The sequence below is a fragment of the Mixophyes fleayi genome, chromosome 11 (assembly GCF_038048845.1).
Source record: "Mixophyes fleayi isolate aMixFle1 chromosome 11, aMixFle1.hap1, whole genome shotgun sequence".
NCBI lineage: Eukaryota > Metazoa > Chordata > Amphibia > Anura > Limnodynastidae > Mixophyes > Mixophyes fleayi.
Genome location: NC_134412.1, coordinates 65,400,589 through 65,472,677, shown reverse-complemented (window position 1 = coordinate 65,472,677; position 72,089 = coordinate 65,400,589). Strand labels below are relative to the sequence as shown.

At 36.8% G+C, this 72,089-nt stretch overlaps 1 protein-coding gene across 1 annotated transcript; it reads left to right on the top strand.

Moving 5' to 3' along the window:
- The first annotated feature begins 32,288 nt into the window (after positions 1-32,288).
- Positions 32,289-71,195, top strand: LOC142106627 (5-hydroxytryptamine receptor 3A-like). Its single transcript, XM_075189623.1, has 12 exons — positions 32,289-32,321; positions 32,794-32,952; positions 34,516-34,537; positions 34,898-35,074; positions 45,924-46,081; positions 52,712-52,756; positions 54,091-54,200; positions 57,035-57,204; positions 58,249-58,406; positions 61,068-61,272; positions 69,890-70,120; positions 70,927-71,195. Exons 1-12 carry the CDS (start codon positions 32,289-32,291, stop codon positions 71,193-71,195), a joined length of 1,737 nt encoding a protein of 578 aa, XP_075045724.1.
- Positions 71,196-72,089: the final 894 nt, after the last annotated feature.

Sequence of the window (72,089 nt, the reverse complement as noted above, 5' to 3'; positions counted from 1 at the left end):
CATTAGGAAAAAGTGATGGGTATGTTGTACATGGTTTAACTTTGCTTTGTAAGCTGAGTCACAGAGAAGTTCATACTCCTTCAAATTGTGTTTTTGCATAGTATTATTTAGTTAGCTAATTTCATTATCATCATCATCATTGTTTATTTGTAAGATGTCACCAAAGTCTACAGCGCAGGACACACAGCATAAGAAACCATACATAATATAGCAGAGCCTTAACTTACAATTTTAGGGCCTGGGGCAAGAAATAAAAATGGCACTTCCCTAGCCCTCATTTTTAACCAAATGAACCTAAAATATTCATAAACTGCGCCCCCCCCTTCAGCATTGTGCCCTGGGCAGTTGCCCCTGTTGCATACCCCTAATTAGGGGTCAAACAGACCATACATAAAATCAAATCCTGCATAAAACAGAATAAGCACATACAAGGTTGATAAAAAAAAAAGTACAGACGTGAGACAAAGGCAAACGAGGGCCCTAGTCACGAGAATGCAATCTAAATTATGCAATAACAGCTCTTGTTTTCTGACTTGATTCGGTCCCAGAAAATGTTCAAAGTGGAATTAGTATGTTCCTAGAATTCTGGCTCTTAATGCACCTATAAAACCAGGGTTAGCAATGACAGACACCTAGAAACGTCCCATTATAGGCTACACGCACAATGAAGCATGGTGGCAATTACACAGGAGGAATCTTTTTCTCCCCCTTCTCATTTGACATGTAAGGTAACACAAATGTATTGTATAAGCTAGGATATCATGATTTCACACTATAAATAATTAGACTTAAAATAACTGTAGTTTTTTAATTTACCAAACTTTAATTAACATTTTTATTAGACAATGTCTAGATCAGGCAATTTAAAAGTAAAGTGCGATGCGGAGCATGACGGTCTATTGATCAGCTCATTGGCTAAAGCCAATCACATACAGTGTTATGTGACTGCAAACTGTCCACGTGTGATTAGCGCAACTTTGCGCCATATGTTTGCTTTAAACGCTCTCCAAAAACTGTAATGATTTTAATATGTGATCATTTAATTAATTATCTTTATGAAAGTAATTCATACTGTTTTTCTTTATAATGTCTTTATTTTGGAGCTCACGACACGAATGGTTCAAACGCACTTATGCCGACCCTTGCAAGACTTTCAGATCACCTGATGGATGGGTACAGGAAAGGAATGAGACCGGTACATGATTGGAGACGTCCTACAGTAGTGTACTTAGATATCATTATATATGCCATTCTAGGAGTGGTAAGTTAGTTATTTCTAAATGTTTCTTCTTTATACTTTCTTCTATCTCTGTTTCTCTCTATCTCACTCTCCAACCAATTTCTTTATTGTTCAACTTCTTCTTTAATCCTGAAGCTTATTGTCTGCCTCTACAAATGTATGTCTTCTCTCTCCTTGTTCATGTGGATTGCCACAACTTTACATTTCAGCATTTTTTTCTGTAAGTCTGTCCTTCATGGCGGAGATATGTAATTAGATGTAATCAAATGACCAGCCCAAGATGTTACCTCAAATCAGCATCCGGAGTTGATATCCAAACTCACAGGAAATCTCTTCCAAGACCTCATAGCTGAAAAACCACTAAAACCACACTACATATGTAGCTCATAACTTGCTAGACATTATTCAAATGTTTCAGTTGAAAACAAATACAAATGAAACAAACATGTGTTTTTCAAATTAGGCAACCAATAATTTGTTTAGCAAAAAAATTCTTCCTCCTTTTAGTTTGACAGAATATGTGGAATGACTATATGGTCCACAAATGTTGGTTATCTTGAAGAATGATGCTAGATTTCCTCTCAAGCTCTGAAATATAGATTTGACATCACCTTTCTGAAATTGGTAGTTAGGACTCTGGGGGGTATTCAATTGTCAGCGAGTTGTTTTTTTTTGACCGCGTTAAGTCATTTTAGAGCTGTTTTTTATAATCTTCGAGCGGGTTAACTTTACCCGCGATTCAATTCCATTTTTAACGCTCATTTTTTTTTCATGAAACGGTCCTCTCGCGCTCCAGTAGAAGGTCTATCGAAAGTATAGGATGTGCGAGAGGCAGTTGCGTTAAAAGCTATTAAATTGTTTTTTTAATGCGGCGCGTTAAACAGGCAAATATGCTGTTTTATCTTGTACCTCTTTGGGGTGTGTTAAAAATAAAAACCTCTGAAAAGTATTTGAAATCATGTAATAATGTGAAAAAAAGTTAAACGTATGTTTATCACTAATGCCTAACATGTAACAGTTGATTTTCTTGTGAAAAATTTATGAAATAAAATAAACCTAAAAAAATTAATTAAAATAAAATCACTGATTAATTATATTTATGTATGTTTTTGGTACAGATATGAATGTAGTAATGTGTTTTGGCATGGTATAGATGATTCTATGGTAAAAAATAGTTCAATAGAGAAATATGCTAAAGAAGTACTGTAATGTAAATATTATCAATGTGTAATGCAATCTAATGTATGAAAATGTATGCCAAACCTTTTTTTTTGTGATATACATGACCGCGTCAAAGCTCCCCTTCACTCCTGTAAAAACTCGCTGACACAATGTTTAACGCGCGGGGACAGCGTTCCCTCTTTTTCAATTGAATTGCACGATTTTTCGCTCTGCGCTAACTAAAAACAGTCGCTATTGCAGTTAAAATCCTGCGGGAGATTTTTTTTTTTAACACTGCGGGGGGGGGGGGGGGGGGTAATATTGCGGACAATTGAATACCCCCCTCTGTGTCCTTACATGTACATTTTAATAGTTATTGATCATTTGAAGTGATTCCTCCACACCCAACCAATTTTTTAATCTTTAGCCACCAAGCAGAACAAAGGTTCCCTAAGTTATTTTGTAATATACGTAGTGGTCAAATTGGGCTGGTATATACTGATATATCATACAGCTAATCCTCCTACTGCTTTGTTTGTAAAACTATCAAATGCCATTCACTTACATTTTCCATACCATCATTTCTAAATTTCCACTTCGACCTCTGAATATACAGTTATGGTCATGGTATGTTATTCTGAAATTCAGGTTGTATTAAGTTATCTAAAATATGACCAAAACACCCACATTTCATTCATAACCCTTTTAATGCTCACTACACATTGGGCCTGATTCCCTAAAGAACTTAAATGCTGTGTTGTATTTTGCGTAATATTGCACTATCTAGGAGGTATGTTCAGAAAAGCAAGAAAAGATTATCGCAAAGGACACCTGCAACCGCCTATGATTTCAAGGGTTGAACGGGAGAGGGAAGGGGCATATGGAAGTAGTCAATGTTCAGTAAGGGCGCGCCAAGCTTTACCGCACTCAGCAGCGTCTAATTCAAGCTTTGGGCATATCTAAGATACATTATTGTCTGCCTTATCACTTGCACCAGCTACAGGTCTGGTGTAAGTGCCAAGGGATCGTGATGAAGGTTGGGTATGCATGCCAGGACATGTGTTTGCAATCAAAAGGAATATTAAAAATGCATTGTATGTGCAGTTAACATTAATAACATCCTATTTCAGGGGAAAAATAGAAATAAAAGCACTTTTTAAAAAAAAACAACATTTGTACATTAATGACAATGGGCCTGATTCATTAAGAAAAGTTAAGCAAAAGCAAGTAAAGCAAAACCATGTTGCATTGGTGGGGGAGGTAAATTTAAAATGTGATGGCAGATTTATATTTAGGGCAGGACATGTTCTAGATCAACTTTATATTTCAGTGTACAAATAAGCTATCAAGTATTTGTGTGCTACATGAAAAAACAGCCACTATTTTCTATATGTATAAAATAATAAACTAATTTGCTCCCCTTGCATTGCAGAATGGTTTTGTCCAGAATACTTGAGTAAGAAAACTTACTCAATTTTTTGCTTAACTTTCCTTTATATTCCTTAATGATTCAGGCCCAATATTATTAACATTTGTTAATTTTTTTTTTTTTTTTTTAATCTGTGCATACTACTGGGATTTTATATTGCACATAGGCATTGATCATATAATGCAGTGTGTTGGGGCTATAACTTGGGGCTATAAGCAGAGCATACCTACACAGCAGTCGACAGGAGACGTATCTTCGGATTCGCTTGTAGTTGAATATGGCCTCAATTACGTAAATTTTTTAATAAAACGCATATTACATTTATTTTGCATGCCTTAACAAATCAGTGAGGTCCACTCTACTTATTTGGTTGTTTGCCCCATTTAAAGTTCAGACGTAATCATTCTACTAGAGCAAAATCAGATCAGTTTTATCCTATTTTTTGATTGAGCCTTCTTGTCAGCCAAAACTTGTATCAGCACGTGCATGCAGCTGCTGCATGCGCCCATTTCCAATCCAAGCATTCATAGAAAATTGACTACATCTGGTTGAATGGCCTATTGCTAGTTGTTTGTGCTTGGCTTACCTATTTAGAGATGTGGATGTTTTCATACTAAGTTACAATACAGTGTACTGCCTCCTTACTAAACAAATATGTTGAATCTACAAGTGCTGACATCACATTGTGGTAGCAATGCAATTAAAACCTTGATTTACTAAGCTGCAGTGTATGTTTACTGTATATAGAACACTGTGGGGGTATATTTACTAAACTGCGAGTTTGAAAAAGTGGAGATGTTGCCTATAGCAACCAATCAGATTCTAGCTGTCATTTTGTCGACTGCACTAACTAAATGAAAGCTAGAATCTGATTGGTTGTTATAGGCAACATCTCCACTTTTCCAAACCCGCAGTTTAGCAAATCTAGGCCTGTAGTCTAAATTCACAGTTACTAGTTTTTATTTGCCGTGTGGGGCTGGGATATAGTAAAAAGTGCACCCTTCTCACTTCTAGCAGCACTGTCAGTAAAGGGGTTGGGCCACATCATATTAGTGAAGCTCTCCCTACTTGTGGAGTTTTATATCCAATCACACCTGCAGTGGTTTGTGAATGAGGTCATTAATGTGATCCCTGGCGGGTGTAGGCTGGTCCTTGTGGTGGGAGGAAATTAATCACCTCCAAGCCTAATGTGAGGGGCAATGAAATAAAAAAATAAAAAACTTCAATTAAAAAATATTTTATTCAAATATATGATTTTGTATTTTCTGATCATACCATGTATAATAAATTGCATCCCGTATCCTCAATATACTTCATGTAATCCAATCAGGAAACAAAATCTTGATTGAACAAAGACCTTGACCCTAAAATCCTTATCTACCATAGAAAATTTTAAATAGCTGCAATCCACAACAGAAAAGATAATTACATTAATCTAGCACATTCATGGTATGGCAGCCCTCTTTCCCTTAAAGCTGTATATGCCAACAGGCACTCCCATGCCCCAAGGTCTTTATACTCTCAAAGACCAGGCAGACAGTATTAGGGAAACCAGAGAAAAAGGCAGTAATAAGACATTATAATGCAAAGTCAAGTGAGCTAGGTCAAGGTCAAAACCAGAACAGATAACAGATAATAGCCAAATGTCAGAGACATCAGAGTTATTTAAGATGACTGGTTAAGCATTTATACAGAAAACAATACTTTTAAAACACACCTAGGATATAGTCTGAACTTTTTATGGCCAAATTATGGCCATAAAAGTTTGTTTCCTGGAAGATTTAAAGAGATACTGGCCTTCATAAGTTCACATACATTTGATATATACTATGAAAAATATGCTAATCTACTTGCAAAAAGTCATGACCAATGTAAGCACATTTTACTAATGTAGAAAAGTATAATTTTAGATTGAAATCTATCCTTATTTCAATCACAAGGCTTCACGTTTTGGAAAATACATTGTTTTCAAAGAGCCCTGTTAGAGACTTGGATTTGGGCTTTTCTTATTATATTGTTGGCATTTCTCTCTCTGTACTTACTCCACACAATTACATTTGTTTTTTTATGTATATGGTTTACTACATGAGTTATCTGTAGTTTCTCTGCTGTTTTCTTCTCAGGATGAAAAGAATCAACTACTAAGAACATACATCTGGCTTAGGCAGGTAAATAACTACTATTAAATAAAAAAATTACTTTAAATATGTTTAGAGAATTTAATATTTTGCAATTCTCTAATGGATTGGCTACAGTGTGTAAAGTTTTCAGCAGAAACTTTATTTGATATGTTATATAGAATCCTTTTAATGTCTAGATAGAAGCATCACTGCCAATGTCTGCTGCAATAGAGTTTGATAATTGTTACAATTTGCATAATTGAAAACAGTAAATTAGAGCATACCATTTTTATATATTATTTTTTTCTCCGCATGTGCAGAATATTATTACATTATAATATATGTAGGATGGCAATGACAAAAGTAAATTTAAAAGTTTACTAATAAAGCATCTTTTTCAATGGCCAATATTTTTTTAAATATTTTTTTACAATTTATTTAAAAAAAATTAATTAGTTGAGCTGAACACATAAGTCTTTGCTTTCATTTCACTGCACCTGCAAGAATTGACTAGTTATGTTAAGCACATGCATATCCCCTCAGGCTAACCAGCAAAGGTAACTCTTCCTGCTCCAGGCCAATATTGTTGAGGCAGTTGAGTATCGCCCAGTTGCCTTAGCAAGATTTTAATAATAAATTATGGCGATAGGTTGGCTTTCTATTACCTTGTTAAGAGGCTATAAAGAAACAACCCTATTGTCATATATTAATAAATAGACTTTATAGTTCTGAAGTTTCCTGACCATATCAAGGATATATTCCACATTACATAGACGGATCCTGTCAGTCCTGGGTAGACAGACCTGAATCATCCACTGCCAGGCATTATATTCATGTGAATCTGATTTAATTTTAGATGGTACAGGAGTTGCTATTAGTTTGTTGGCACTGAATGTATCAATGCTAGTAATAGGGAAACCTACTGAAATCTGTTGTGATTTTATAAGGTCTTCCACAGATTAAAAAAAAAGTTAAAAATGAAAAATAATTTTAAACAGTTAAGAAATGTTAAAAATAAAATCATATCCTTGTTTCCCGTCCTATAATTGCATCAAATACTCTTCAAAATCACACATATTTGGTATCTCTATATTGGGGAAAATAAATTAGCATTTGTGGTACTATTTGTCTAAAAGTACCCTTTTACAGAAATAGTGCTGCTTTTCTCAATTTTGCATGTCTTCTGATGTGGCAGAGATCATGTCTCAACCTACATTTTCAGAGCTCGTAATTAAATCCAGAGCCCCAATACGCTGAAACAGCAATGTTAGCCACTGTGCACATCAGATCTGTTTCAACTGATGTTTTGGCTCTGGAACAAACCTAGGACTAGAACTCATTGGTTAAACCCATTACTGAGCTAGGGATGACATATCTGGAGCACTGACAACTACAATATAAATAACATTGCCCCAAAGTGGGCATTTCTGGGTGAGATTTGTGTTGATCGGGGCAGAGGTTATTTTGTCCCAGGAGGTATGCCCAAGCTACTTGAAATAAGGACCATGAATAGTCTAGTAACCCCTCTGATGTTTGGGACCAGATAATGCACAAGCTCCCATCTTATTGCTGAAAACTATAATCCAACCTCACTGTTGTGGGTCAATTTCTTAGCATATAAAAAATAATAAGATTAATTACATTTGTTTAACCTAATTAATCTAATAAAATAATTGTTCACTCCCTTCCTATTTTTTGATGTGGTTGTTTTTGTTTGTTTGTGTTTACATTCTCTAGTCTTGGTTAGATGAATTTCTCCACTGGGATCCAGAAGAATTTGACAATATAACTCAAATCTCCATTCCTGCACAAATGATCTGGATACCAGACTTAATGGTCCTGGAGTTGTAAGTATCATAGAAGCACAGAATTGTATGCCACAAAAGAACCTCCAGGTCTATTTCATCATCATTAGTTTGCCCTTTTTGTGCACATGATTTTTGGATGGGGGTTGTTTGTTAATGGGGTTTTTCTGTTTTTTTTCCACTGTTTTCTTAGTATTAAAAATAGCAATATGTTTGTCTTATGTATTCTTGAACCATTTTATTCTACGAGATCCACCACAACTGTTGTATCTGCTAGATCTATCATTATCTCAGTTTTCCTCTCTCCCAAGTCAACGTGTGTCCCTTGATTCTAGAAATCCTTATTTAAATAAAAATACAACAATCCTGAACTCTATTAATACATTTGATATATTTGAATGTTACTAGCATATCACCTATGTCCATCGTCTCTTCTAAAATCTGCTTCTTCAGTTCTTGAAGTTTATTCATCAGTTGATTTTGTGCAGCAGATTTATATGAGTTTCTGGCATTTATAAAACAATTTATCTGAAACATCTATCTAAAAATCTATAATAAAGGGTGATGATCCATATATATACATATATTTGTAGATAGAGATAGATAGATAGATAGATATGGATATATATGTCAATATGCAACAAAGTTCTACAGTCCTCAGAAAAATACTTGTATAAGATGTAGAGGACGGAAAAACAAAACTTAACTTTTATTGAATGTTAGAACAGTTTTCTTTACTCATTAAAATAATTTAGAAAATGCTCAAGGGATGTTTCCATATATCATCCAAAAAGTATCCCTTGAGTGAAGAAAGCAAATTAAAATAAGACAAAACTGCGGCTTCATCAGAAATGCAGAAATGTAAGATAAAACAGGCTTTTAACCATTTGTTTGTAAACAAAGGCGAACAGACCTATGTTTGTGGTATTTTACCATAGCAGCATTCAGCCAGCAATTGCTGCTATAAAGCAGATATATCACAGTAAAGCATAGTACAGGAGTTTTCACGACTGATTTCATGTATATTTACATTCATGCAAATAACTATTACAAAAATTCTCTTCCTATCTAAACCACCTTATTTTCATTTGGAAAAACAGTACTGTGAAAGGTTACAGTGACCTCCAATTACCTCAAAACTCTAGTAAAAAAAACAGTGAAAATAAACATATTTGCTATTGACATGATTTTTCACTTATGGTTTTACTTTAATTTACTAATAAGAAAAAAAAAAGTTTGACTATTTGCAGTTTTTCTTGTCTTACCCATCCAGTGCTTGTTCTAATGAGTGATTTAATACTTACGGACTTCATAGAGTTCCTAAATTCCTATGCATTGGCTTGCATTAGGCAATAAACTGACTTTCCTTCGAGGATATCATTATTGGCATCAGCTAGGAGAAAAACATTAATTATATTTGATAATGAGAATATTCTAATTTGAGAAATACACAGAACAGACAAAAACATATCAACATTATTAATATTGGACACACAAAACTATTAACCTCACTAACATGAATATGTTAAGTAAAATGAACAGGAAACAGCAGGATTCATCATTAATATTCTTTTAAATAGGAATTTGGAAAATATTTAGATCATATCTTTTTTTTGCACATACATGTTTTTAAAATAAGTTGCAGGTTCAGCAAATCTGCCCTTTTTCTGCATTGTTTTTTTGGAGGGGAGGGTGGAGATAGGGTTTGTTTTTTTCTTTATATTTCCTAAGTCTTAAGAATAGAAATATTTTTATCTCATGTATTCTTTAATTCTTTTACTATTTGATTACCTACTACAACTGCTAGGAGGCTTTACAAGAATCTATCATACTCTCTATTAAAAAAAAACTTGCATCCAGTTAGTCCTTGGTGATGAGCTTGTTTTAATCTTACTTCCATGTTACCAATCAGTTTTACACCTTATGTGGATAGTAACAAAAATACAGATCTGTGAGTCTCTATGCTTAACATATTTTTCTCAACTGCCTATTTTATGTAGTGGAACTACATAAGCCATTCTCCAATCATCTGGAATTAGACTGACTAACTCCAGACCAGAAGAGCTGTCCAAGAAGTACCAAGGTTTCAGCAGGGTCATTGATAAAAAACAGACAGAAACACTACTATGCAACAGAGAATTCCCAATCGACCTTCTATCTAGCACCATATCACCAAGGGGCCTTAAACACTAAGGAGGGCCTTTTGCAAGGGGTCAGGGATTTCACTTTACTTTTCATCCAGGTACCCCCAACAGTTTAATGGACAGATGGAGCATGCTTAGTAATCCCTTAAGCAGCTTTCTCAATGCTTTGTCTTGCATATGTAGGGTGACTTGTCCCAGTTGCTTTTGTGGGCAGAGTTCTCAAGGACCAATCGTGTGAGGGACTTCACAGAGGTATCCCTGTTCTACTTCAACATGTATTCCACCCATGGGTCTTCCTATTATTCCACTTCCCCTCTGTGCTTCCTTTGGCAGACAAGCATGTGCAAGATCTCCAGGGACTGTTGAAGAGCCTGCAGGAGCTGCTGAAGATGATGGTATCTCACCAAAAATGTTTGCGGACCAGAGGAGACAGGATGTGCCAGTAATCTCAATGGGTGGAAAAGTGTGTCTCTCCACATGCAATATCGCCGTAAAGATAGACTCATTCAAATTGGTGTCTAAGTGCATTGATCTATACCCAAGCAGTGGGAATATGAATCCAGTAGTGTACAGGCTACTGCTACTGCCTTCCTTCTGGAACTACGCTGGTTTCCCTCCTGAAACTAGTGTTGAAGGACCCATTTCCAAAATAAAACATGGTTCCTCCTAAGTCAAGGTAGAAGACCACCAGGAATACATCATCCAGTCGATCATTGACTGTCACAAATCCAGGAAAGATGTGCATTACTTTGTGCAATGGAATGGGTTTGAGCCTGAGGATCGCTCTTAGATTAAGTCAACTGATCTTTACATGCTTGGCTTGCCAAATTCTTCAGGCTGCATCCTGCAATGCCTAGAAGGTAGCATCTGGAGTCTGCTCCTATAGGGGTGGGTTATAAATTTATTTAATTTTGTAGCTGGAGTGTGTTACTTATATTCCGCATTAAATAGGATCCATGAGAACTTTCGATCACCAGTTGATTAATTAATCAGATTGATGGTATTTAAGAACAACCCGTAGGCGAACCACTCAGTACCTCTGATGAAATCACCAATCGGTGATGAAACGCGTCAGGTCACGTGTTCAGCTCAACTGATTCATTTCTGAAGTGAAGATCGAGTGGTGTGGTGTTGCTAGTTGCGGCTGATAGAGTCCTTTTTGTTCTGGTTATCACCTTTGGATGTGTCATCAAACAAGCATGCATCAATCCGTTTTGGGACTACCATTCTGTTTATGAGGAGGCCCGCTATTGGGATATCCGAGCTCTGACTGTCCGGTGGTGAATCATTTGTCGGACTGAACGGGACCGATCTCATGGACTCATCTTAATACGGTATTGTATCTGCATGTTTGCTTTATACCGGATGAATTTATTCAGTATTTCCACCTATAGAGATCGATCCGTTTATCATGGAGACCTATCACTGGGTTTGAATGAATAGAGACATGATAGTTTCCATCTACATGTTTACCTAATACCGGATGAATTGTATCAATATTACCACATACAGATTATCATCTGTTCTAAGTCTTGGAGCCATATCACACTTTGTTTGATTGACTAGAGACATCGGTTTATTGAGATATCCCGTGGATTTATTTACTGCATGAGCACTCTTGATCTAGCAGACACACCTGCTTCACAGACTTCACGGAGTTTGTGTTCTATCAGTATCAGCTCATTTTTAAGCATTCGAGACATTACCAACCTAGAGTCTCTTGAGGAGTTACTTATTGGCCACTATCATCTATTTACTCCCTGTGAGACCACTACTGAACGCCGACTCCTTTGAGTCATTTGCTATAGTTTCTAAATAATGTGATCAGCTGGTCATTTATAAGTCAATGTGTTATTTATTTGTTATGCACATGCTAAATAAATTGTTATTTTATTCATATATCCATGTTTTATGGTATTGATAGAGATATTTCAAATTCACACTCAGCGCTGTTTTATTGCATTTTTTTATTTTGTGCAATGGAATGGGTTTGAGCCTGAGGATCGCTCTTGGATTAAGTCAACTGATCTTTACATGCTCGGCTTGCCAAATTCTTCAGGCTGCATCCTGCAATGCCTAGAAGGTAGCATCTGGGGTCTGCTCCTATAGGGGTGGGTACTGTGAGGATCCACCACAATACCATCTATAGATGACAGGTGTCAGTGCTCTATCAACATTGACAACTGCACAATCTTTTTCACTTACTGCAATGAGCCCTTTGCTGAAGTTCAAATCATTCTATCATTGCACGAGCAAAGTGGGAATTTTGTTTTTGTGCTGATGCTTCAAGTGTTTTATTTTTTTTGCCTATTTATCGACTTTAGCCTAGTCCTTCATGATTTATCATTCTCCAACCCAAGAACTTCAGCTACGTCCCTCATGATTCTATCTTATCTAATCCATGAAAAATATACATGATGATATAGAGCAGATAGTTTTTTACGTAGACTGTAATTTATTTTCCTCCGTTAATCTACAGACCCCAAGTTCTCTACTACAGAACATTTTGATGCTATATATCCATTTGTGAGAAGTAAATCTAGAAATGTTTTCTTGTGTTTTGGTTCCCAACTAATTGCTTGCACCCCATGCAATCATTCCAGAATGTGACTATTTTGGATGAGTTCGCAATTGGCAGACTCCAGACCATATCAGCTATACTGAAATATAAAATAATTATCACCTAAACTTTTATTGACACTTTGGGGATTTCCTCTGTTAATCTATCCAATGTTTCATCTTGTTCTGGTTGTTTATAGATTATTCCTATACGAGAAACCTCTCTCTCATTAGTTTCTTCAGTTACCCAAATAAAATTTGCTAAGGTACTTGTCTTAATTCAAATAAAAATAAATGGGAAATATGTAGGTTACCATTATATCCTATGCACCACAATTGAATAGTATACACAGATTGAGATGTTTTGAATGACAGAAGATATGTCACCTTTATGTAGGAATTAAATGCATGAAATCAAATTGCATTAGCTCTACCCATTCACATACATTTGTTTGCCTTCAGGTGGACAGCACAATAGGCACAGTCATTGGAGAAGTCCACTTGGAATAAATAACATAACTTCAACTGCAGCTACATATACACAAAGACTGCTAAGTCTAAAAGACAAGTTGCTTTATGTAAATAAGCTGCTGGTAAATGTTCAAATTGTTTCAAAGTTATTTTCAAATCAGTTTGTCTAATTGGTTCTAAATGAAAACTTTTGAACTGAAGATAAACCAAAAAAATTGATATAAATTTAAGCAAACAGGTTGAATCATGTTTAAGACAGTTAGATGTTCTTGGATCTTAAATGGCTACATTGTATAGTTTCTTTAATGGTTTTCCATAAGAATGGTATACTTCAAACAGTAATCTTTGCTGTTTGAATTAAACAAAAGTTAAAAATACTTAAGTAGTCATTTAAGCTTAAATAGGCAACATTTTATAGTTTATTTAAAGTCCTTTGTATTAACTATCTGCTGTTAACTGAAACTTCAAAGTGTGAACATGAACTTTGAACCGAAAAACTAAATTAAATCAGCCCCAAAGATATGATTGTACAATTATGATCGTACAACTGAACAAGTGCGAGGCCTTCAAACTGGTCAAGTTTGATCAAATTTGAAATCACATTGAATAATTCAAGTATCTCTACTAGTATGTTAAAGTTGTAAAAGTTGTCAGAAATTGAAGAGTTCTTTACATCCACTCCCTTTTGTTTTTGTTGCAAGATCATATTGTGTGACTTGACTTTAATCACAATATTTAAATAATAATAAATTGATTTAAAGCTGTTGGTAATAAGTAAATTATAATGTAGAGTAGGGTGGATGGGTGGATGTTATGCAAGAATAGAGATGTTCAAATTTTTCTGAATGTGTTGACTTGCTGGTGAAGTTTGAAAATTTGCAATAATGCCAGTCAAGCCAGTTCTAACTTGTTTGAACTTAAATGGCTATATAGTGTATAGTGTAGCATTTTAATGTTTTTTCATGTGAACAGCAAATGCAAACTTTTGAACATTTTATAAGATGTAGTCATTTAAGCTCAAACAGGCAACATTTTATAATATATTTGAAACTATTTTGTTCCGACTGTGATTTGCGTGATTTGAGTTTAGAACCACGCATTTGGTTGCAACAAATGGACCCGAAGTGCAAAGGTACAAAAATAATGAAAATATTATAAACAACTTTGAGGCCCATGAACCAGCCAAATTTGATTGGACTTTAAACTAGTTCAAATAATTTGAGCATCTCAGGATCTACTACAGACCAAGGGGCAGCAGATCTAAAAATGATCAAGGTGCACGAGTGAGAGTCTACAAGTTGTTAATTCTAATTGTCACACACATAGGTTTTTTAAAGGAAGTTTAAAACAGTAAATGCAAGTTACATACATAGTATGTACATACATACATAGTTGATGAGGTTGAAAAAAGACACCAGTCCATCAAGTTCAACCTATTTTGGATCTCCTGCGATCCTGCACTTATATTTGAAATTAATCCAGAGTAGGCAACCGCCCATCTGTTTCAATTTTGAAAATCCCCCCAGACTCAATATTGCAATCCAATTTTTACCCTATATCCACTACTATCCTTTATTTTAAATTAACGGTCGTACCCCTGGATACACCTTTCCGCTAAAAATTTGTCTAACCCTTTCTTAAACATATCTATTGAATCTGCCATCACAACCTTACCTGGCAATGAATTCCATATCTTGACTGCCCTTACTGTAAAGAACCCCTTCCTTTGCTGGTTGTGAAATTTCCTCTCCTCTAACCTTAGGGGATGACCACGAGTCCTGTGTATGGTCCTTGGGGTAAAAAGTTCCCATGAAAGCTCTCTGTATTGACCCCTAATGTATTTGTACATAGTAATCATATCTCCCCTTAGGCGCCTCTTTTCTAAAGTAAACATGCCTAAACTGGCTAACCTTTCCTCATAACTTAATGACTCCATACCCTTTATCAATTTTGTCGCCCTTCTCTGAACCCTTTCTAGTTCCAAATTATCTTTTTTATAGAGTGGTGCCCAGAACTGTACTGCATATTCAAGATGAGGTCTTACCAATGATTTATACAGTGGAAAAATTACACTGTCTTCCCTTGCATCAATGCCCCTTTTTATGCATGCCAATACTTTGTTTGCCCTTGCAGCTGCTGCTTGACATTGAGCACTATTGCTAAGTCTACTGTCTACGAGCACTCCCAAATCCTTTTCCATTATAGATTCTCCCAAATTAATTCCATTTAATTTATAGATTGCGTTCTTGTTTTTGATCCCTGAATGCATAACCTTACATTTATCTGTGTTAAACCTCATATTCCATTTAGCCGCCCAATCCTCCAGTTTATTTAAGTCCCTCTGTAGAGAAGCTACATCTTGCTCTGATTTTATTACCTTACAGAGTTTAGTGTCATCTGCAAAAATAGAAACTTTACTCTCTAAACCATCACCAAGGTCATTAATAAATATATTAAAAAGGAGTGGTCCCAGCACGGAACCTTGAGGAACTCCACTTAAGACCTTTGACCAATTAGAAAATGTTCCATTTATCACAACTCTCTGTTCCCTATTCTCTAACCAGTTTTCAATCCAAGTACAAATTTTGATTTCTAGACCCAGTTCCCTTATTTTGTAAACCAACCTCTTGTGTGGCACTGTATCAAAGGCCTTTGCAAAATCTAAGTAGACCACATCTACTGTCCTGCCCATGTCTAAGTTCCCACTAACTACCTCGTAGAAACTAATTAGATTAGTTTGACATGACCTATCCCTCACAAATCCATGTTGATTCCCACTAATAATTTTATTGCGTACCAAGTAATGCTGAATACTGTCCCTTAAAATACCTTCCAGTAGTTTCCCCACTATTGATGTCAGGCTTACAGGTCTATAATTCTCTGGTTGTGATCTCGTCCCCTTTTTAAACAACGGCACCACATCTGCTATTTGCCAATCCCTTGGTACTGAGCCTGATGAGATTGAATCTCTGAAAATTAAGAATAGCGGTCTAGATATTTCCGAGTTTAATTCCATAAGGACCCTTGGGTGTATGCCATCTGGACCTGGAGCTTTATTTATCTGTTAAGGCAATAAACAGGAAATGGACAAGTCTAAACCAAAATAACAGCACTTAACTGGCCAGAATGTGCTGCATTAGCTATATGAAAGTCAAGTGCAAAAGTGTGCTGGGAAAGTAGATCATTAAAGGTGAGCTGATGAGAAAGCAAGTATCAACTGGACACTATTTAGAGTCAGGTGTAGTTGAATTACAAACAAGTATCAAGTCCAAGTAGACAAATAAATGCTAACAGGCTCTGTGATGCAATGGAAGGGTAACTATCATTGTCTGACAAAGATACTTGCAGCTTTGCAAGAAACCAAAAAGATAGCATATTTTGTTTCATCAATATTTAGCGTGCGGTTTTAACATGCCTTGTTAACATACTGTAAAATGTAGAATTAAGGATATATATGGAATCTTTTTTATACAAGACATTCTACCTAGTCTATTTCATAATCAGCAAAGTTGAAAATACAGGTCCATCAAGTTTGACCTTTTATCGATTCTAATTACATTGATCCAGAAGAAGGAAAATAATAAAGCTAAAAACAAAAACAAAAGCACTGTAGCTGTGATATGTCAAAGTAATAATGAACAAAAACCCTATTTTAACTAGTTAAATAGAATGAACTAATAAACTTGAATTTTATGTGTCTGTGCTTTTAAGAGAAAGGAATAAAAAACATATTTCTCAATATAGTCAGAAAAACATGTTATATAATGCAGAGAGGAACCAGGGGGTAAATGTATGAACATGCGGGTTCTTCAACACCCGCGTGTTCAGTGATTAAATTTCAAGCGGCGCTGCATTGTAAAGGGAAACTTCCTTTACAATGCAGCGCCGCTTGAAATTTAATCGCCGAACACGCTGAACACGTGGGTGTTGAAGAACCCGCATGTTCATACATTTACCCCCAGATGTTTAGCAAAATTCCAGGACCATTTCGATGAAATAATTCCAGCAATAAGGTTCAAAATTAATGGCCAATAACCTATCAATTTATGGAAGATAAATGTTATAATGTATTGACGTAAATCTGGGAGGGTGTGGTTTTGGCAATGGTAATTAATACTTCTGGAAATGATAAGTAACATTTTCTATAAAAGAATGAGTTAACTAAAGATACATTGTCTATTGGATTTGAGGCCCTGAGTGTGTACTTCTGCTTCACTCAGAATTTTGGGCTGTATCTTACAATAAAGAAAATAGATGTTATATTGGAAATCTGTTCATCTGTTTAAAGAGAAGATTAGAAAAATCTTACTCAGATACCACATGTGTCCAGAAGGTGGTGCAGGTTCATCCAGTTCTTCTAGTTATATTTTGGCTTGTAGACTATTCTAGGGCAGGCCAAACTCATGCTCTGCAGCTGCTGTGCGTGTTCAGTATGTTTGTGTGCATATTGTATGTATGCTGCAGAATGTAGCCAAAGTTCAATCTTACAATTCCATGAAATTCCCGTTTGACCCTGTAACTAAAGATGCAGTTTTAGAAGAAAGTGGAGCAGCAGAATCACCTTTTAATTTTGCTGCATGTGGGTGGTTAAATTGGATGAGATTTGGACATTTGGTTCTTGGAATGAGCATCTAGGTCACGACTGGTTTCCCAACTGTCAGTCAGTAGTTTCATAAGGTGACTGCAGATGCCGACAGTGATCACCTTGCAGCCACATATTTCACCATGTCCTAAAATTATCAACCATCATGGTAATTTTGGGGGCCCACACACTGTGCTATTGAGCCAATAGCTATATTAACACATTTTAATTGTATACATTTTCTAGTAACTGAACAGGCAATAGAAAAATATCTTTATTTTGTTTTATTTTGTAGCAGTACTGATAAAACTTAAAAGCATATTATATGATTTGTAATATTTATCAAATGCTTCAAAGAAATATTTTCTTTAATTTTTGGAATCCATTTTATGATATGTTTATTGATTTTGTCATGGTTCTTCTAATAATTGCTTTGTCTCTGTCTTCAGTGTGGAATCTACAAGAGCCCCAGAAACTCCGTATGTTTATGTGACCTATAAAGGGAAAGTTAACAACAACAAACCACTTATTATATCTACTGCCTGCACCCTTAACATCTACTACTTCCCTTTTGATATACAGAAATGCACAGTCTCCTTCACCAGCTGGCTTCACAAAAGTATGTATGCTGTCCTTCTATTGGTACCAGGTCTTCTAGGGTAGACCCTTATACCCAATATCATATATAGATCTTTCAACTTTTAAAGTCTCCATAGTCCAAATGCAGCTGGTTCCTTGCGGGCCAGACAAACAGGATCTAATAAAATACAACCACAGGAAAAGGAGAGCACAAAAATAGTGTAGTGCTTCTAGGTACCTAGGAATTAACTGTTTAAAAGCTGCATACATCAAATAAAATTAAAGTAGTCGTATCTTATATATCTATGTATATGATCTTGATGGAGAATGCAAGCAAACTGACACCCTTTTAAAGTACACCTTGCATGCAAAACGTTTAATTAGTCTGTCGTCTGACTGGCAAGTCAGAAGACCCAGAACAGGGCTAATGAATGGAGGAATGTAGGCCCTCCCTCTCTGTCCATTCACTCCAGGGACCCCTTCTCTCTGGGTCTTGCTTGAACCCAAAACTTTTGGTAAACTCTCTTTCTGATACTAACAATTTTCCCTGGCGTGCAAACACATCAGAAACCTGGAACTTACATATAGTCCATCAATGTCATAATCTGTCTTTCTATCTCTACATATATATATATATATATATATATATATATATATATATATATATATATATATATATAAATAGATATCTCCGCTCACCTGTCAGCGGTAAGCGTATCTGACCGCCACATCTCCAACACTCAATCAGGATACACCTAATGGTATATAGAGCACCCTCTGACACATGTTGGGTGCTAGAGTATTGGTTCACTCCTGCTCCAGTACTTCCTGAACTTCTGATCCAGTGTTCTTCAGTTCTGACTCGGTTTCCTGTTACTCTTCTCCTGTGTTTCGTTTTGGTACCTCGCTGCCCAGCTGGTTTGAGTATTTGGCTTGACCTGACTTCTCTCTGGAACCTCCCTGTGTACCACACCGCTCGTTTGGCTTTGATCTGGACTGCCTGACTACGTCTGTCTACTACTGTCGCTACACCAGTGACTGTCTTGGAGAACCGCAACCTGCGTATCCTCTGCAGCTAAGCCCAAACTCCCTTGCGGGAGTCTCTGATGAATACCGGGTGTACATTAGACTCCACGCTTCCCTGTTCAGTTGCGCTAATATCGGTTAGCGGCCATATCTGAAATTCCGTGACATGGTGTCAGTTTGCTCACATTTACCACCATGATCAGGGCACAGACACAGACTCCTTGGGCAGACATGTAGCACTTTCACACAGCAGCCATGCAAAGTCACAGCAGTCCAAACCTATGCCACAACTAGCCTCAGCTAGTTTTGTTAAAGAGGAAAACAAAATAAAACAACAAAATAAATCCTGGCCTACCTGGCTCTAACTAGTACATTAGACAAACCCTCTCTAAATGTGGATGGACCTAATGTTCAGCTCAAAAACAAACAACAGTTGACAAGTTTAGTTCACTTATGAACAAATAGAATTTTTATCTCTCTTTGCCTGATGAAAGAGGCTGGGTTCTTCATAGAGAGAGGTTCATTCACACTTAGAGCTGTATTGTCTAATGTATTCTAGTGAGAGCCAGACAATTATTGTGTTGTTTTATGCTTTCCTCTTTAATTAAACTAGCTGAGGCCAGTTGCACTAGTTGTACCAAAGCATTGGACTCCTGTGACTTTTATGACATCTGTACCCCACTGTCATCACAATATGTGTGTATATATATATATATATATATATATATATACACACACACACATATACATACACAGTGGTGCTAGAAAGTTTGTGAACTATTTTGACTTTTCGGGGGGTTTCTGCATAAATGTGAACTTAAATGATCTTCACCTATGTAATAGAAATTGATCAAAATGATCCAACATTACATTGCTTTTTCAGGTAAAAGTATGTGAACATATGTTTTCAATTTTCAATCAGACATTTATGGTAATTGTTGTGCATTAAAAATAATTATTCACCAGCAAACTAATAATATTGTCCCTAAGTGTGGGGAGCCTAATGTCCAGTCCACAAACGCAAATGGTACAATTGTGTCTAATGTTTCTACCCTATGTTTTTAAAACACCAGTGAAATTGTTTTCTGTGATGGAAAGTCAGTTTTCCAAAAGGCAGCTCAAATAACAGCTGGTTTAATGGTCCCCTGAGGTAAATGGAGAGAAAGGGTGGGCTCCATTCTTAAGGCCCAGTTTGTGTATTCTGGCCTCTCAGCCAGACAGCAGGCTAATTTGCAGTTGCACCTGAAAGGACTAAATATAAGGGTATGTCAGACTGTGTGTGGCTCTCATACCTTGGAAAGAAGCAGAAGTAGGTACAGAGCAAGGTACTCGGCTTAGTTAAATTAATAATCCTGTGATTATTAATTGCTGTTTTACTTATGTATACTTAGTGGCGCCCTATAAATAAAAATTAATAATAATAATAATAATAAAATGTTTTGGAGGTCAATGTAGTTTGATAAACTTCCCCTATGCATACATTTGTAGTAAAAGCAAGTGGAAGGAACAGTCAGCATTTTGGAAAAATGCATTGCTGTTGCAACTCTCCTGAGTTGAAGTAAAATTACAAGTGGGTATAGTGGTGATTGGAAACAATGGTTTCCATTTGATGACCTATCTACATGCATTGTACTAGTGTTAAAAACACTAGTATATGTCTGGTCAACCTGTTGCTCTCCAGGTGTTGTGAAACTACAAGTCCCAGTATGCTTTTCCAGCCAATAACCAGCTACTGGCTGGCATACTAAGGACTTGTAGTTTCAAAACACCTGGAGAGCCACAGGTTGGCCTGGTCTGCACTAGTACAATGCACACAATTTATGCAATTGGGTATGAGGTCTGAGACTATCTTTTTAAAAACCCAAGTCACCAAAATTTCAGAATCATGTCATCTCACAATATTCCTTAGCTATTTATTTTTTTAAGATGCAGTAATATGAAAATGAAAGAGTTACCTAATATATACATTTCTGATCTCTAGTTCACGATGTAAATGTGTCATTAATGGACATAAAACACGACTTGAGTGATTTCAAGAGTAATTACATGACTGATGGAGAGTGGAACCTTATGAACGTAGTGCCCAGATACAGACTTCTTCATGATCACGAAATAACCTTTGGAGAGATAGAGTATACGGTAAGTAGTTTCGGTTTGCTAATACAGGATTTGGTAAGGACTGCTGTATGGAAACGTTTGCTAACATTTAGCCTGACCTACCTATAATAGAAAAATATAAAATGTACAGTATATTGGCAGCACTGAACAAAACAACAAAAAGAAACAGCCTAACCTGTAGAGCTTACGTCGTCAGCTGCATAGCAATATAAATGCATTACATATTGTATGTATAGAGAGAGGTTCATTCACACTTAGAGCTGTATTGTCTAATGTATTCTAGTGAGAGCCAGACAATTATTGTGTTGTTTTATGTTTTCCTCTTTAATTAAACTAGCTGAGGCCAGTTTCACTAGTTGTACAATGCAATATGTGCAATGCAATGCAATGCAAAATGCAATATGTTCCAAAAACATATTGGTAGGTTAATTGACTGCTATCAAATTGACCCTAATGTGTGTGTCTGTCTGTCTGTGTTAGGGAATTTAGACTGTAAGCCCCAATGGGGCAGGGACTGATGTGAGTGAGTTCTCTGTACAGCGCTGCGGAATTAGTGGCGCTATATAAATAAATGGTGATGATGATGATGATTACTGTAAAACATAACAACTTGATACTCAGCCATGTAAATCTTTATAGTATGACAGACATAGGAGTATTAGTAATATATTAGCACTCATATTTTAGTCAAACATGTAATCCCTATCAATGCTTTTGCCTTTTTGGTTATTAAAGTCTCAGCTTTTGCAATAATAACACTAAAAGTTAGTTAGCAAGTAGTATCTAATCTGCAGGAAGCTTGAGCTTTCTATGTCATATTTTATCTATAGTTATTTTACATACAGTGGCAAAGAAAGTGACACCTGGTGGAAAGAGAATTAGAGAAGAGCAAACAATTTTCGATTTTGATGACTGTCATTAGAAAATGACATCATTCCAAGAAGAGGGGTTATTTTAGCATTAACCCAGCCCCACACCATGTGAGGTGGGAACAGGCGGGCAGCATATTTATATATTTGTTGGCACACTATTCTAGTATTAATGTTGTGTAATATATACAGTATATACATCCCTGATGAAAGTTATACTATTTAGCTGAATACGGCTTCCCCCCCCCCCCCACACCCCAAAAAAGTATTCCCATTATTAGCGTTCATAGTCTGGGCTGGTAGCTAGGATTTCGCCTTAAGTTTGTCATGTGGAATTTCACCTATAAAATTTCTGTCTGGATTTTTCTCCTATTATATCCCCAAGGACACCACAGAGCAGAATTAATTGACACTGCCATCATCCTAGTTCTATTGATATACTATAAATTCTGCACTATGCAGTATCCAATTTTGCAAATGCATTGCGGAATGCCATTTTACAGAATGGCACCAATGGCTGCACCAATATTTACCAATTTGACAAGAAAACTGCAATGTGGTCCCAAATCCTACCAGACAGAGCAAAACTTTCTCCCACCTGGATCCCCAAAATGTTGCAACATCAGATTAAGACTTAGAAAGTAATAGTAATAGTTTTATGCCACATAGCATCCCATTTAACGAACATAAAAAAAAGTTCTTTACACACAGATGTATCTAAATTAATATGTATTTCCCATAGAGGTTGCACAGAGGCCTACACATGTCACAGTTCTTCATGTGTTTGCTTTCACTACAAGAAAAAAATTAGAAATTAACTGGCGGAAAGCATAATGAATGCAAAAACATTTTTTCTGTAACACCAATCTTGAGCAGTGACTTCCCTTTAGTTACAGGATACTTGGATACATGATCAATTAACTACCTATCCTTTAGAAAGTGATTCAACAGAGGCTTGTGTGAAGGTCAACCTTGAAGTGCAGTTTTACTTAATGAGCATTGTTTGGTAAATCTTACATCTTGTACAACCTCTTTCTCACATAAACCAGGCTGTCAAGATAATAATATAAACTAAAATATACATTCTAGTGTGTCTTGGTATCCATGTGCATATTGATCCTGTAAATTGGACCCTGAGATATCATACTTTTTTGTTTTGGGTTCTATGTAGCCTACACATATTCGATTTAATGGGGTTATTGGTCAACCAAATTTTAATCATACAGGACAGTTGTTTTGGTGAATAATACATTTTTTTGTACAATTCGAATAAATAGTCAGTTGAAGCTGGAGTTCCTCTGAAGATAAACAAGCCAATTCATACCCATCAGTCAGCCGCAAAACCCACCATAGTTTCATTGTGCATGATTAGAATACATTTTGGGGATATTCCTAAAAAAACGGTTCTACAGGTAACTGTGTAGAAAAAGGAGATATAACATATAGCAATGTATTTTGCTCTAATACAGTTTAAAAATGAAAGCAAATGACTATGGGTAAAACCTTTTCTACATAGTTACCTGTGGTACAGTATACATGTCTACCATTGTATATGTTTGATACCTTTCATCTTTGTATGGCAGGTAGTTATCAGCAGGAGGCCTCTTTTCTACACTATCAATCTCATTCTACCCAGTTTGTTCCTCATGATCATGGATGTTATTGGATTCTACCTTCCCCCAGAAAGTGGCGAGAGGATATCTTTCAAGATCACCCTTCTTCTGGGTTACTCTGTATTTCTCATTATTGTAAAAGATACTTTACCTGCAACAGGAACACCGTTAATAGGTGAGAGATAAAACACATATATATATATATATATATATATATATATATATATATATATATATATATATATATATATACACAGTCATGGGCAAAGGTTTGTAGAATGTCACAAGTATTGGTTTTCACAAAGTTTGCTGCTTCAGTGTTTTTAGAACACAAGCGTCTCATAAGTGTCAAAGGATTTTATTGACAATTACATTAAATTTATGCAAAGAGTCAATATTTGCAGTGTTGATCCTTCATTTTTGAAGACCTCTGCAATTCGCCCTGGCAATCACATTCTGGCCCACTTACTGACTGATGGACGCCCATTCTTGCCCACTCAATGCTTGGAGTTTGTCAGAATTTGTGGGTTGTTATTTGTCCACCCGCCACTTGAGGATTGAGTTCTGAGGACTTTCCTGGCCATGGACCCAAAATTTCAATGTTTTGATCCCCAAGCCACTTAGTTATCACTTTTGCCTTATGACAAGGTTCTCCATCATGCTGGAAAAGGCATTGTTCGTCACCAAACTGTTCTTGGATGGTTGGGAGAAGTTGCTCTTCAAGGATGTTTGATACCATTTTTTATTCATAGCTGTGTTCTTAGGCAAAATTGTGAGTGAGCCCACTCCCACCAGTGCATATATAGCAAAACAATTCTTGTCCCATGGCGCAAATATATTGCATGTAACTACTGGAAAACTAGTTACGTGATGTAAACCTAATATAGGTCTAAAAAATTTGCTATTGGATGCAATTCGAAGCAAACCCCTTTAACAAAAACATTCCAATGGAGCAATCATGTAGAAAATATGCAGTGTATCAATGAATGGGGTAATGAGATGAGTAATAAAGAGAGCAAAGCCTCATCAAAATGATGCCTTCTATTGGGTAAAAAAATAAATCAAAATAAATCAAAAGTTTCATACCTAAAAAGTATATATCCAAGGGTCCAGGTTCTAGGGAAAACTCCCAGTCTGCACTCCCACTCATAGGCGGTATGTGGAAATGCCAAATATAGACGGTCGTCCAAAAATACAGTCCAATGTGTGCATGCACAGAAAACAAAAATCAAAAGTAGTCCCATAATGCTCATAACATAGTCTCTAGTAATGAATTCGGTAGCGCAAGATCCTTCCAAACATCCAGGGACTCCATGTGGTGAGTTCTGCCCCTGGCTGTTGCGGTTCAGTGCCAGCTGGCGTCCGTTCAATAGACTCCCTATGGCTTCCTGTAGTTTGGAACACACCCTCCGTTCCAAAACCTGAACTTCCGGTTATTCGGCTCCACATGTGGAACGCACGCTCTCTTTGGCGTTCCACAGTGGAAAGATGAAAAATGAAAAAGATCTTTTCCTCCGTTGATGATAATAATAAAATCAGTAGATATAGAGTATGTACGCCTTCACTTCAACACGTTTCACCCCTCGATCGGGGCTTCCTCAGGATAGATGGCAAAGATAGAGTCAGTCTAAATGAGGCAGTATTTATCTGAATGGGGAACAACCCCCACAGGTTGTCCTCATTTCATCTGATTGGTGCATAAGCCCCAAGTATAGTCTGTGAACCTATTAATGTGTAGAGGTAAAAACTTGAATAATAGCTATAATGGAATAGTTACTAATGTAATAAAGGAAATAATAGATATTAATTTATATTATGACAGCATACAGTAAGCCTCTATAGCCATAAAAACAATATAGGTCATGGATAATATTAAGGTGGAATATGTGACATTTTGATGTATCATATTTACATCCTGAAGTAGAAAATGGGCAGATGCCACTAATAGGTCTAAAAATACTGAAAATAGCCTAAGTCTCTAAAAAGGAGCCTAGGTCAAAATTGATGTTTAGACCCCTAGGTGTCAAAGTATCAAGATTAAAAATCCATTTTGCCTCTTCCTTTGAGAGAGATGCTGTGAAATCACCTCCCCTCCACTGTTTTGTCAATTTCTTTATCCCAATAAAACTTAACAGAATTGAGTCATGGTTATGCGCTTTAGAAAAATGAACAAATACACTGTGTATCCCAGCTTGGTTCTTAATATTACACAGATGTCCTGCAATTCTACCTCTCAAATTTCTCGCGGTCCTGCCCACATACTGCAGGCCACATCGGCATTTCAATAAGTATAGAACACCCGAAGTGTCACAAGTTATGAATTCCCTTGTTTCATGTTTATTCCCATTCACCCTTGAAGAAAAACGTGGTTGATGATTTTGTGGTGTTCAATGTAGTAATTTTACATGCCTCGGTTACAGTGAAAGAAGCCTTTCCTTTGTTTTTTTAACCATGTTAAAAGATCATACTCCAAGGTATACCGGAAAAGAGCTGGCCTATCAAGACCATCACACTCAGCATAACCAAAGGAAGGCTTATTCTAAACATAAAGACGTATGAAGACATAATATATGTATAAAATCACGAAAAATTTCCTTAGGCGCTAGATATGGCTATGGATGTATCAAGAAATAACACTGCTTTCTCAAAACGCGATCATAACATACACCGACCGTTAGTTGGAAAGTGACCTTATGGCACATACAGGTCACCTTTGATTAAACAGACTCTACCTCCAAATCAAAAGAAAAGGGTATATAAGCCATGTAACTCCATTCATTTTTTTAGTCCAGTGGGAACTAATAGAAGTAATTTGAAACAAAAGACTATTGCAAGAACATATTATTCCAAGGGTTCTAAAAAGGTTTTTGAGGAAATTAATCAATTGAAATTGAATCAACTTGAAAATATAGCGAACACACAGGATTTTTCTGTACATATTTCATCTCCTGATACCAGCTTTAAGGGAGAAGAAATATCGGATTTCTTAGAACTTTGCCAAGAAAATTCACCACCTCTTCGAGCATCACCCATAGATCCAACAAAAAACAACAAGAGGAAGGAAAGACCAGGATCGCAAGAGAAAGAAGAAGAGGCCGTAAGTTTAGGAGCAAAATTGAAAATAAGGAAGAAGTAACACAAATAGCTGAGATGGAAGGAGTCTTCAACTTGAGCAATCAGCCTCTTAATGACCCTGAAATAGGATTATTAAATAAAGGCCTAAAGTTTGCCCTCAGCAACCATTTTGATAAATTTAACACTTACATTGATTTACATAAATTTATAAGGAAACTCACCCTAAAGAAATTTTTTATGAAGGAGAGAATACACGAATTAGATACAAGAGGGGGCTCAGAATACATTCATATTGACCTAAAGAACAAGTCTACTTTTTATCCCAGCTATACAAAGGGGCCAAGTATCGAAACATTTCAGAAATTGGTGGAAGAAGATCTTAGAAACATGACCATCAATCATAAGAAACGGGGCAGAGGCCAGAATTTGTCTAAGAAGGAACAATTAGCTCTAAAACAAGTGAAAATGATGACCAACGTATCATCAAAGCAACTGATAAGAGAGGAGGGATTACTACACTCATCAAAGAAGACTAGCTTAAGGAATTACAAAAACAAATTGATGACAGGACCATGTATGAACCATTGAAAAGCGATCCAACCTTGGACTATAACATAGAACTGGGTGAATTACTTATGGATGCTCTCACCAAAGGAATTTTAAAAAGATCGGAGTTTGAATTTCTGTATAACAAACATCCAAGAATTCCTGTAATTTACACCCTACTGAAGATACATAAAAGTTTAATTGTGTTTGGCAGTGGCTCTATTACCTCCAATGTCTCAGAATATATTGATCAATATCTACAACCAGTGGTTGTAAAACAACAGAGTTAAGTTAAGGACACCACGCAGGTCCTGGATATGATCAGGAACATTACTTGGAAGAATGATTACACACTCATGACCTGCGATGTTACCTCGTTATATACCATCATTCCCACTCCAGCGATTGTGAATATACGAGAAACATTCTGGTTGACGAAAATACTACCCCACCTGAACAAATTGATTTTATCATTAAGGCAATTACTTTTACCCTGGAGAACAACTATTTTCGGTTTCAGCGAGGTTATTATAGGCAACTTAGAGTGACCGCAATGGGGAGCAAATTTGCCCCCAGCTACGCAAATTTATTTTTGGCATACTGGGAAAACACCCACATCTGGACAAATAACCCATTCAAAGAACATCTGCTTTAGTGGCCTAGATATATTGATGATGTTATCTGTATCTGGACCGGCCCTCTACAGGAACTTCATGATATTCTTATATATCAATAACAACAGTCTTAATCTTAAAATCATTGAGAATATTAGTCAAGAAAAGAAAGAGTTCCCGGACCTTGAAATTTATGTGGAAAGGGGCACACTCCAAACTAAGACTTTTATGAAACCAGTTGATAGAAACACCTTTATACCATCAACCAGCAACCACCATAGAAGGTGGCTGAATAACATACCAAAAGGCCAGATGATGAGGGTTAGAAGGAACTGTTCCAATATTTCTACTTTTGAATTGCAAGCTTGCTCCTTGAAAGAAGGATTCAGAGAAGGGAGCTATTGTGATGGGATCATAGAAAGAGCCTATTTGGAAGTGAAACAGATGAAGAGAGAAGATCTTCTAGTGTTGAGACCTAAGGACAAGAACACTAAGATAGATGAGGTTCTTAACATTACCCAATTTAGTAATGGGTCTAGAATACTCACAGGTATTTTGAAGAAACACTGGCATGTTCTTTTAATGGACGAGAAGCTGTCCACCATCCTTTCGGATAGACCAAAGGGGGTTTATAGGAAAGCGGCAAAATTAATGAACATCTTAACCAGTAGTTATGTCCCTATGGATAGAATGGACCCCAAAGAATCATGGTTAAAAGAACAAAGGAAAGGCTTCTCTCACTGTAACCGATGTCAGGCGTGTAAGAAAAAAAAAAAACACCACAAAATCAACAACCACGTTTTTTTTCAAGGGTGAATGGGACTAAACATGAAATAAGGGAACACATAACTTGTGACACTTCGGATGTGGTATACTTATTGGAATGCCGATGTGGCCTGCATTATGTGGGTAGGACTGTGAGAAATTTGAGAGCTAGAATCGCGAAACATCTGTGCAATATTAAGAACCAATTTGAGGCAAACAGTGTATCTGCTCATTTTTCCAAAGTGCATAATCATGACCCAACTCTATTAAGGTTTATTGGGATAAAGAAATTGACAAAACAGTGGAGGGGAGATGATTGCACAGCATCTCTCTCAAAGGGAAAGGCAAAATGGATTTTTAATCTTGATACTTTGACACCTAGAGGTCTAAACATCGATTTTGACCTAGGCTCCTTTTTAGAGACTATTTTCAGTATTTTTCCATTCTTTAGTGGACTCCGCATGTTTTCTACTTCAGGAAGTAAATATGATACATGTCATGAAATATGAAATATGTCACATATTCCACCCTAATATTATCCGTGATCTATATTGTCCTTATGACTATAGAGGTTTACTATATGCTGAAAATAATATAAATTAATTGGTATTATTTCCTTTATTACATTATGAGCTATTCCATTATACCTAGTATTCAAGTTTTTTTACCTCTACACATTGCTAGGTTCACAGAATATACTTGGGGCTATGGACCAATCAGTAGAAATGAGAATGGTCTTTGGCTGTTGTTCCCCATTCACATAAATACTGCCTCAATTAGACTGACTCTATCTTTGTCATCTATCATGAGGAAGCCCTGATCAAGGGGTAAACGCATTGAAGTGAAGGCGTATATACTATTATTAGGCGTATATACTATATTATTATCATCAACCAAGAAAAAGATCTTTTTCATTTTTCATCTGTCCACAGTGGAACGCCAGAGAGAGCGTGCGTTCCACATGTTGGAGTCGAATAACCAGAAGTTCAGCTTTTGGAACGCAGGGTGTGTTTGAAACTACAGGAAGCCATAGGGAGTCTATTGAACTGATGCTAGCCACAAATGCCAAACATGAACCAAAAATACAGTCCATGCACAGAAAACAAAAATCAAAAGTACTTACATTAGTGATGATGCTCATAACATAGTCTCTGGTAGTGCATTCGGTAGCACAGGATCCTTCCAAACATCTAGATCTAGATTTACTAAACTGCGGGTTTGAAAAAGTGGAGATGTTGCCTATAGCAGCCAATCAGATTCTAGCTGTCATTTTGTAGAAGGTACTAAATAAATGACAGCTAGAATCTGATTGGTTGCTTTAAGCAACATCTCCACTTTTCCAAACCCGCAGTTTAGTAAATATACCCCATAGAGTCCCTGGATGTTTGGAAGGATCCTGTGCTACCGAATGCACTACCAGAGACTATGTTATGAGCATCATCACTAATGTAAGTACTTTTGATTTTTGTTTTCTGTGCATGGACTGTATTTTTGGTTTATGTTTGGCATTTCCACATACCGCCTACGAGTGGGAGTGCAGACTGGGAATTTTCCCTAGAACCTGGACCATTGGATATATACTTTTTAGGTATTGAACTTTTGATTTATTTTTATTTTTACCCAATAGAAGGCATCATTTTGATGAGACTTTGCTCTCTATATTACTCATCTCATTACCCCATTCATTGATACACTGCATATTTTCTACATGATTGTTCCATTTGAATGTTTTTATTAAAAGGATTTGCTTTGCATTACCTCCAATATTGAATTTTTTAGACCTATATTAGATTTACACATTTACACCACAGAATTAGTTTTCCAGTAGTTACATGCAATATATTTGTGCCATGGGGACAAGGATTGTTTTGTTATATACATTGGGGAATTTTCAGGAATTCGTCCCCCACAGTCCCACATTGGCAGCCACATGTACTGTACATTTTGATGCAGCGCTGTTGTCCCTAATTGAATTTGCTACCATCTGGAAAAATGCTTTTCCGGAGAAGGAAAGGTAAGCACTACCATAAGTCCTGTGTCATGCCAACAGTAAAGCATCCTGAGACGACTCATGTGTGGGGTTGCTTCTCAGCCAAGGGAGTGGGCTCACTCACAATTCTGCCTAAGAATAGAGCCATGAATAAAAAATGTCACCAAAACATTCTCCAAGAGCAACATCTCCCAACCATCCAAGAAAAGTTTGGTGATGAACAATGCCTTTTCCAGCATGATGGAGCAGATTGCCATAAGGCAAAGAATTAACTAAATGGCCTGGGGATCAAAACATCAAAATGGTGGGTCCATGGTCAGAACATATATATATATATATATATATATATATATATATATGTATATATATATATATATATATAGTGAGCATACTAAAAAGTGCTCCTAGTATAATATTTACCATGTCAATATATAGATTTTTAAAAAACACAGATCTTTTGATCCTTTGTGTAGATAGAAGAATGATTAAAAATTTCAAAATATGTTCAATTAATAATATATTGAGCAAAGTAACAGTAGCATATTTGTCTTTAATGTTGTCTTATTAGGTGTTTACTTCATAATGTGCATGGCATTCCTTGTGATTAGCCTCATAGAGAGCATCACCATAGTTCGAATGGTGCACCAGCAGAATGTCCATCCACAAATTCCAGGATGGGTGAGGAGTTTGATCCTGGAGAAGATGGCTTTCTTACTCTGCATCAAAGCTGTGGAGTTTCCAACATCATGCAATAACACCTATGAAAAATCTCTGCAGATGGAGAATGGCAGTACAGGTGAGTTTCAAATGATAGCTTACAAAAGAATGTTCAGGGTGGATCTTCTTGAATCCTTCTATTTAGACATTTAAATATAAATGACAATAGCATTGAAATGTCATTGGTTACCACTACTGCAAAGTCTAGCAATAGGACAGATGGTTTCTGTAGACATCAAATACAACAATGACCTACAAACTATAAGAAGTTACTGCACACTAACAAAAATTATAAATTAAAAGAAGAACATTAAAGCTGGGTACACACTACACTGTTTTCGTCCAATAATCGGCTCAAACAGCCGACATACGACCACTCATTCAAAAGTCGGGTCAGTGTGTGCAGTGACACAATGGTCGAAAGTCTGCCCAAATGGACGATTATCGCCTCATTTGGTTGGTCGTACCGTTTGATATTTTCGTTCCAATCTCATTTCCGCTGTGTAGTGTGTATAAACTTCCGACCGATCCACAACAGTGAGTACGAAATTAAAGTCATTGCTCGCGACAACATGGCTGTAAAAAATCGCTAGAGGGACGTCCGCTCTTCCCTTTATCGTCCTAAACAAGGCTAGTGTGTATGCAGTAAATGGACCGAGCGATCGGACCATCGATCGCATTGTAAAATCGCTCGGCATAAAAAGTTGGTCGTAATTTCTGTAGTGTGTACCCAGCTTAAATCAAAACAAAGTTATCTAATATGGAATAACCTAGCACTGTTTATCTGTCATATAAACATTGCACCAATTGTGAAAAAAACATGTCCAAAGTGATCATAATAAATTAATACTTACATTCAGGTATAATGGATTCCCACTTTACTCCATCAATGATTGCGGTATTCAAACATAAGATAAGAATAAAAATGCAAAGAAACGAAAATAGTGTAATATTGTCAATACTGTGCACAATATAATAATATATATTATTTCACAACGATTTCACTAGTGTTCAGAGGATCTAGTCCCCCTTATGTGAATGCACTCACAATGTGAATGTTATTATAGGCATCTTCATATAATAATAGGGTCTCCCAATGTAGTTCAAGCCCCTTTAGTATTTCACTTACAGAAATAATTCTTTAAAGCGGACCTCTAAACAGTTTCTTTAGAAATTGCATCCAATACGTTCCTTTTCCAGATTCTAAAGAGGTATTTTTTCACCCATATAGATATCATATTAATATGTGAAAAAAAACAAAAAAAAAACCTCAGGTGTAGTATGAAAAATTAGAACAGGCAATTTATTAAAACATGACTAAAATTCCAATCTCATAAAAACATATTAGTGATTCTAGGTACTCCTACTAGACATATGTAACCATAATCACAGGACAAAAGATCTTTAATAGTCCGTACCGACTGGATCCGGTTACAAAGTCAGATGTTCACAATGTAGGAGAATATCAGGAATCCTTTCAGCTTGACACAGCTCTTACAACGCGTTTCGACCCAATGTTCTTTTTCAAGGTGAGTGTGTACAAGTGAAGTTCCAAGTAATACATACATAGCACAACCTAAACTCAAAACATAATTTATTATGATCACTTTGAACACGTTTTTTTGCACAATTTGTGTGATGTTTATTTGAGAGATAACAAGCACTAGGTTATTCCATATTAGATAACTTTGTTTCACTTTTCAACAATTGGTGTGTATCCTATTTTGGTTCTATGTAGCTTCAGTGGATAGTGAAGCACTTTTTCAGAATTCTTTTCTTTCTTTTTCACTTGATTTATTAAATCAAAACAGAATACGTAATCAAAAATATTCATTTCTTTTTTGCCTAATGACATACACTTGAAAAGGTCTATTATAGTCTATTTTACAACATACAGTAAAACAATAATCTTCTGATATGTCACACCAGTTATGATATGTTAACCAGTCTGGTATTCATATTTTGTCCTGTCTCTAGATTCAGCATTTATTGTCATCTTTAGAGTGGAAATGATAACACAATTATGAGGTTTGGCTGAATTACTTAAAACACTGAATCACTGATATAATAGAAACCAATATTTTTTAAAATAAATAAAAGTCACTTGACAGTTCCAGGAAGAAGTGATTGACTTATGAAATACACCAGTTTTACAAAGAGGGGGATGAGAGCACACTTCACTTTTGGTGACTTCTTTGGTCAGCATTTCTTAAGCAGAATGCTTTCATTGATGAAGTCATTATGGTTCATATGGGCAAACTCATATAGTTATATACATGAAAAATGTATGTTTGGAACGCTTGGGAGACTGCCGATTAAGGAGCCAAGCTTTTTTTGCTTTTCAGGCATAACAACATGGAGAAGAGTGAAACATAAGCTGCTTAAATAATAGGACACAACCAGTGCAGTTGAACAATGTCAGCAAACACAGTGAGAGATATAATGGGTATCATCTGAAAACTTTCCCAGTCAGTCCCATTAGACACAACAGACACCTGAATGTTCCCAATCAGATGTTTATTGGGATAGTTAGTGATTTTGTGCCAAATAGACGATGTGGTTTGGAGTCAATTAAGTCTAAAATATACTAATTGCCATCAAAATGACAATAATATATTTTATTATAGAAATCTGCAAGATGTTTATGCAGTCTTGGCAGCCCGAGTGCTCTTCTTCTTCACCACAACTGGTTTCTGGTTCCTCAAGATAGCACTAGCACGACGCAGTGCTGCCATACGGAGGTCCCTCCTGTAATTATTCTTGCAGATAATGTGGCGCAGGCTGCTTAGGGTGGCAAACACACACACACACACACACAACCACACACACTAAGTTACATTTTTTCAGAAGCAAAATAACCTACCTGTATTATTTGTGGACTGTGGGAGGGAACAGGACACCTAGAGGAAACCCCCACAAACACAGTAAGAACCTACAAACTCCAATATTAACATCTTAAGAGTATTTTTTTTAGAGAGTACTACAATTCTCTACCTGCGAAATCTGTATGCTTATTAATGATTTGTTTTATATATTTTCATGAAATACTCTTTACCCTACCTTCAATTCACTTGAGTTTTATATTCTTCTAGAAGCAACAGAACAACACATGCTGTAAGTGAATACTTGTGTATGGATATTGTTTGGGGTGAGACCCAACCAAGGGAAATCTTAATTGTTATCCACACATTTACAGTTGTTTAGTCTCAAGGGAGGTTGATATAAGGTTACTGTCATATTTAGCTCATATAATGTCCAGGCACTCAATTCAAAATTGTTAATGAAATTATTTGTCCAATGGGCCGTGTTCAGTCTCTGGACTATTTTTCATCTGCCGTGGCTACACTGTGCCAACAGTTTCACTTCTGCTTTCTAGTATAAATTAGCTCTGAGGAGTAGTGAAACAACTTTGACTGATAAAAAAAATATTTATATCTAGTATTAAACTTCTCATAATCATTTCTACATTATAAGCCTTCAATTATGGACTTTCCACAGACACAGTGAGTGATTGCATTAAAGAAGATTCAAAGGACAACAAAGAGTCGGCAGAAGTGGCTTTGCCAGTGACAGAGAAATTTAAGTTGCTGACCAGTATCCTAAAGGAGATTGTGTCCATCAAGGATCAAGTGAAGAACATTACTGATCAGAGTATCACCAAAGAATGGCTCCAGGTTGGATACATTCTTGACATGTTCCTCTTCCGGGCTTATCTTTTTGTAGTAATTGTGTATGCCATTTCTTTGCTGATGGCATGGTCCAAGAGGTTTAAAATTTGAAAATACGTATTGATTCACATATAATAGTAGCAGTCTCATTCCTTCTTTCTGTGTCATGATAAGGTACATTATTTTTTTTTTCCTTTACTTTGTCAGGTAATGCTAGAATTTCCATATTTTTAAATAGCTTAATATATTTTAAAATGAATAGGTTAGTCTTATTTGTCTGTGGGTGAGTGCACTATATCTGTAGCTTAGCAAGCTGCTCTTTTTATCATTCGATGGTGTCTGTCAGTTACATCAATAATCTAAGTATTAGGCACTTCCATGAAAATTTCTGACAAGAAATGACTTCCATTGAAATTTCAAAAATCTTACAAGATAAAGGGGTATATTGACTAAACTGTTGGTTTGAAATAGTGGAGATGTTGCCTGTAGCAACCAATCAGATTCTACTTCTCATTTATTTAGTACATTCTATAAAATGACAGCTAGAATCTGATTGGTTTCTATAGGCAACATGTCCACTTTTTCAAACCAACAGTTTAGTAAATATACCCCAAAATGTTAAAAGCATATTTGTCAATGTTATCTGGAGCACATTTCAGTTTAACAATATATGTCTTAACTTCATTAATCAGGTATAGCATCATCACAAGGTTATTAATTATATGTAACTTCTAAAGCATGGATTGCTGCCCATCTATTATTCTGGACCCTTTCTCCAGTCTGATCCGTGCATATTTAGATACAAAATTAAATATCTGCTTTCCTGGGGGGGGGGGGGGGGGGTATTTTTGCTTTTTATTTAATTATCTTAATTTTATCTCTGTTACAATGAAAATACTGCATAATGGACAAAGACACATAAGGAAAAGAGAATATAGATAGTAGGTTGAAGACAGGAGTGTGTGTGCTTCTCAGCAATGTGTAGCTCCTTAAGAATTTGGATTGAGACAGAAATCGAAGACACTAAAACCATTTAGACCTGAAGAAAGCAGATCTGTCCTTCACAGAGAAAGAAATCCCATACATTTCCATGGTATTTTTGACCAAATGGAGCCAGTCTTTCAGAATCAAGACATTTTTGATATTTTGAATAGCTAGAGGGACTTCCTCCTTTGGTGAAATGATGGGCAGTGTTCTGAATTAATACTGACTCATGTCAAATCCAGAGACACTACTACCATACGTGAAAAGATCTAATTGGCCCACATCATCTGCATACATTCTATATTCTAGAGTAACGTTTCTCAGCTCAAGTCCTTGAATAGCATTTCAGTCCGCAAAAACAGATTGGATATTTACTTAACCTGGCAACTAGTTTACCTATGCATGACTAATGAAATCCTCAAAACATAACCTGTTGGGGGTTATTGAGGACCAGAGTTGAGAATCCCTGCTCTAAGATATATGAATTTAAGATAAACTGGTATCTTGTGCAGTATGTTTTGAATTGGAGACTGTGATTTTATAATTAATGGGAAATTTGTGCACAAGTAAATAGAAATGTCCCACAAATTGGCTGAGGATGAAACATTAAAGTTGGATTTACATTTGTTTACTAATGGTTATGATCAGATATTGGTATGCGCCCCTAGTTCCACCAAAAGAACTGACTTAACCCTTGTCAACAAAGTAAATAGCAAATAAAATGGATTAAGGCCAGGTGGTAATTCTTCTAGTCAATTAGATGAAGATTATCTTCAATCAGACTAAAAAAAAAAATATGCATTCAAAATAAGGTCAACAGGGTATGGTGTATTAGACTGTACTAGCAAGGAAACTAAAAAAGACTATTCTGGTTTATTTTTGTAATTTCTTGTTCCATGTTTGTCCATGTGCAGCTGATCCAATAGACAATATGCTTTAGAAGTCAAAACAAATTCATGTTAAGGACCCCTTCCCTTGTGGCCCTTTAATCAACACGGGGATATAAGGGGCACAATAAAAGCACACTATTTTTTGTACTGCCGTTTTTTCTTGATTATAGCCTTATGAGAATGTATTTTAATTGTATGAATAAAATTTGAACATGCATATGCAGAAATATGAGTATCATTGATATGTGTCCAATCACAGATCCTATAATATGGTTCTTCATTAATGCAATTGACATTCAACTTTCCATGTCAGATACCTTTTGAGTAGGTTCACATGTCAGTGATAAAGGTACAGTCCCACCCAGTTGCCATAGACGTGATAATTAATGGCAGTTGTCACATTGACATTTACAATAAAGCTAAGGTATATCTCTTTCTTCAGCTGAACATTATACATAAATTGCATATACTTTTAATGGGGTATTCCAGATTTTGGAAACCATGTTCAAATGATTGAATAAATGGGCTATTGAAATAAAAAAATAATTAAAACATTTGGCAGCATGACCCCTCCAATTTTCTCAACAAGCTCCAGTGCAAGTATGAGCCTGGCACTGTAAAGTGCGAGGCATTTCCTGGCACTTCAGGGCTGTGGGTACTGGAGTAATTAGGAATATTGTCACCCTGGGAAAGGCAACTTTCTCACATCAGTAGTCCCATTATGAAGGGATCACTAATACACCTACCTATTATATAAAAAAATATATAAATATGTAAATAAAGAAAGAAATACACATTTGTAAGTATAAACTTTAACTAAATAAAACACCCCTGATCCAATTCTTTACCACTTTATAATGAAAAAAAATAATCCAATGGAAATTCTTGCAATCTTTATATTTTTACATATTTAATCCAAAGAGAAATGTCCTTAATTTTTACTGCATGGCAGGGCTGATTTTACTTTCATCCAAAGGAAAAAAAAATGTAATCCATTGGGAAATGCCCTTTATTTTAACACTAAGACAATTCCAAGGCAGAACTGTTTCTTTTAATCCAAAGAAGAATCTAAGTAAAATGATCTTTTAATCCACTGGATATAACAATTAAACAATGAAGAAATAGCATGCTTTAATGGTACTCCCGTTAACCAATTACAAGTGGTTGTCTAATGCAAGCCATGATACAATTGGCTGGCGGTGAAGGGAAAGTCCCAGTAACTCCCTGCTTTGATCCCACATCAATAGAAACCAATTGAATCTTTATAGATGTGGGGGGAAACAATTACCACTACTCTGCCACTCCATTCATGTTTATGGCATATTCATTTCAATGAGGTTTCTACATGTAACAAACAACCCCACTGAAATGAATGGACAATAGTAATGAATAGATCATAGGCATGAATAGCAAAAATATAGCACAATACTGGATAAACTTTCCCACTACCACACAACACAAATGCAGGTATTTACGTAAATTGATATGGACACATAGAATAGAATAGGTTTCACTTTTACATGAATTTGCAGGCATTGGATGGAAGTTCGCTGCAGTGTTTGCATACTCCTGGGTATCTGGCCATGTGCAGATACAAAAACACTCTATTTAAATATAGTCTATAAGTATTCAACTCGCTTCTAAGGCAGTGCTCACTTTTATCACTATCAGGCCTGTATCTGGAATGCCATTAACTATTCCATATTCCTGACCTGAACCTAGTCCCCTAGATGTTTATCACTTTAGATCTGGATTAAACATGGAGAGCTTGGGAATATCATCATCATCATCATCATCATCATTTATTTATATAGCGCCACTAATTCCGCAGCGCTGTACAGAGAACTCATTCACATCAGTCCCTGCCCCATTGGAGCTTACAGTCTAAATTCCCTAATATAGGCACACACTCACACACATAGACATATACATACAGACAGACAGGTAGAGACTAGGGTCAATTTTTTGATAGCAGCCAATTAACCTACCAGTATGTTTTTGGAGTGTGGGAGGAAACCGGAGCACCCGGAGGAAACCCACGCAAACACAGGGAGAACATACAAACTCCACACAGATAAGGCCATGGTCGGGAATCGAACTCATGACCCCAGTGCTGCGAAGCACAAGTGCTAACCACTAGGTCCCCCTTCACATATAAAAACACAGTATTAAAGTAAATTATGTGGTTGTCTAACTCGATCACTGAGGTTTCAAAGTATAAAAAATATTTATTAAGATGCGAGTGAATCTCACACTCAAAACAGATTTTACGAGAATAATCAGATGCAGGAAAAAGGTAAAATGAACAGGACAAAATATCACCAAGACTAGCATGGATAGCTAGTCTAGCACAGGACCGTCTCTGGGATACTCTGCCATCCAACAGGCCTGAGTAGTACAATATACACACAGGGATATGGTCATAAACTACATTATTGCAACATCAGGTTTCAGGTACACAGGCCAGTCTCCTATAAGTCGGGGTTAGGACTTTTCAAGAACACGGTGGTTAATTGGTGGATAAAGTCTCTCTTTGTTGGAATCAGGAGCCTCCTGAATGCAATGTGTTTAGCCTCAGGTTCCCACACTGTATCAGGCAGGTTATATGTCACAAGGGTAAGAGTTTACAACCTAAGGGAGAAGGCTTTTTTATAATTCCAATATTTCTAGTACATACAAGGACAATGGTCATTGCTACAATGTTGAATTTATAAAAGTGAGAGGCAATAAACAATGTTTGACATCCCAGGATAATGTTGAATCTGGACAAAGACTCAGTAAATTAATTCTGGTACAGCTTAAGTATATCATCATCATCATCATCATTTATTTATATAGCGCCACTAATTCCGCAGCGCTGTACAGAGAACTCATTCACATCAGTGGTGAATTAGTGGTGCTATATAAATAAATGATGATGATGATCCCTACCAGTATATCTAATGTCTAAAATTATTGCATTGGTATTGATTGTTATACCCCATTCATACCGCACCAAAAACCCGGGATTTTCCAGGGCAAGCCCAGATGCCCCAGGTCGAGGTGCAGTAGGAACGGTCACAGATCTAATTCCCGGATCATCAGACCCGGGAATTAGACCCTCGTCTTTTGGTAGGGGAATTGATGCTACCCGGTTTTTTCAACCTGGGTCTCACCAGTCACAATGTTAAAGTAAAAAAAAAAACATCCCAAGACAAGCCAATCAGAGCTCCTCTTGTGATGTTGCCATGGAGACCCGGGCAGATCCGTGTTCAGTATGAACGCAGTCTTCCCGGGATTTTGATTCCGGGGAGCCTCTGCCCCTCGGCAATATCCCAGGTTCATATACCCGGGATATTGCCTGGGCGGCAGTATGAAAGCAGTATTATTGAGTCAATCCCCTTCACTAGGAGAGCAACTGTTATTGTCCTCAGACCTCTTTAATGAATAGAAGCACAACCATTCGCAATGCCCATGCATATCCTATTATACAGTGAGTCTCTATGGGCATATGATAGAACACTTATATTAATACAAGCGATCTGATGACACTTCGCCACTACAAAGCAATTACACGTGACCGCATTTGCGGTAACATGCACTGCTAGTTTCGGCTAATTGAGATTGCATTGCACACAGGTAAAACAATTTATAAGCAAATCAGATTCATTTATTTGACCAATATTTTAATTTATCAACATCATACAGCTATACTCTCCTGATTAAAACAACTATTTAGCAAAGGAAGTTAAAATCATGTTTTCCTAATTAAGCAACTAAGGTGAAGTAGTTGATACTACCCCCTGCACATTTTTTTACCTTTGTCATGTGTTCAGCTTCCTGCCAGCTTCCAAGAGAAATGTCATAGGTATTGTCATCATTCAAAAACTAGCTTGCATCTAGCAAGGAACTGCCCAATCTGTCCAGCTTCCGCCAGCCCGTCCCTAAAAGAGAAGGAAAATTATGCACTCCCGACAAATGACACTATATTCATATGCTAATTCATGCACTTCCTAAGTAAAAATCGGAGCAATTTTTTGAAATTTAAACTGCATGCCTTCATTTTTTCATCTTTATAAATTACCTTTCAGGGCTTACTTAGTTAACGCATTTTTTCTTATAATTAAAAAAGGCAAAATAAAACACATGGTCAAAAATTAAATCCCTCCAACTCACACACACATGCTGTAGGTTTCTACGTTTAATTATACCTCTATAAGCACTAGAAATTACAGAACACTCTTACATGCAGCCCCACAGATAAACCACTAACTCTGGGAGAGTGAAAGAAAACATTATTCTAGTTTTCACTATTTCTGCAAATTTTTTCCTTGTTAAAGAAAATAAATATTTATTCCAGTTAAAAGAAAGAAAGCTCACTCAATCTGGATAATAACAACATAAACTTATCTTTGGTATATTAAATAGTCCTGATCCTAACTAACATATAGCAAAATTGTGAACCCTTGTGTGGTCACAAAGGTCTAACACAACCCTGGACATTGATTAGTTAAATGCCCTTGGTGTAATCCCTTGGTTAATTTTTACCTAGAAACAGCTGTGACATCTTTTTTTTTTCATTTAGGACTGAATATATGTTTTGATTAGTGACACATATTTTTCATTTGTTACGTATTGATCTTGACGCTATCTGGCAGAGTTATCTGTTCATATGTTTATGATAACGAAGAGGAAATATGATTGAATAGATCATTTACACTTTCACTCCTTTGCCATTAAGTTTATGTTACATTTGTGTTCACAAAGCAATTGACACTTAGTGGTGGGTTATTTAGCGGATCTGTTAAGACGTGTGTTGTCTACGGAGTCGGAACTGGTCAAAAAAGGAAGTTGCATGAGTAGCTGTCACATAATCCTCATTGGGACTCATTAGCATAAGCAGAGACTCCCTCCTCTATGGGTTGTTGTGGTACAAGACAAACAAACTTAAAATAGTGGTAAATGCACAACTTCTATTATACCCCAGTAATTAAATAGTTAATAATCAGTCATGAATTTGCCTTACTATTAGCAGTCTAACTCAGTCAGTATACTTATAGACCCATGTGAGGGATTTGAGTGTGAAAAATTGCGGTGAGCAATTCCAAAAGGTTTGCTAGGTAAAAAAAAAAGCTGCCCCGACATTCACTGGGAAATTCCAGAATCTGTTTTAGAGCCCCTTGACTGACATATATCAAATATATTCTTTTGGGATCTGCTTCTTTTGAAGTCTAAAACAATTGGTATACTGGAAATTGGGATCCAAGTAAAAAGCTGTTTAGCACAACTGAGTTACTATACCATATCAAAAATCAATTCTATGTTTAATTCATTCTAGCTAGTTTCAACAAAAATATGTATGTGCAGCATTATATTTGTGTACAAAGCAGAATATTAAGGGTATATTTATTAAGCCCCCCCCCCCCCAATTAGTAGAGTAGTCTTACCACTTGCCAAACCAGTCCTTGGACCCTCTGTGCACGCCAGCTCTGGCAGGCGAACTGGAACTGGAAGCATTGCAGATGGCTTCGGTAACAATGGATAAGCCCTGAATCCTGGGAAAAATCTTCTTTTTCACTGGAAATAGACCCCTAAGCTTGGAAGCATTTATGTTGGTTGTTCGTTGATTTTTGTATTTGTTAATATGGAAAAAATATGTATAATATATATGTTTTTCCTATTTTCTAGTGATTCCAAGAATATCAGAGTTAATCATTCCTTTAAAGTTTTGATGCAGTTATTTCTATATTATATGCTCTATGGAAAGCCCTATGACAGAATGGTTAATAAGAAATGCATAGGACAGTACTAAAAACAAGAGGGAGGGGCTAAACAATATGTCAGAAATATCTTAAATGTCAGGGATATATCACTGAGTAAAAAAAAGAGGAGCGGTCACCAGAATAGATATATATAGGGACAGTTCTGCAGACAGCATAGAAGAATCAGAGGAAGGAAGGTGTAATTAGCACTAAAGAAAGACAAAGTGGTAGCAGCAGAGGAAGGTAAAACAAGAAAAGCATAAGGTTAATTATTAAATGGAACTAGAAAGCAACATAAGTTTTTAAATTATATGACGGAAAGAAGAAGTGAACAACGATAGTATCAAATAATTGTGAAAAGTAACCAACACATCCAACACAATATTTTACCATAATAATTGTGAATTCCCTAAGGAAGATAAGAAGTCTTTACTCAGATACAGAATAGCATCATTTATTGGTAGAACTATTCAGAGAAAAAGTCCACAATAGATTTTGCTTGTGAAAACTCTGGAATATTCAGCAACAATGGCAGGTGCCTGGATTGTGTACATCCTGCTTCCACTCATAGCATATACAGGTGAGTTCATTTATCCAAATATATATATACACCTTGCAAGTGCTTTTATGTTTTTATTGACTTATTCTTAAACAAAAACGGGAAAATAACATTCTTACATTTTGTGAACTTACACTCTCTAAAATGCAACCTAGTTTGCGTGTTACCTTATGAAACTTTCTTATCAAATCAGAGAAAGTAGCTGTCATTTACTATATTAGATAATTCATACCATTATTCACATGGACTTTCTGGACAGAGCATATTGTTCAGATCTCCTATCAGATACCCACATGTGCTACTTATGTATTACTAGGTATGAAGATCAAGAGCAGATCTTTTGTTATTATTATTATTATTATGATTTTTATTTATTTGTATAATGACAGCATATTTGACAGCATTTTACAATTTTGAATATACGTAGTAATTAAACAAGACTGTTTATTAAAGACAGCCAAAGAGGTAAAAGGGCACAACATATAAGAAAATAAGTATTATACATGAGATTAAGTAACACAGATTGCATATTGGTCCAACCAGATTGTAATGTAAAAAATGCTTAGTGGGGCTAAATAATCCAGCCGCACAGCAGTGCTGATATGAGGGCCTGTAGGTTATTTTAGTATAGAAACAATTGAAATGTAATTTTTGCAGGAACTTTGTAAATGGTTGGTATTTTAGTAGAATATTTCCCAAGGAGGTGGTTTGGGAATTAGATGAAAGTTCACTTAGGGGATGACCAGTAAGAGTTTTTGTAGTGTTTTGTGTGAAATACATACCTATTCTGGAGATTTTTAGATGCATGCAACGAGATTTGGAGATAGATTACATTTGTTGGCTTGTCAACAGAAATAGAGATGTTGAGATTTCCATTTATCTAAGGGAAAGATTAATAGGTCACTGTTTGAGAGATTGAGTTTAAGGTGGTGGGAGAACATCCTAGATCAAATGGTAATGCAGATCAAGACCTTAGGTAAAAGCTGGAGAGGATAGATATATTTGGAAGCCAACTGCATAGATACTGAAACCCATTGAAGCTTATTATATTTCCAAGAGAAGTAGTATAGATGGAGAAGAGCAGAGGGCCTAGGACTGAGCCTTGTGGTACTCCAACTGATGGTGAACGTGGATCTAGAAAATCAAACACTGAAGGAAAGGTTTGACAGATAGGATGAGAACCAGTATAGGCTAGTGTTGAAGACCAAGCATCATTATTTTTTTTCGATGGAATAGATCTGTTTGCCAATACAGAAACATACAAGTCAAATTGCTATAATTAACTTTAAAAAATGCAGATATTCTGTTACTATGTTGTTGATGTGCATTCTTTAAAAGAGATAAGGGTCTTTCCAGGGAACATGGTACCGATTATTTATGGATACCCATTGAGATTAGTAGAAAGGAGGCTACCGGTACTACACTTTTTATTACCGATTGTTACAAAGTACAAAATTTATATTTTTGGATACTTTGTTTTTCTCAGGAAGGAAGATGTGTAGACGCTTCACCAGTAAATGTATACATTAAATTAACTTGAAAGAATATTTCTGATTTTTCTCATTTCCACAATATTTATAACATATGGATTTAGATTTAGCATCTAAGTACTTGATAAATTTATGCTTTGGTTTTGGCTTTAGTAAGTAAGGAGTCTTCACCCTATAAATCAAGGGCTCACCACCAGCGATAGTAGTGCTATCGCTATCTGTAGACCCCACTGGCAGTAAGATTCAATGGGGCTCGACAGCTATAGCTTCCCCAGGGGAAGTCTATGGGCCTCAGTCATTAATGAAAGTAAAGCAAAAAAAGGAGTGAATGTTCCCTGGGACAAACCATGATACAGTGCAAGGGGAACAAATTTGTTTATTATTTTGCACATAAGTTAAAAACTGGCTGTTCTTTCATCTAGCACACAAATACTTGATAGCTTTATTTTTATACTGAAATTTAAAGTTGATCTAGATCATGGTCTATCCCAACTATAAATCCCCACATTTTAAATTTACCTCCCCCTCCAATGCAACATGGTTTTGCCAAGGTGCAAAGTTTCTCCTTTTTCATGCTTTGCTCTCCTCAATGACTCAGGCTCTATATCACTAGATGCCTGATAGATTGAGATAATAGGCGGTTTTCTATCAGAGTGATAGAAAATCAGTCTTTTTGCTGCATTTTAACCAGGGCCGGATTAAGGGATTGGAGGCCCCTGGCCTAAGGGGGCCTCCATTCCCCCGTGAGGCCCCCCCCCCCCGGCACTTAGCTCCTTCTCCGGCACGCTGCACACTCTTTACTGAGGAGATCTCTTGAGAGTGAGACTCACGAGATCTCCTCAGTAAGGAGACTACAGCAGTGAAGGACCGCAGTGAAAGTGCTCAGCAGCACTGATCGCGCCGGGGGCGCCCCGCCCCGACCAATCAATACTGCTGCTGAGCACTTTCAAGGGCCCCCTGGATGCCATAGGCCCCTGGGCTGTAGCCCAGTTAGCCCTATGGTTAATCCGGCCCTGATTTTAACAAATAGACCCCTAAGCAACTATACAAATACGAATAGCCAAAATTGGAGTTATGAGAAACAGCATGAATGTGTTTAATAATAAATGCCCATGTGTTTAAACTTACTGAGTTATAGAGCATTCACATTTTAATTTTGCTTTTGGAGCCAAAGAGTCTCCTGGATTAAAGACCAATAAATCAACCACAGTGGGACTTTTAGAACACTTGATGGACGGATATAACAAGGGTGTGAGACCGGTGAAGAATTGGAGAAAACCCACCACAGTGTATATAGAGATATCCATATATACCATTCTTGGAGTGGTAAGTTAATTCCTTTTTACTTTTTCTATTGTAGACAAGCCAACAGCTCATATGTAACTGATCAAACTCTAGTGTAGCCCACCTGTGTGTCAGTCCTGTTTCTTGATCTGTCTTGTGAAATTGTTATTTTGCGGCCTCTAAGTCCTATTTCTCAGGCTGTATTTCCATTCTATGTCTCAATCAATGTGTGTCTATTCTTATATTTCTGTACATATGTGTACCTGTTTGGTTGTTTGTGCAGTTCTATAACAAACCTATATATTGAAAAAATATCACTTTCTCTTGATCCTATATAAAACAGGCATATGCAAATTGTGGCTCTCCAGCTGCTGTGGAACTAAAAATACCAGTATAGTCATTGGTGACTTGTAATTCCACAGCACCTGAAGTCCATAAGTTGCCTACTTATAAATAACGCACCCTTTGATAAGGATGAGCGGGCTCGGATTTTCTAAATCCGAATACCCCCGAACAGTGCGGATCAGAGCCTGATCCGAGCACTGTTCGGGTATTCCCGCCGATCGCAAAACTCAAAACGAGGCTTTTCGTCATAATCCTGCCGTCGGATCTCACGAGATTCGGATTCTTTATATTCCCCGCTTGCCGCCGCCATCTTCACTCGGGCATTGATCAGGGAAAAGGGAGGGTGTGTTAGTGGCGTCCTCTGTCCTGCTCATTCCTGTGGTTCTGTCCTGGTTAGTCCAGTGGCGGTGCCCTGAGCTCTGTCCTGCTCAGTCCAGTGGTGCTGTCCTGTACTTTGTCCTGCTCAGTCCAGTGGTGGTGTCCTGTGCTTTGTCCTGCTCAGTCCAGTGGTGCTGTCCTGTGCTCTGTCCTGCTCAGTCCAGTGGTGGTGCTGCCATTATTCCAGTGGTGCTGTCCTGTGTCCAGTACAGTGGTACTGCTATAGAATGTTCACTGATCCTGCAGTATAAATCCATTGGTACTGCAATATAATAACTACGTTCACTGATCCTGCAGTATAAGTCCATTGGTACTGCAATATAATAACTACGTTCACTGATCCTGCAGTATAAGTCAATTGGTACTGCAATATAATAACTACGTTCACTGATCCTGCAGTATAAGTCCATTGGTACTGCAATATAACTACGTTCACTGATCCTGCAGTATAAGTCCAGTGGTACTGCAATATAATAACTACGTTCACTGATCCTGCAGTATAAGTCCATTGGTACTGCAATATAATAACTACGTTCACTGATCCTGCAGTATAAATCCATTGGTACTGCAATATAACTACGTTCACTGATCCTGCAGTATAAGTCCAGTGGTACTGCAATATAATAACTACGTTCACTGATCCTGCAGTATAAGTCCATTGGTACTGCAATATAATAACTACGTTCACTGATCCTGCAGTATAAGTCCATTGGTACTGCAATATAATAACTACGTTCACTGATCCTGCAGTATAAGTCCATCGGTACTGCAATATAACTACGTTCACTGATCCTGCAGTATAAATCCAGTGGTACTGCTATATAACTAAGTTCACTGATCCTGCAGTATAAGTCCAGTGGTACTGCTATATAACTAAGTTCACTGATCCTGCAGTATAAGTCCAGTGGTACTGCTATATAACTAAGTTCACTGATCCTGCAGTATAAGTCCAGTGGTACTGCTATATAACTAAGTTCACTGATCCTGCAGTATAAGTCCAGTGGTACTGCAATATAACTAAGTTCACTAATCCTGCAGTATAAGTCCAGTGGTACTGCTATATAACTAAGTTCACTAGTTTTTCAAACTGCCATCCTGTCTGCCACTGCAGTGCCACTCCTAGATGGGCTACGCGTTTGTGCCGCCCACTTGTGTCGCTTAGCTTAGTCATCCAGCTACCTCGGTGCAACCTTTTGGCCTAAAAACAATATTGTGAGGTGTGAGGTGTTCAGAATAGACTGGAAATTAGTGAAAATTAATGTTAGTGAGGTTAATAATAGCGTAGAAGTGAAAGCAAACAAAAAAACAGGATTTTAGTAGTTTTTATGCTTTTTTAAAAAAAAAATCAGAACCCAAAACCCAAAACCTTGAGGGGGGTGTTTTGGCAAAACCCATTAGAACCCAAAACTTTAAGGTAATCAGAACCTAAAACATGAAAAGTGTCCGGTGCACATCCCTACCCTTTGATACATGGGTTAGATTTATGTACTGCATACTGCATTATAACTTATCATAACCTGGGAGTTCCATTAAATTTACACACAAAATATACCCTGCTTTATTAATGACACATCTACATACACTTATGTGTGTGTACACATCTATGTATTGTACATAAAATATGATGTGTGTATAACAATTTGAGCAATCAATTATTATTTTTATTTCATTTCAATATGTTTGTGGTATTGCTATATTATTGTGTATTATAAAGAAATATACACAGTCATTTTAATACCACAATAATATAATCTATAACAAGCTATATATGTAACTAGGAAATTAGATGTAATTATATCTAGGGAAAAAAATATGTATTTTAATCCTTTTTTGCCATAGACTGGAGTTTCTATATTCTTCCCCAGGGCCATAAATCGCCATCATCCTAGCTTTGTTGCTATATACAGGTTTTTTAAGCCTGAGTTGGGCTGGGGCTTTTGACTTTGCATCCTTCACAAAAGGGAAAGGGTGCCGTTCCTCCCCATCCATTGGAGTCTTTAGACCCCTTTTGCTAAAGCTAGTGGGCCTCTTGATGTCCTCAACCACTTAAATCTAATGACCCATAGGAGGCAAGTGTCTTCAGGTCCAACTCGATCGCAAGACTTGGATACGCCCCTTTATCCCTAAAGTTGGCGGAAGGTTTTCTAAGGGATTTTCAGCTCCCCCAGATTGGGTACAAGTGTAAAGCAAAATATTTCTGACTTATACCACAAGTTATTATTGTATATATAGTCATATAGAGTCACCACCTGCCCTCAAATCTCCCTCTCTGTCAATAATACCACAATTTCCTCAGCCTCCCAAGTCCGCTGCCTTAGTGTCACACTTGACTCTGTGCTCTGCTTAATTCCTCACATCCAGACTATCTCCCAGTCCTGTCGACTCCACCTTAAAAACATTGGCAGAATACGCCCTTTTCTTACTCAACATGCTACCAAAACTCTTATCCATTTTCTCATCATCTCCCGTCTTGAATATTGCAACTTCCTGTTATCTGGTATTCCTGACACCCATATATCCACACTTCAATCCATCCTAAATGCTGCTGCAAGACTGATCTTCCTCTGTCACTGCTCCACATCTGCTTCACCACTTTTCAAATCCCTACACTGGCTCCCTATGTCCTACAGAATCAAATTCAAATGAATCACCCTTATCTACAAAGCCCTCAACAACAATACCCCTGCATACATCTCAAATCTCATATCAAAATACTCTCCCTCCCGCCCTCTTAAATCTACCTCTGACCTGCACCTTATCTCATCTCTGATAGCCACCTCCCACTCCCGCCTACAAGACTTCTCCCGTGCTGCTCCTCACTTATGGAATTCCATACCACGCTCAATCAGACTTTCCCACAGCCTTCAAATCTTTAGATGCTCTTGGAAAACCCATCTCTTTTTTAGAGGTGACCTTATCCTCGATAACACTATTCACACTAATGCACCCTCACAACTATCCCAATCTCCACTCTGAGCCACACTCGCTCCTCTTGTTTCAGCTGTGCCCTCTTCCCTTTAGAATGTAAGCTCTCTAATGAGCAGGGTCCTCCATACCCTTTGTTTTCATGTCTCCATTCATTTTGTCTGCCTTGTCTGTTCTTGTTTTACGTATGTCCTGTTTTATGTATGTCCCTGTCTTCCCTAGTGTACGGCGCTGCAGAGCACTGTGGCGCCTTACAAATCTAAGATAATAATAATAATAATAATAATAATAATAATAATAATAATAATAATAGTATAAATCAGTTGCCTATTTGTATTCATGGATTAGAAAATACTCTTGTTTTATTTCATATGCATAAATAGTCAAAGTTTAAGTTTGAGAATTAGGGCAAATGTAATCAGTAAAAGGTAAAATCTCTAAGGATTTAGGTAAGTAACATGAATACATTGGATGCATTTATAATTTATCAATCTCAAAGGAACATTTTTCAAGATGCTAGTTAAAGTTACATGTGACTTCAAAAGGTTGTTCTACTGCAAATAAATCCACTTTATTCATGTTACTGTTTGTGTGTTTTGTGAGATGAGGGTTGGTAAGTGGGGAGGGTGGGGCGCAAAATACAATTTTTCCACCTTAGCCCCCATTTCATAGATCCAACACTGCATGAGCTATCTTGTTCTAAGTTGCAAACAACTGTTCTGCCCCAGTCGTTAGTTTAAAATAACACATAGAGATACATTTATGTTGTAGGGAAACTATTTAGAAACCACAGACAAAAAAGCCACGAAACTAGACCATGCATGTACTTCCTACCTCAGTTTCATGATAGGTTAGCTATTAGTCAAATGTTACAAGATAAACCAACACAAGTAGGATTACCTATTGTATGTTTATAAACAAATATGTTTCCATATAATCTGTCCTGAATTATTTGTCTTACAAAGTGCACATTGTATAGCTCTCCGTTATGTAAAAATAGATATGCAGCCATTTTCATATCCAAAATATTTAGTGGATAGATGTACCATATATTAAAATGTTTAATATCTATATATATATATATATATCTATATATATATATATATATATATATATATGTATATATATATATATATATATATATATATATATATATCTATCTATATATATATAATATGTTTATATATATATATATATATATATATATATATATATATATATATATATATATATAGCTGATGAGTCATTACAGTTGCCCATGTACCGATACAAAGGGATTGTTTAATGTCAACTTATACTAATTTTGGCCATGTCGTGCTTTCACTAGCTCAGAATATTAGACTTTCTGATCCTGTCCTCAATAAATTACATATTATCATGCACAGGTGAACTGGTTGTAATGACCAGCCTTTAAACATGTCACATAATTGACCATTCCTGTGAATTTAAGGAGATAAAATACTTTTTTTTTTATTTTATTTATTTCTGTAGAAACTGCAAGAAACAACTGTAGAAATTAGCACACTAAAGGCAAAACTACACATTTTATTTTTATAATAGACACACACATTTTTACGTGGATACTTGTGGAAAGTAAAAAGATGGGGAGCTGTGAGCTAATCTTCTCATATACTTTTTTAAATTAGCTAACAATAGGCATTATGTTTCTTTCTTAATTCATTTTCCTCCCTGAATGACTGACGAGTCTTACCAGCACGTTTTAATGCATATATAGTGGTTTCTTAGAGGAAATAGCATTTTCTTGTCACTGTTACCACACGTAATTCTGTGTATTGGTGGGTTTAAGTGTGTAACTTATTTAAACTCTTGAAACATGTCAGCAGTGAACAATGTTGGAACTATACATTTAGGCAATATCATACTGAATAGTTTTCGCACAGTTTGGCAAATAGCTTGTAATCCTCTAGAAACATATGTCAGTATTGTGAAAAAGGAGCTTCCAACTTTGGGTATGGTCATTATTATTATTCTATGTATGTGTATATTCTACAAATAATGCACACAGTATAAATAGCCAACATCGTATCTGCTTCCTGTTCTGAAAAAGCCTGCAAAGCACACTGACCTGCAACATAGCCAAATATCAGCAAACAAATAGTCAAATCTTTGTCAGTAAGAAGAAAAAAAAAGTTTTAAAACTATGACAACATCCGAAAGTACTACATTTTACATAGTATTCACCACACCATAGTTTTTAAGTTTAAATAGGATTACAACAACCCCCTATTTTCAGTCTAAGGGCTAGATTTACTAAACTGCGCGTCTCAAAAAGTGGAGATGTTGCCTATAGCAACCAATCAGATTCTAGCTGTCATTTTGTAGAATGTACTAAATAAATGATAACTAGAATCTGATTGGTTACTATAGGCAGCATCTCCACTTTTTCAAACCCGCAGTTTAGTAAATATACCCTAAGTGTGTGTTATTCTTACTTTTTTACTTATTTAAGGTGAAGATATTTGAGTAAGAAATCTCAGCAATCAGTACGTTTTATAAAATTGTCAGTAATATATATTTTTAAGGTTTATAACCCTCACCTGCAAAACGAGATAATGAAAGTGCTTATGTATCACTAGCAATAACAAAAACTTTTCTTTGTATTTTAATAAATATATCTGGCCTAGAGGGGGACTAAGGCTATGGGTAAGTGTAGCCCCCCCCTGCACTTGCCTATGAGAAAAATGCAGCTGTCAGAGGGTACAATGATGCCTATAGCAATCATTCTTTTTTGATTCACACCTGAACACAGCTTAAAGTCAAATGCTCTCTGACTTTTACAGGCTTACATGAGTGATTATTCAGATAGAGTAAGGAAACAGCCGTTTAAATGGACTCCTAGATTAGCCACATCTTCACTGAATATGCTGGTGCGGATAGGGAGATGGAGTCTACCTCATAATATGTGCTTTCATTTTAGCCATTTTTTCCTATCATATCATATACTTTAAACTGTGCAACTATTTAGTTGGTCCATTATTTTAAACCCTATTCTTTTTTTTTTAGGATGAGAAAAATCAAATAATGAAAACTTATATTTGGTACAATCAGGTAATATTACAGATTACTTATAGTACTTTCTATTAGTTTAAAATTCAGCAATATGAATTTGTCTGCTCAGTGTATACCATTTGTGAGATTGGGGCTCCCGGCAGAAATGCACATAATGGAAAAAACATCACTTCAAAGTCATGATTTTTATCATTTTAGGAACACCCCTTTCACTAACTTACATGAAAACCATCAAAAACATAAGCCAAAGCCCAATCTGCTCAACAGTCAAGTAGCCGTAAAAATCATGTTGTTTTGGAGGTAAAATAAGGCTCTATAGACACAGATACCTAGAAGCTCCATTAAATATCTTGCCTCTTAACATACAAAATAATTATTTTGCATATGAGTATAATACAAGTGTGCCTAGTCTGCATTCAGCAAGTAATGTGCTGAACCACTCAATTTCAGCACCAACTCCACTATGGGTGTTATTTAGAGTTGGACGCAATGTGCGCCTAAGACTTACATGAAAGAGTAGGAGTGGAATGTGCCGCAGCTTGGTAGGGTATTACGAGTGGCATGCAACCCCAGTTGCGACCCACTGGTAATACCTTACCAAGCTGCGATCAGTTCCTGCAGCTAGCTAACTAGCCTCACCTTTTCAGTCTTGTTTTGCCGTGTGTTCCACCTGCATCTTGATCCGACTAAGTTAGTTTTTGCGGGTAGACGCCCATAGTATCTGAATTATTCACGGTCACGCCTACATAACTCCGTGTTCCACCCTTTCCCTCGTACTGAGATGCTAGCTGTCGCAGTGTACACTTGCGTCTAAAAAGCAGATGGACCTGCAGGAAACTGTTGCTTACTGCGCATGCCTCATCAGTAGAAATGTGCAGGATGCGCCTGAAATGGACTTTGTATCTAACTCTAAATGAGTATGAGTCATTAAGGAGAGCAAAACAAAAAAAGGAGTAAGTCTGCTCCTGGACAAACCATGATACACAGTTTGGGGTGCAAATTAGTTTATTATTTTGCACATAAGTTAAATACTGGTGTTTTTTTCATGTAGCACCACAAATACTTAATAACTTTATTTTTACACTAAAATTATATTTAATCTAGGACATGACCTATCCCAACTTTAAATCTGTCCCCACATTTTAAATTTACCTCCCCTCCAATGCAACATGGTTTTGCCCAAGTGCAATGTTACTCCTTTTTTGTGCTTTACTCTTCTTAATGATTAAGGCCCTATGTGTCTCTATTTTTGTAATTTCAGAAACAACAAAATCACATATATCATAGAGCTAATAAAATGTAATTTTGTTAGTCTTGTCCATTTGATTTGTATGGAGAACAAGAATGTGTTGTATCTATTTTGTCTTTTGTAGTCTTGGGTGGATGAGTTTCTCAAATGGGATCCAACTCAGTTTGACAACTTGACTCAGTTTTCCCTTCCTACACAGTCAATTTGGCTGCCAGATATTATGATCGAAGAAGCGTAAGTATTAGGAAAATTAACTCCTTTATCTTAAGCCTCTGGATAAATGCTGTGGCCAATGACTACAAATGGAAATAATGCAAATATATATTAGGCACTGCTTAACAATGGCAGAACATTCTGCCAAATGACATCGTTTTATTATTAATGTAGACTCTATAATTTATGGAAGACATGTGTCTCAGTTTTTCAGGACAGTGTTGGCTGATAGTCTTGCCACTAGAAATCTTTTAAAGCAAGTTAATGCACCCTCAACTTACCTCTTAACCAATTATCCCAAGTAGTAGATCCACAGGAGTACCATTTCTGCGGCCTATCACTGATGACAGTAAGTTATGGCTCTGGAGACAATCACCAACCTCTGCTTCCATGATTGTTTAAGCTAACACTCTAGAAAAGGTCAATTAGAAATCACTCTGTCCAAGGTTATTAAATGGAAACTGATTGGATGAGCCTTAGTTCTACTCCTCAGGATAAGGGAGATTAAGAAGGTAGGTGACATTTTTACATAACACACTTCTTTAATTGCAGTTTTATTTTTTTCAAGGCTTAGTGGGAACAAACTCTGCTGCATCTGGCAGCTGAAAGGAAGCAAGATGTATTCTTTTCTACTTTTATACTCCAAGCTCCATGAGGGATCCCTATATATATTATGCAATAATAAAGAAAGTCATTTTGGAGAACTATTAGTAATAAAAGCATGATGTGTGATCTTGCCATAACACACATTGCACATTGTGTTTAAAATTATATTTTTTGCTTACTGGGATGAAACAGGGTACCACTTGGATGGAGGACTTTTTATTCATCACCCGTTTCTCACAGTTTATTGTACTTTTTAACCCTTGGCCCAGTCTAACTGTATACATCAGAGCATTGGTGTATTGTGTGTATTGTTATTTCTTGCTATTAGGTACATTTTGCCCTTGCTATTACCTGCAATATTGTATGTATTAGAAATATAAAGACTTGCCATATGGTATGAAAATAACAGGACAGCAGAGGCCATATTACATAACAGGATAGAGCATTGTGTTAGCTAAGGTAATTACTATTTATATCAAATGTCCATTGTTATTAGCTGTGGCATAGTTCTAGGCTGTTAGTAATCAGAACAACGTCTGAGTGACTGTTAATATAGCTAGGTGGCAGCCCAAGTTAGTTATCTAGGTCAACAGATAATCTAGGAGATATTTAGGTTAGAACTTCCAGATTATGTGCTATTTATTTCCACAGTACTATACTGGCTAAAATAGCATTGCAAAATGTATTAATATGTATCAATATAAATGTTATTGTATAAAAATGTACCATAGACTCAGATCGTGCAACGCTATAGATATAATGTGTCAAATGTCTTTATGTTTAACGCAAGTGTGAAGTATCATTCCCTGATATAATACTGTAACTTTTTGTTAAGTGTATTCAGCCAAATAGCTTATTCAATCAAGTCATTTCATTGTATAACTGAGGTAACAGAGACAATATGCCTAACAATTAAATAGTTTAAGTTTCCACTGATAACTCTTGCTGAAAGGGGGATGATTGAGATATTTGACCCTACTCCCTGTGTATATAGCTAGTAACATAAAGAGAGGATAATGCCAATAGACTCTATTCGATCTGCGAGGTTCCTGGTTTACAAGACACCAGCACAAAAGGACTCTTGGCCAGACATTGCAGTGCCTCCAGAGGAAACCCTACCAGGACAGGGTCTATGTGAGCCAGTAGCCCAGGCTGGGGGATACAGGACTGTCTAGCAAAACAGCAGTGGTAAATTTGCAGGAAAATAAGACTATGAAGGCTACTGAGATTGAATTTCCATTGATAAAAACAGCAGCACTGAGATTTTGTACAGTCTATGTATTTAACTAGGCTTGTTAATTTTATAGAAATTTTTCATCAATTAAAACGAATTTAGTAAAGCCAACAATAAAAAATATCATTAATATCATTAAAATAAAATTTTAATGATTTTAATTTTGCTTTCTTTTATTAAACTTTAATATTTTTTTTTAACCACTATTAAACAAACCTGATTAGATGACGTGGGGCTTCCTTCAGTTTATTGTGAATAATTTATCAAAATCCTTAAGGTAAACTTTCAAAATTGATAATCATTTGTGCATATTGTACTTGTGATTATAGTTTTAATATATTGTCTATAGGTAAAATGTTGCACTAAATGTATTTCTCTTTATTTTCCATTTAACTTTTTCTACATGTACAAATGGAAGTAATAAATAAAAAAAAATATAGTACATTCTAACACTGAAATTTATTTTATGGCAAAACTGCTTAAAATTCACTACAGTTTTAATGCATACAAATATTTTTGTTAGAACGCAGATAATTTTCAGCTATGTTAGGACAAAATATGACTTTTCACAATCAATGTACAGCGCTATGTTTAAGTTTGGCCTTACAGCAGAATGAATTCACCATCATCCTCCCTGCACTATTCACAGACTGTTAATCCTGCAAACTGCAAATTTACAATTACAATATGAAAGGCCATTTCATAAAATGCAAAATTGAACTTGAAGATTATATCGGTGTAACTTTGCCCTTTACACCGCAAATTTCAATTCATGCAAAATTTCACCACAAATTTGCTTTGGAATCAATGAAACAAAAGAAAAAAAACTTTGACTGATTTTTTGGGGTAACATTGATTAAAAGATATCACCTAATTAATTAAAAAGCTTAAAGATACAAAATTTCCCCTGTAGTAAGTGATAACTATGCAAATGCAGCTCCATGTGCATTGTTAAGTAGTCTATGCATGATTTATATATTGATGAATACAAATGTTGATTGCTCTCTACCTCCAGTGTGGGACCTAGAGAGTCTCCCGATGTCCCTTACGTCTACGTGAACTATAGAGGCAGAATATTGAACACCAATCCTATGCAAATAACGACATCCTGCAATCTTAACATCTACTTTTTCCCTTTTGACATTCTGAACTGCTCCCTCTCTTTCAGCAGCTGGCTTCACTCAAGTAAGTTTATCTTTAACACTCCTTTCGTAAAATTCTATAGTTTATTGCCCTGGAAGTAAATGCACGCAGTCAATGTAAGGGAGTGCCAAGCTCGAGCGCACACAGCAGCACCCAATTCAAGCTTTGGGCATTGGTATAAGTGTCAATTGATAGTGTTGATGGTCGAGTATTGTTGATGCTAGAACATGTGTTTGCAATCCAGAGCAACTGTAAAAATAAATTTTATGTACATTAGATATTAATAAGATCTTGATAAATGCATTTGATGGAGAAAAAAACTGAAAAAATATATTATTTTAAATAATTTTTCATTAATGACTTTATTATTAACAGGTGGCAATATAATTGAATATTTATTTTTTCTTGTGTGCTCTGGTGGGACTTTATGTTCCACGTATGTATAGTAAGTATCCTGCAGTGTATTGTCTCTATCTGCATATGGCAAGTGTCATATAAGCAGAGCATACCTATACGCCTTTTCAACAAGAGACGTTTCTTCAGATCCGGTTCTAGTTGAATATGGACATGTGTATGCCCAAAACGCACAATACATTCCTTTTTCATGATGTAATGAATCAGGCCCTGTATGTGCAAATGTGAACATTATTACCTTTGTCAGTCTTAGGTATGTCCTAAAATGGACAAACATAGTGAAAGATCTTTGATGACTAGGGGTGTATAAAGTGGGCTATTATAAACTGCAGGGGGTATATTTATCAATCTGCGGGTTTGAAAAAGTGGAGATGTTGCCTATAGCATCCAATTAGATTCTAGTTATCATTTATTTAGTGTATTCTACAAAATGACAACTAGAATCTGATTGGTTGCTATAGCCAACATCTCCACTTTTTCAAATTGATAAATTTACTCCCAGGAGTGTAAAACCACTGGGCAAATATTCTTTAGTGACTTCAAACACCTATAGGAATTATTTCTCATACTGTAGGTGTTTTTACATATATTCATGTCACTTACATATTATGAACTGTTTAGCCATTCGCAGTATGTTTGAAACATTAATGAGCAACTTAAAATATATTTCAGCTCAAGACATAAACATATCTTTTTGGAGAATACCACAAGACCTCAATTCGCTCAAAAATCCATCTGTGACTGAGGGCGAGTGGGATCTTATAAATGTAGTGCCCAGCTACAGAGAGTTTACCGATCATGAGGACAAATTTGGAAAGATAACATTCTATGTAAGTTGATTCTGCTGATTTATCAAGTAGATTTATGTTGGTATGACCATTATCACCAAGCAGTGTTGATATCACCCATACTACAACTATTACATTTTTATGTGCTTGAAAAGTTAGCTTACCTCTTATTTTTTTAATTTTACCCCTTTTCTCTCCTTTTCTTATTTCCCATCATATATCACATATAAGAATCAAACTAAAACTATAACATTCCATGGGCATATCATTACACCCATGTATCAAATTAAAAAGTACTATGAAAGACAATATAATGAATTTCCACGATGCACATGGTGTAAATAAATTTTCCCCACATTGACTTAATACACCTATCCCTATTTACTCTTCTATTTATCCCTCCTACCTACCTACCTACCTACCACATACCTCCTACTTTCTTCCTGCTCACAGAGGTGGAGACTGACTACTGTGTACTTAAATGTGAACAGTGAATGAAATGGTGGTTGTGAAATTAGAAAGGGGTGAATTATGATGGAAACCTTCTGGCAGGAGCATTTCCTTGCCTTTAGAAGTTGGTGGTACTCGTTTTCCTGACTCTGAAATGATAAACAATGAGGATACCTGCAAAAACAAAACCATTACTAGAAAACCGACGCTCACTATAAAACCGACATGAAAATAATACAGTCTTACCTAAAGAGCATCACAGCACATTTCCAAAGAGAGCGCCAAGCTACTGATTCCGAATACACTGATTGCCGGCACTTCAGTTTCACGTCAGTTAACAGAGCGACAGTTAAGCTTACTAATATGGTGTTACGCACGCTTACAACATTGCCACTTTAAATCCACATTTCTCTATGTTGCTCTTTTAACTGACGTGAAACTGAAGTGCCGGCAACCAGTGTGTTCGGAATTAGTAGCTGTCAGCATGGCGCTCTCTTCGGAAATGTGCTGTGTCGCTTTTTAGCTAAGTCTGTATTATATTCATGTCAGTTTTATAGTGATCTGGGTTTTTTATAGGTATCCATGGTATCGGTCATTTCAGAGTCGGGAAAAACGTACCCAACCCACTAGAAATATGAGTACCCACTGTCATTGCAATAGCTATACTTCACCCTTGCGTCTCAAAGATCGTCCATAATCTCTCCCAGTACACATAAACCAACCAGCCAATACCACAAACCTATTTTTTTTCAAAAAATAATTGATTATACCTTGGGTTGCCTTTTAAAATAAACATATATAAAATAAACATGATATAAAGCGGCATTCCATTTAATTCAGATACCTGCAATTGTTCTTATGCAGCATGCATCTAAGTCAACTGCAATACTGCAATGCATCCATGCGGCTTGTATATTCAAGGTGTCAAGATTTAGATGGTTACCTGAGTGACACTAAATGTACAGTAATTATTGTTTAGTCTGGGCATGTTGCTATATTTTGAGCAATTTAATCCTCCTAAATGCACTGCTACTCAGAGAAGCAAGTCTTCATAGAAATACTGGTTAGTCAATCAATGCTTTTTGATCACTATTTGTACATCTGGCCTTATCTGAAATTAACATATTACTGCTACTCTTCATTCCTCCTTTCCAAAAGATGTGGAGGAAGGATATGAAAAGAAGAGGTTTGGTATGAATTGATTACACCTTTTGTGGCAACAAGTGAGTGTGGAAACCATGTGACATTCCTGCAGAGTAGGAAATTTTGTATTTACTTTAAAAATGTCTAGACTTGTTTGGAAATGAGTGAATATTAACAACATAAGAAATAACCAATATTTTGGATGTACATAACTATTAAACATCAAAATCTCTGATTAAAAATACTTAAAATAAAATAATAATAATAATAATAATAATAATAATTGCTTTGTAATTCATTAAATAACATTGGTCCATGGTAGTGTTTTTCTACTTTATTTTCCATATTATTTTCTCACCACTTTATCTTACTTGATCAAATAATCCCAAAAATGCTGTTAAAAATGTATTTTTTAAATAAAATGAGTTAAATGTCATATTGTTCACTTGTTTAAAAGTATTATGATAATAAAATTAAAACAGATAGCATATGAAAAAAAACCATAAACATACTTTTTAGAAAAGCGATATTCACTGAGGGCTGTCTACCAAGAGTCAACCAGAAACATCATTAAATCACTAAATTATAAATCACTAAATTCTGAATATTATTCAAAATCCCTTCAAAAATTCAATAACTTAATATGTCATCGCCTTATGTAAAATGTTTTTAAATATTTATTTTATGCTACTTATATGACATGTAATCAAACCATTATTTTATTCCAAGATATTTTGAATGGTAACTATGTGCACTTCTAAGAACAAATGAAAGACTCTGACATTAATTTTGGTTTTAGATGTATTTCCTTTGTCGTCATACACTTATTTTTTCCAAAATACATTTTTGGATGCTTTCTTCCAATATGTCTGTTTGAGATATGGAAAGCCTAGAAAGTGGAACAGAATTCTGAAAGCATAAATAACAATAACATATATAATAAATAACAAACATTGATTCAAATAATTAAAATGATCTAAACATAGCTGGGATACAATTAAAATCTATCACAGAGTTTCTCAACCTTCACCAGTATAATTTAGTATAGTCAATCCTCAAATTACGTGTCTTACCTCTGACCTTTCTTCATCTGTATTTATGTTCCAAAAGATCATTCTCAGAAGAAAACCTTTGTTCTACACTGTGAATCTGATTTTCCCCAGTGTTTTACTCATGATCATGGACATGATTGGGTTCTACCTCCCTCCAGAGAGTGGCGAGAGGATATCTTTCAAGATCACCCTTCTCCTGGGTTACTCTGTCTTCCTCATTATTGTTTCGGATACATTACCTGCATCCGGTGCTCCATTAATAGGTGAGACGAGAAACTTGAGCAATATACACACATGTAGTGGACACAAAAGGGATTTTACATTGGAGTTAAGGCATGACAATAAATTTACAACAGCAGCTGTTATATACTATTGCCAGTTAATATGAGTAAAATGTTTTAATGATTTTTAAACAGAATAACACACAAACTGTTTTCCCAGTTGTGATTAATTAACAACATCTGACACATCAAAATCCCAATATAACATACTATATATTTATCTAATATATGTTGGCCTTGATATTTATTTTTTCTGTTTGAAACTCCACTCCTCTTTGGATTTTAAAACAGATTAAAATTTTATGGATTAAAAACAAATTAAAAACTGCGTGATCTAAAGAGTATAATGAGAGTATGTCAAAGACGTGAACGGAGTCGCCCCATCTGGGGACTTCCATCTGATAACCTAATTTCCCACCTGGCATATATATATATATATATATATATATATATATATATATATATATATATATATAAAAATATATAATCATAGGTGCCTACTCTCCCGGAATGTCTGGGAGACTTCCAAGTTTCTGGGAGTCCTCTCGGACATCCGGGAGAGCAGGGCAACCTCCAGAATCCTGGCCAGTTAGGAAAGTTAAATGGAGGGGGCAGGGCTAAGGGATGCAAATCACCTCCCCCCACCCCCACACACCCACCTACCCCCGGACTCAATGTTGCCAAAGTTGGCAAGTGTGATATATATATATATATGTGTGTGTGTGTGTGTGTGTGTGTGTGTGTGTGTGTGTGTGTGTTTTGTAAAGACATAGGGGGTACTGGTATTGAAAGGTGTTCGTTTTGTCACATAGCAAGAACTTGAGGCTTAGGGATATATTTACTAAAATACGGGTTTGAAAAAGTGGAGATGTTGCCTATAGCAACCAATCAGATTTTAGTTATCATTTTTTTTAGTACATACTACAAAATGACAACTAGAATCTGATTGGTTGCTATAGGCAGCATCTCCACTTTTTCAAAACCTCAGTTTAGTAAATATACCCCTTAGTGGTATCCATAAGCCGATTTGCCAGAGAATTCATGCAGCTTCAAAGAACACAAGCTATAAGCCTTCCTCACATAGGGCCTATGTATTTATATAGAAGATATAAGACTTTAAAACTTTTCTTCATATTTCCTGTTTTGAGAGATCTCAGTGCCAATCTAAACACAGTGATCTGAGTCATACAAGGTGTGCCAACTATACAGAGAAACCATACTTGCCAACTCTCCCGGAATGTCCGGGAGACTCCCGCATTTTGTGAGAGTCTCCCGGACTCCCGGGCGAGTGTGGCAATCTCCCGAATTCTGCCCACTTCACTAGGAAGTGCCCCACTTCCTAGTGAAGTGGGCAGAATTAGATCCCAAACGCCGCGATTCCCGGTGAATCGCGGCGTTTGGCCCCGCCCCCGCTGTCAAATGACGCGATTTGCGTCATGACGTCACAGGGGGCGGGGCCGAAATGACGCGATTTCGGCCACCCCGCCCCTTCACGCCCCCCTCCACTGGCTGGCTCCCGGAAGGGAGCTGAAGAAAGTAGGTAAGTATGAGAGAAACTAGAGAAATCATATATCTCCCTCAGCGATTGATATTTCTTATTCATATGTGGTATGTAACTGACTGAACACATACCCTAGTTCAGGCCTGGGCAACCTGTGGCTCTCCAGGTGTTGTGAAACTACAAGTCCCAGCATGCCCTGCCAGCTCTTCACTGGCTATCTACTGGCACAGCATGTTGGGACTTGTAGTCTCACAACAACTGAAAAGCCACAGGTTGGCCAGGTCTGCCCTAGTTAGTGAATGTGACATTATCCTTCTGTGAAGCTCCTGGGAAGAAGTTCTGAAGAAAAATTGTTTTACACTACCAGAGTTGTGAACCCTTCTTAGCATTCACACTGATTTTCTTTAGCTGACATCTCAGAAGTGAGGGTCGGGGAGGGAGCTAAGGCAGAGAGTGTGGATCCTTTAAAACAAATTTAAAACTATTATTGGGTGTCAGTCTATTGGGGAATCCAGTAAATTAAGATGCTGCCCACTCCTACCTTACCTCTGAAATTCATATTATGCTTGTAATTGTCCTATTCTCTGTATTTTTTTAATGCTGTTATTTTCTAACTGGTATTGGATTTATTTTTGTATGTTGTATGTTTTTATTATATCCAAAGCCTTTTTATATTAAATCTAAAATGTAAAACGTTTATCCTTGTTGCTCTAACAAATCCATCAGCCTTTTAAGAAGATAAGTATTGCTTGGCAGTGTTAACCTTTTGAATGCTGTGTAAAGTGTTAACCCCTTGGTTACCAGATAGTGTGTGCCAGCATGTACTTTAGTGTAACAGAGTTATAGGGTGCTATTACCCTTATACAAATGGTGGTGGCAGCGATTATGTTGTGAATGTATATGAGAGAACTGCTCTGGGGTATGGTTCATATAGATCTGTAAACTATGTGACAGATGAGTGTAAGATTGAGTTCTGAAATCCTCTTTAACCCAGTGCAGTAACATCAAAGTCACAAAAATGGTGTGTGCGTTCATGACATGCGCTATAACAATAATTTAAAAAATAAATTAGTAAACTATTGGGAGAAAATTATTTTATTTATATAGCACTTTTCTCCGAATATGATTCAAAGCACTATTATATTTATTTTTATTTTAGCTTGTTTTGTGTTCTTGGTCTCCCTTTCGCTAATACTAACATAATCAGTTTAAAGTACTGTAAATTACTGTAAAGAACTGCTTTAATTAGATTCAGTTTCTATGGAACTAATAGTAGGTAGGAGACAATTGATGAATTGGGGCTGCTAGAGCAAGCTTTGCTTAAGTTGGGAACATTTCTGTTACTTTCACTAGATGCAACCGGTTAAAGAAAATCTTTACCAATAAACCATTTGGCTACTAATTATCTAATTATGGACTATATCAGTGCTTCTCCACAATTTTTATTCCATAAATTTCTTACTTTGAAAAACAGACATGTATTTTGATTGTCTATGAAATTGCAGACCTCAGAGTTTAATTTGTTTAAATTAACCCAAACTACCTTTAGGTTCATACAGATGGCTAGACAGTTGTATACTATTGTTAATAGGGTCTAACTTCTCCTGTTAACACATTAATGTTTTGATGGCTGACAAGAAGATAATTCTTCTTAATAAAACTGCAAGAATGATATTCCTTGTACAATTTGTAGTTCATTTTGATGAACACCAGTTTTTTTTTACATTTTTGGGAAGTAGTTTCTTCCAACTATAACACACAATGTTCCCAGCTGTGCTAAACACTATTTCTGAGTACACACTGGAGAGTGGGCAGCTTAAGTACACCATAGCTATTTTGTACAAGGGACTCCAAATTGCCTTTTATTCCTCCCAGTGTTCAAAGGGGCTGTCTGAGATGTTAATTTCTACTTTATCATCAAAGTCATTCTCAACCAATCTACTAATACAAGGTGTATCTGATTGAGACATGGTAAAGGTATCAATATAGTTGCACATTTATTTTAAGCTTCACCAGATGTCATAACCTTTCACATTGATGCACTGTGTTCACTCATCATCAGTGTGACTGTTAGTAAAGGGAAGTTTTGTTTCTGGAAGCAGAATTTCTAGGAGAACCTGAAGCAGGAGATATGTCCCGTGCGACTTGAGCTGACAGCTTGCTCAAAAGGAGCTGTTTACACCTGAAGATTTGTATCGATTGTTAAGAAAGACATTACATATGACTGAAACTTAGGATCAAGCATGCTTGCAAAAATTCAGTAATCCAATTTCAAGATGCTGCAAACCCTTGGATCCTGGTGAAGTGAATTAAGAACTTGAGCTACAAGGCCGACATACTTTTCAGAATGTCTAAGTTTCATCTACATATTCAGCTTCTCCATTTGCTTTTCCAGCAGTTTTATTAGGGATATGATTTTATTGAGGCTGGCACTCTAATATTTGCTAAAAAGTCAAATGGTTTGAGTAGCTTGCATAAAACAACAAGGATTCTCCAATGTGCTAGAGCAAGGTAATGTCCCTCCTCTCTCTATCTCATGGCTTGATGTCTAGGTCTTTTTGTTTTTATTTATCCTCCCAGTACAGCTGAGGAATTGCTGTTCAGGTGAAATGTAATCCAGGACACATGACCTCAACTAATTGGCTAAAACCTGATGCATTGATGGTAGAAATTGGATGCACATCCAATGCTAATATAGCTGTCATAGATTTAGTGATCCGCTGTGCAACAGGAGGCTGACTGTCATACTTAGTTCCTCTTTCAAACACTTGCTTCACAGCCAATTGTGCAAAACTATGCTGCATACAAACTTCTTGGTCCACTTCTGTATAGTTGTGTCTTGGGAATAGATGTATCTTGTGAATTAGGAATTGTATTATGGGAGTCAGTTGGAAATTGAAAATTGGATGCTGAGCTACATAATAATAATAAGGAGGTTGACGATGAAGGTGTTGACAGTGAGGATTGTATGAGTCTATCCATTCAGCTGCTATCTGATGATAAGCTGCTTGTTACTTATACACATGATCAATGTCCCTACCTCTACCTATTTTGGTGTCACATAGGCTACATATGTCTTGACTAATGTTATCTATGTTGGGATAAAAGTATTTCCATGTCCTAGATCAACTTTAAATTTCAGTGTAAAAATAAAGCTATCAAGCATTTGTGTGCTACATGAAAAAGGAGCCAATTTTCCACTTATGTGCAAAATAATAAACTAGTTTGCACTCCTTGCATTGTAACATGGTTTGTCCCAGAGAACAATTACTCCTTTTTTTTGCCTTACTTTCCCTAATGACTCAGGCCCGTTATCTCTTCTAAAATGGGCAGATGAGGGGGTGTGGTTTAGCAGCCATTTATAGCAGACGTGCTTTTCATCAGCTCCTGCTATATTATCAAGGCACACCGGGAAAAACTGGGACAAACTGTTCTCAAAGAGCATTAACAGGCTGGACTTAACTTTTGGATCCCTCAGGGACCATGTCCACCGCTGCTTGGGACCTGAAATTAAGCAAATGGATCGGGGCCTCCCTTGCATCTCCCCATTAGGTCCCTCACTCACCAGCAGAGTAATCCCACAGAGCGACCCACCTATCCGACTGGAAAAAAAAAAACAGCGCTGAACGAGCCTAGCACATCTGATACTACAGCAGAGCAGGGGCTTCGAAATACAACTGGCCAGTCAACTAACCAACTAACCAGACAGGGAACAGCCGGAGACACCCAGACAACTACCCGCACTTCGTGCACAGCCGGCTCCCTTGAGTTATCATCGCTAATACAGACAGGTTAGTGTTACACCTCCTGTCTGACTCTCCAGCCATGCGACTACACCTGTCTGATCGCCTCTGCTGCTCAGTCCAGAAGTGCGGCTACTGTCACAATATCGGTGCTGCATCCTCACCAGCAAGCACCTACGGCGTTCTGGCTCCCCTTTGGCCAATTATATAGACATAAACTTGTATACCCTGCAGTGCGCACATCCAACTTAGAGGCACAGGGGCTGCATGTGCTGATATACAGCTTATACACAGGTGTCATCCACTGGCTCAAAGACTCACCAGGGCCATCTTTTCCATTGGGCACGATGGGCAGCTGCCCGGGGGCCCCACGGGCAAGGGGGCCCCATAGGCACGGCTCTTAATGAGAATAAATAATCCTGCAAAAGAAAAAACCTGCAAAAAAAAACCTACAAGTGCACTAAGCAAGTACATCTATCTATCTCTATCTCTATATATCTATATCTATATCTGTATCTGTATACATCTATCTATCTATATCTAGGGGCCCCGGTGCACTGCTTTGCCCGGTGGCCCATAATGTTGTTAAGATGGCCCTGAGACTCTCCTGCAACCGAGTTGCAAATACACAGTGAATACAGGCAACGGAGGGTTAATACCTGCCACACAACTTTTGCCGGTTGGAATCTTTTGTGCAACGCACTGCCGACACCTAGTGCTCACTCAGAAAACGGCAGTTGCTTAAGCTAAATGAGTGTCGGCGATTAACCAATGCTTGCAAGTGCAGCACACTTGACAATTATAAATCAGTCTATAAACTATAATCTAGTCCTCAAGCACCACAACTGTAGTACAACCTGAGTACCACAAAACGCCACTTGTGGTTTGTTGACGCCATTGCAGTATGACCACTCACAATCATTCTCTCCTTGAACCTTGTCCCAGCTAATATGTACTAATTACCCTATGTAGGGGTGTCAACTCATTATCTTAAGCAACTTAACCAGCACGGATATAACTGATTGGATATGGCAACCAGAACAAAATGGACCTCCTCCGTGGAAGCTTCTAGCTTTTTTGACAAAAACAAGAAGCAAAAAAAGTCGCAAACCGCCACAATGACTCAACTACAGATAGACAGTTTGCCAAGTTTAGATAGGAGAAGATGAAATGCCTGTCGCCATGAGACACTTAATCAACTCTTTGGATCAAGACATCAAGACAACATTTCACACAGAACTCCGCCAGGCGATTTCTGACTTACGTAAAGATATTAACGAGCTGGGTGACCGCACAGATGCACTGGAGAGCAAAACAGATTAAATCTGCAGATCTCTAGCGGACAACACTCTCATCTCTGACCGAGAAATGTGAAGACATCGAAAATAGGGCGCAAAGGAACAACATTCGTCTCAAAAATATCCCCGAGACTGTGGATGCCTCAGCCTCACCAGACTTCCTGCTTGGCTTCTTTAAAACTATCTTAATGGATGCTACGGATGCAGAGAGCAAATTGCAGTATGCAGCCAATTCTGAGACTGCATAAACAATGCTGAGCATAGATACTTGCACATTGAAGTGTGCCTTAGATGCAGCAGCTGAAACAGATTATTATTCCAGAGCAGAAGTCAAGAGACCGGCAGATCAGAGGTAAAACACAGAGAAGCCAGTAAGCAGGACCAGGGCATTCAGTTTGGCTCAATAATTGTGGCAAGGAAGACAGTGCTTAGAGGCCATATATAGGCCCACAATATTTAACCTCCTCCTGAAAAGTATGTTGTGTGGATCAATTAAGAAAATTGAATTTTATGCCTTTTCAATTATATGCTTAACCCAGCGTCATTGAGGTGGAAAGTTGTTACACAGACTTTGAGGTGGGTTATTATGAGCTGGGTATATTTTATGCCTGATTTACAAATTTTAAGAATGATTTTAGAAGTTTATTAGTGTATTTGTAATAATGAACTATTAAATGAGGTATTTTGATTTAAAAAATTCATAGGTAATAGAGAAGGAACTTTTTTTTATTTCTACTTAGTCTTCAAAAAATAAAATCAACAAAATTGACAACTTCTGTGTTATTGCTAATATCTTAGCAAAAAAATAAACTTTTCATCTAAAATTAAACTTTTTCGTTGGCTTAAGTATGAGATCTTTGAAAATTAAAACAATATAACAATTAATCAGTTTCACCCGCTCATCACTACAATCGCTGCAATATGAAATCGGGTGGTCCGGGCAATAAAATTTGAAACACGCTTGACATGTTTGAGCGGTCTTATCTTTTTTAGCGGGACACACTTGACATTTGTTTCGAACTCCTGGTATTTTTGCTGGTGGATCCTTTGAAGTTTCTCTAGTGAAATCTCTAATTCTTTTGTGCATTTCTCTTGGTAAACGAAATACATCTTTGCGTATGCTCAAGTGTTAGTTTAGGAGAGTAAATAGATGAATTTACGTTGTTTTTGTGACACACTACTAATATTACACCAATATATTGCAGGGGCAGATCTAGAAAAATGCTGTACCCGGGGCGAGATAAGGGGGGGCGATTTAGGCCCCGCCCCTTTCTAACATCTTAGGCTGCCGACGGCTGCACACTATGTGCAGGTCCGTCCAGCCGTGACAGGCAGGGACAGTGTGCTGCCCGGCTGCTCTGATTGTGTTTTAAACACAGCCAGAGCAGCCGGGCAGCACACTGTCCCTGCCTGTCACGGCTGGACGGACCTGCACATACTGTGCAGCCATCGGCAGCAAGTGTCTGCTATGGGGGGGCGATTGCCCCGATTGCCCCCCCCCCTGGATCCGCCACTGATATATTGTGATCACATTGATTTCAGCCATATTTAGCAAGGCATAAAAAATAGTCAGGGGTCATTTTCTTGAATTGTGGACATAATTTGTTGGTGTTCTTGATCTTCTGGATCCATTTTGATAGAACATCTAAAAATATATCAAAAGAATAAATAAAGCATCACCTACTAAAATGGCATGAAATAATTGCACAGACCTTGAGGTTGGGTCATAATAACTTTTTCGGAGTTTGCACCTGTCTAGTTCTGTACGCTGACGCTGGCTAACTGAGTGGTAGCTAGAAACGGGTAGGGAGGGGCCTTAACTATTGAGAGGTTTGGCAATGGCGTATAACTAAGTAAAAAGAGACACGTAATTTAAAACGCCCCAGGTCATTATGACCCAACCTCAATGATGCCGCATTAAGGCAGCATACGATAAAAGACTGAAATAGATTGAAGAACTTTTAAAATGCAGTAATACAAATTTGATCATTGGCTCTTTTTGTTTAAAATTTAGTCTATATAATAAAAATTACTAATTCTTTGTACTATCTTCTTAGGAATCTACTTTGTGCTATGTATGCTGCTGCTTATGGTAAGTTTAGCAGAAAGCATCCTAATAGTTAAATTAATTCATCAGCGTAATAGCAGTCCTGAAGTTCCTAAGTGGTTGAAAAAAGTGGTACTGGAAAAAATGACCATTTTACTCTGCATAAAGGACAAGTGGGAGCCTGGTACATCATGCAACAGTAATTCTGGGATATCTTGGCCGACTGAGAACAATAGCACTGGTAAGTGTTACAAGTGTGTCTAAATAAAAAAGGCACATCATAATATAACATAATATATATTTTGTTGATGTGGAGTGTTTAGAAATTAGGTTTTCAATCATCTGGATAAGCATACTAAATATATATATTATAAAATGACTGATATTTTTTCGCTGACCCGAACGTTGTCCTCATCAAGCTATCTAACAGTACTGCTGATAGTGAGTGTAGAAGGAAGGACTCAGAAATCCCCCCTGCGTGCGCCACTGTCTACAGCTATGGAATCAGCAGAGCGTTGGCAACTATTACCCACCATGCGCCTTAGCAGTCGTTGACCCCTCTCTTCCACTTTTTAATAATATCACTTACAGTTGACCATGGAATATCCAGCAGGGATGAAATTTCACGGACTTTCTTATTGCAAAGGTGGCATCCTATCACAGTACCACACTTGAAGTCACTTAGCTCTTCGGAACGACTAATTTTGTATCACAAATGTTTGCAAATGAAGGCTGCATGGCTAGATGCTTGATTTTATACATCTCTGGCAACGGGTCTGATTGAAACACCGCAAATCAATAATTAACTGGTGTGGTCAAATACTTTTGTCCATATTGTGTATAATGGTCAACAGATGGGGTTGTATTTTATAGTGGTCATCAAACTAGACTGCATTGGGTACTTATAATCAAGTGAAGCTATGTAGTTCTTCTTTAAATAGAGAAACATATTATAAAAATAACCCACCACTTTTCCTAATGTGTTTTACTATATGCTGTTGAAATAGGTTTGCACTTATGAAGACATATATGTTTTTCTGTACCCAGAGAAACTGTCTGACTACAAAAATGGAAAGTCAAATGACAGCTATTTGCCAGCACAAGAGATGTTGGCACAGACAAAATACTTGGAAGCGCTGGACCGCATTGTGAAAGCAGTTGAGTCCATCCGGGAGAACCAGCAGAAGACCGATGACCAGGATATCTGCAAGGAGTGGCTCCATGTTGCCTATGTCCTGGACACATTCCTCTTCCGGGCATATTTTGCCTTGGTGATAACATATACTTTCACCATGATATTTCTTTGGTCTTACTAGTCTAAAACAGCACAACCAACTTTACTGTATTCTTTATTTTAACTAACAATAGATGACATGACTCAACATTAAGCATAGGTATAAACAGAATTACAACTTTTAAGTGATATTTTTTTTTCTGTATAAGCATGCACATATATAGAATCTAGAAATAAATAATAAAAAAATCTAAAAATGAAACATGTTTAATGTCTAAAAATGGCTTGCATAGAGTTACAGCTAAACTTGTAATTTAAAAACAATGCAGCATCGGGCAGGATTTAGCCAAGCAGAGAGGTACAAATGGATCTATTGTTATTCCAAATGTAATTGAGGATATTTTGAGCTTTCTCTAGTTCCACATTCAGAGATAGCTATTTGAAACAAACTGACATATCCCAAGCCAGGCGTATACAGTGTCAATTAATATACATAACCAATTACACTGCAGTAATTACAATAATAACAAATGCTATTTAGAAACATATAACATTTATACAAATATAACTCCACGTATGACTGATACCAGAGCAAGTTCTTACAGAGGATTGTCACAAATATGTTACAACAATGTGTTTATGGGTCAAGAAGAATGGAAGCAATGAAAATAAAAGAGTTTGTGTTGGTTGACAGTGATTGGATGGCCCCAACCTTCCCATAGCTCATCGCGTGGATAGCTATGCCACACCTAAAGGCAGTGTTTTGAAGCAAAGCTAGTATTAGAGCTATGACATATAAAAGAGCAAATAACATTTATAAATATGCTGAATATTATTATACACAATATAATGCAATCAAACTGAAGTACTCGCTTAAAAAAAATCTAAAAACAATATTATGTTCAAAGCAGATTGTTCTATACCGGTTCAAATATGGGATTTACATGGGGCAATTGTACCTTAACCAAAACAGAAA

Bases quoted from the DNA above. Each gene is read 5' to 3' on its own strand.
- LOC142106627 (XM_075189623.1), top strand. From the start codon at position 32,289: ATGGATTCCCACTTTACTCCATCAATGATTGCG. The intron at 46,082-52,711 runs GTAAGTTAATTC...TTTTTTTTTTAG, and splicing joins TATATACCATTCTTGGAGTG to GATGAGAAAAATCAAATAAT. The intron at 52,757-54,090 runs GTAATATTACAG...TGTCTTTTGTAG, and splicing joins CTTATATTTGGTACAATCAG to TCTTGGGTGGATGAGTTTCT.